This window comes from Eleutherodactylus coqui, chromosome 2 (genome assembly GCF_035609145.1).
Source record: "Eleutherodactylus coqui strain aEleCoq1 chromosome 2, aEleCoq1.hap1, whole genome shotgun sequence".
Classification (NCBI taxonomy): domain Eukaryota; kingdom Metazoa; phylum Chordata; class Amphibia; order Anura; family Eleutherodactylidae; genus Eleutherodactylus; species Eleutherodactylus coqui.
In genome coordinates, this window is record NC_089838.1 from 292,841,544 (window position 1) to 292,913,632 (window position 72,089).

At 46.4% G+C, this 72,089-nt stretch overlaps 1 protein-coding gene across 1 annotated transcript; it reads right to left on the reverse strand.

The window, feature by feature from the left end:
- Positions 1–17,412: 17,412 nt before the first annotated feature.
- LOC136610834 (C-type lectin domain family 4 member G-like) lies at positions 17,413–59,837 on the reverse strand. The gene is made up of 12 exons (XM_066590032.1): positions 59,727–59,837; positions 41,457–41,516; positions 40,931–41,026; positions 40,166–40,276; positions 33,382–33,423; positions 31,859–31,900; positions 28,162–28,206; positions 27,546–27,602; positions 27,019–27,072; positions 24,885–25,036; positions 19,174–19,280; positions 17,413–17,664 (listed from the first exon to the last, which is right to left on the reverse strand). Exons 1-12 carry the CDS (start codon positions 59,773–59,775, stop codon positions 17,532–17,534), a joined length of 948 nt encoding a protein of 315 aa, XP_066446129.1. The 5' UTR covers positions 59,776–59,837; the 3' UTR covers positions 17,413–17,531.
- Positions 59,838–72,089: the final 12,252 nt, after the last annotated feature.

The following is a 72,089-nucleotide window of genomic DNA, read 5'->3' on the forward strand; positions in this document are numbered from 1 at the left end:
CCGCGAGACAACCCCTTTAAGTGCAAACCAATCACATCCATATCTGTGCCTTGTATGTATGTTATAAGTGTTTATAAATATACATGCCTCTTCAGATCCAATCCATTAAAGCCTGAAGAAGAACCCTGCGTTGGGTCGAAGCTCGCTATTACATCATGTATTTTTGTTAGCCATTAAAAGGTATCATATCTACAAGATTACGTGGTTTCTCTTGCTGGGAACAATCACATTTTGCTCTACTGGCTAACACCGTACCAAACCTTTGTTTTCATTATACCATGGCAGAAAGACATGGATTTCGATGCAGATTTTAGAGGAAGAGTTGATGGGGAAAACTCTGCGACAAATTCCACCAGATGAACATACCTTGAGGGTACCGTCACACATAGTGTATTCGCTGCAGGTTTTCCATAGCAGAAAACCAGCAGCATATTCACTGGAAATCATTAGTGAGCAAATCAACTCCTAAATGGTGCATTTTTTCCCCAAAGATTTTGTTATGAATCTCCTGAGGGTTTTAACCCTTGTATTCACATGGTTGAAGTCCGCAGCATAAATAGTGCAGAATAGAATTACCAGCAGTCCCCTTACGAGATAGGTTAGGCATCCGAGCCGCAGTTAAGCTGATGGCCCAGCAGCTGACAGAGGGAGATGAAGGCAGGCTTTTTTTTAGAATAGTAGAGTTAAAGGGACCTCCAGGGTCATCGAATCCAACCCCCTGCTCAGTGCAGGATTCACTAAATCAACCCAGACAGATATTTGTCCAGATTTTGTTTAAACACTTCCACTGAAGGAGAAGTCACCACCTCCCCTGGCAACCTGTTCCACTCATTGATCACCCTCACTGTCAGAAAGTTTTTTCTAATATCTAATCTGTCTCTCCTCCCTTTCAGTTTCATCCCATTGCTTCTAGTCTTTCTTTGCGCAGATGAGAATAGGGTTGATCCCTCTGCCCTGTGACAGCCCTTCAGATATTTGTAGACCGCTATAAAGTCTCCTCTCAGCCTTCTTTTTTGCAAGTTAAACATTCCCAGATTTTTTAACCATTCATCATAGGACATGATTTGCAGACTGCTCATCATCTTGGTAACTCTTCTCTGAACTTGGTCCAGTTTGTTGATATCTTCTTTAAATTGTGGGGTGCCCAGAACTGGACACAGTATTCCAGATGAGGTCCGACTAAGGAAGAGTAGAGGGGGATAATTACTTCACGTGATCTAGACTCTATGCTTCTCTTAGTACATCCTAGAATTGCCTTTTTGGCTGCTGCATCACATTGTTGACTCATGTTCAGTCTATGATCTATTAGTATACCCAAGTCTTTTTCACATGTGCTGATGCTTAGCCCAATTCCTCCCATTCTGTATGTGTTTTTTTTTCATTTTTCTTGCCCAGATGTAGGACTTTGCATTTCTCCTTGTTAAATACCATTCTCTTAGTCGCGGCTCACTGTTCAAGCTTTTCTAGATTTTTTGAATACTCTCTCTTCCCTAGTGTTAGCGATCCCTCCTAGCTTTGTGTCGTCATCAAATTTAATCAGTTTCCCTTCAATTCCCTCCTCCAGATCATTTATAAAAATGTTGTACAACACTGGGCCCAGGACAGAGCCTTGTGGTACCCCACTTGATACATTCTTCCACTTACATGTGCAGCCCTTTATGACCACTCTTTGAGTACCATCACTCAGCCAGTTGTGAATCCACCTAACAGTTGCCTTTTCAACCCCATATACATTTTACTAAACATGAAATGCTGCTTTGTATCCCTTCAGAGAAAGTTACAAGTTACTTAAATATTTTGGTTTTAACAAGGATACATCCTGACAATATATTCCTACATCGGAATGACAAGGCACTTGAACTTTACTTGTAACTAACCATCATCATCATCATACTCCATACTAAACTCTTGATGGTCTGCAGAATAACACTGCCATTATGGCCTCACATACAGTAGCTGCAAATGTCTGAATGCAATGCAAATCGTTACTCTCTTATCTTTCTCTAGTACATAACACCCATACCATGTGCCTTATTGGAGTCATTACGCACTGCTACACTTATGAATACTAAAATATAACTCCATCTTATACAGTACAAATTACATTCATCTAACCTTAAACAGTGTGTACTGCCTCAGTCTACCATAGTCGGTCATTGTCCTTATAGAGTGCACACTACAACATCATGTTGGAGACTGGTTTCTTATGTGTCTAACAGCTTGAAACTTGTCCAAAGTCCATGGCGCCATTGGCAATTTTTTTGATTGAGTTCTGTGTGGGAAGGGAGCTTCCCTCTTCTTCCATGAGGTACAAGTCATTGCCAACATCTTTGGCCCTCCAGTCATCAGGGCCCTCTCAGTACCACTCTGAGCTTCTGGATTCTCTGGCTTGTGCCGCTTTCAGCTTCTTCAGACAGCTGCCTGGCCACTCCCCAATATTAGGACATGGCTGCTTCTGCCACTTTGCTATATAGTAGCATCTGCCACTTTTAAAGCTCTCTCTGCAGTGCTGTCTCTTAGTCCTCCTTGTGCTGCTCCCTGCTCTGAGCTGTGGCTCAGCTCAAAACCTTTTTATACGGTGCACCTAGAGAGTTCCTGACCATTTGGGCTGTGGTCAGGGCTTAGCTCTCTTACACTTATGGTGGATGGTAGTTTCATCCCTACCCAGCATAACATTACCAGACAAAATTAAAGTCGAAAATAGAAATAGTAGAATCATGTTCCCAAAAAAACTGTGCACTTTTATCAAAGCGTCGACTGAGTCCTGGAATGGCTGCCACACAACCGACCCACATAATAAGGATGTTGTATGTGTAAAGGCTATATTAAACCATGGATGTCCTAAGGGCTTATTTACAGAAAAAAACATAATGGTGATCTCACAATGCCATAGCAACTGAAGGAGAGAACTTTGCTTCTACTTATACCCCATGTGGAGAGTTACTTACCAAAGATACATAAGTCTCCAACTGTCATCTATTCCACTGATTTGGCAGCTAAACTGAATGCCATTCTTTCTGATTGTTTTAATAAATTGATGCAATTAATTACTGAGTTTGAACAGCAAGCTCTTGATGATTTTCACATAGAGATCAAACAAACGCAGGAATCCATAGGCAAATATATGAGGACATCACAGATTTTTCAGCTAGATGCCAAATTTAACACATACCTAGCTTTTTAACTACCATCTTTCCCCGAAAATGTGACCTACGGAAAATAAACTCTACCCTAATTTTTCAGGATTTTCGGGGGGGGCGAGGAGGGGGGGGGGGGGGGCTTGAAATATAAGTACTATCCCGAAAATAAGCTCTAGCTGAATTACATTAAGAAATAAAGAAGCAAAAAAAAGCAATACATTGCCTAGCAGGCTGGGTCCAGTTCCCTCCCGCTGGTCTCTGGAGCTCTGCCACGTTTCTTGCAGTCCTCGGCCACCCACAGAAGATCACTTACTCATTACAGCATTCATAAATCCCGCCTCCAGGAAGTGATGGTTCTGATTGGCTGAGCAGCACTGGAGAACCAATCAATGCAGCGCTCGATGAACCACTGCAATGATTGGTTGATGGAGCGCTGCACTGATTGGCTGAGTGGCACTCGAGAAACAATCACAGCCATTGCATTGCGCAGGCGGGATTACTGAATTGGCTGAGCTGCGGCATCGATTTAAGAGGTGCTGATCATCACCGCAAGCTACTTCATCATGAAGTGTAGTGGATGTTTCTTCTGAAAATCTGTGTTCCGTATGATCTCAGTCGATAACAAGATCTAATACTACATTACTAGATGTCTGATCTTTCATATCTCATATGCATTGTTTTTTATTTTTATTTTATTCTGTTCACCCTTAAATTTGGTGCAAGTGATGTTTTATAGCACACTTTGTGACTTTTTACAGTTTTACTTTGACTACCACTTTTTTTTTAGGTGGCTAAAACTTAGTGGTAGGGGGCCTTGGACTCTGGAAGGAATATCATATGTAAAGATATACAACAAAGAAACTTTGTAGAGCACTAAGATGGGTGGCTGGAAACTTTTAGCCATTATGGTGGTGCTTGTGGTTGGCCATCTTGGTAGCAGTCTGCTTGGATTTAGCCTTAGAAACTGCAGTGGAACGGGAGATATATGGTTGAACTGTAGAATGTCATCAGAAATTGATAGTTGTGGTGATTTTTTTAAATACCCACAACCATTTTTGAGTTATGGATTATGATGTCATGTTGAGTATTAATTAAGTTGTTATGTTGAATTATGTGGTATGGATAACACTAATCACATGTCTTTTCAGGTACCAAAAGATGCTGCTAACAATCCAGAACAGAACTGAAATAATCCTGTTGGTCCATAAAAGAAGTTCACATGAGGTGGCTGAGACTTTAAATCAAGAACACCCAAGAAGACTGTCAGTGAGTGCGCAAACTCTAGGGAAACTGAGTCAGAAGTTCAGGAAAACTGGTAGTGTCAAAGACAAACTGAGAGATGGTTGCTTGAGAACTGGTTAAGAACTGGTGTGAGTCAACTAACTGTAACAAGAATCCTTTATCTTGTCATCTTCAAAGAACTTCTGTAGCAGCTACTGTTGTATGGGTGCCACTTGTGTGTCTTGAGGATGGTTACAACAGTTGGTTAACTCACACTGTGCTCCAATGCCTGTCTCCTGGTACCAGAGGCGTAACTTAAGGCTCCTGGGCCCCAATGCAAAATGTGTAGCAGGGCCCCTAATTATAATGTTTTATTAATAGTATTGGACTTCCTATATGGAGAAGAGAGGCCTTATGGGCCCCCTAAAGCTTCTGGGCCAGGGTGCGACCGCATCCCCTGCACCCACTATAGTTATGCCCCTGCCTCATGCTGTTACATAGACTCTTTGTTAAAACTGCTAGCACAGTTGTCAATACCTGGGGATAAGAAACACAGTTTGGACAACCAGTTCTCGGTTGGCCCTGGACACCACCAGTTTTTCTGAAATTCAGAACCCGTTTCCTACACTCATTGGTTATCTTCCTATGTGTTCTTGATTGAGAGCCCCAGCCACCTCATGTGAACTTCTGTTACCGACCATCAGGATGATCTCAGTTCTGTCCTGGATTGTGAACCGCATTTTCTGGTACCTAAAAATACATGTGATTATTGTTTTTCATACCATATAATTCAACATAACAACTTTAATACTCAACATGACATCATCCATAACTCAAAAATGTGTATAGGTATTAAAAGAATGATTGCACCTATCAATTTCTGATGAAATTCTAACCTTAAATCATGTATCCCATGACCCTCTTTTCCATTGAAGTTTGCTGGGCTGAATCCAGGATGATTGAAACCAAGATGGCTGACAGGAACCACCATAATGCCAAAAGGACCCCACCCCTACACTTGTTATCCTCAAAGTTTCCTACTTATAGCTTTTTTTGTTCAGAAGATATTTTGGGTGGCTTTGACTTTTGAACCGCTTTGTATTAGGGAGCTACACACACATAGTACAATGGGGTTAGGCAATGAAACTTATAGAAACAACAACACCTGTGTCCCTCCATACTAGAGAGAGCACAAGATTATTTGAAGGCCACTACCTAGAGTGGTAAACAGTCTGTATGTCCCATGCATGGGAGTACAGATTAGTGGAAAGTCTACTGGTATGTGTTAAGGCAGCAGAAATGCAATCCTAAGCTCTTGCTCATGACCTGAAGGTTGTGGGTTCAATCCCTGTGTGGTTCAGTAAGCCGTCTGTAGGTTCACTCAGCCTTCCATCCTTCCAAAGTTGGTAAAATGAGTACCCAGCCTGCTAGCGGGTAAAAGATGACTGGGGAAGGCAATGACAAACCCCCCTGCAAAAACAGTCTGCCCAGAAAATTTCACGGTGTGACGTCACCCTAGGAGTCAGTCATGACTCAGTGCTTGCACCAGGGGACTTTACCTTTACCTACTGACTGGTATGAGGTCCGTGATCTGAGTGAAGCTGCCAGCCTAGAGGACAATTACCCACTGAAGTATAACAGGTGAGGACAACTTGAGAATGTGCCGCCAGAACAGACAGAAACTGAGGTCAGTGAAGAAGATACATAAACCTTCAGTCTCAGGAAAAATGCAAACCAATGGAAAGGCAGGAATTTAATATGCGCAGTCTGAGCCAACTAAGGGCAATCACATACACCATCAGAACAGCTAAAAGGCAGACACAGCCAACTCTAGAAATACCAACAACAACTTCCGCAGGAAAAACGATGGTTTGTACCTCCATGTTATAGATGAATGTAACCACCAAGCTTATTTTACAGTAAACTGTGAGTTATATTTGTCTCATATATTTCCTGGACTTTATTTAGAGTTTGCAATTTGGAAATAACATGTTGGGGAACATTACAACCTAGTACACATCCTCATCACTTCCCATTATTTCACTGTGACAGACAAGGGAGTGACACTATATTTGGCCACTGTGGGGCGGGAAGTCAGCCTTCCAAAACATTGCCCTCATTCCTGATAGTCACATCTCCATATATAGCACACATGGCGAACAGGAGGTCCTGCTCCCCTATCTTTGTATAGCATTGCCCAGAAGCCACAGCAGCATGGAGGACATTATACAGCAGTACTGAGCAGTGTAGATGTGAATCCAGCATTGGGATGAGATAAAACACCAGAATCTGCAGCCAAGTCTCTGTGTGTATCTCTGCCATTTTCCAACAAGCTCTTACCCCCATAGACTCTGATAGGCATAACCTGCTCTAAATCTGTTTTATGTCTGGCTCTCTGGAGACAGATTTTATCAGTGAATCCATAGTGAGTATGTAAAAGTGGCCCTTATTATTGAACTCCAGGATGGTACAATGAAAGGAAGACACAAAGCAGTAACTTGTATTATCTTTACTCCAAAGGGAGGTATAAGGTTTGATGGTTACAGAGACAATTAGGAGCAGAGCGGTTACCGACCCTCTTAAAGATACAGAGCTTGATGATTACTATTAATCTCTTAATGGGGTCATGAAGTGTACTGGCTACAAACTCTATAAGACCCGTTTACAGCGCCTAATTTCTTGTGGATTTAGGTGTGGATCTAGGCTAAATCCACTGTGAAATCCATGCTATTTTAGTATTCTTTAAAAATGCTATGGATATCCTTGCCAAATTGCATATGGCGCAGATTTTTCTGCATGTGGATTCTGAAATCAGTGTTGCAGAAAAATATAACTGACCTGTCAGTTTCCACATGGGAATCCCATTGGATGGCTGCACACAGATTTGCCCCTATTGACTGGGATGTAGCCTCGGTGTTCTGCCATGAGCGTCTGATCCATATTGGAAAAATATCTGCCTGTAGTGACTCTTTAGTGGAGGCTGTAAATGTCTTTGCAGTAAGCGCCCCTTAGTGGTGGCTGCAGGAAAATGATGTGACAATGTGGGGAAGAAAAAGGTTTTTCTTTTATGATAATATCCCAAGACTGCAGTGTACACTATGTCAAAATTCAGCTCCTAAACTGAGATCCCAGAGCTGTGGTTGTAGGATGGTGTTATATCTTTTCACTTATACATGTGTAAATTAATTTCTATATATGCAGAATGCCAATATGTACTGCTACATGGACATGCATGTGATCTTTGTAAAGGGACTTATCCAGATTGGTCGGGGACTGGAAAGCAGGGTGTGAATGCTTGCCCTTTAAGAGGTGGCCCAAGTTCATGCATGCAGCCTTCGGGCAGCCGTGGCAGCAATCTTGGGACAGAGAGAGATGTGTCTGTGGCAGATAAACAGGGCAGAAAGATGGGAGCCGCAACTGCCAGGAGAGGGAGGTGAGGACAATGCACTTGGCAGAAATTGGGATTCCTGCCATCCCTGTAGATGTGGGATAAAATAGTTAGTTGTTATATATTGCTTGTGAAAACTAATACCCTGTTTCCCTGAAAATAAGACATACCCTGAAAATAAGACATAACATGATTTTCCAGAATTTTTGAGGATGCAAAATGATTTTTCAGGCTTTTTGAGCATGCTTGAAATATAAGCCCTACTCCAAAATTAAGCCCTACTAACAGTTAATTAAAAAAGTCAATTTAAATAGTGTCCAGGCAGCTATACATGTAAAAAAGTTAAACCTTTTTGAACAAAAATTAATATAAGACACTGTCTTAATTTCGGGGAAACACAGTATATATGAGGATTTTATACTAAGGGGCCTGTTATACTGATCGAGCTGTCAGGTGGCTACTAGTTCCTCTGGACTGTTAAGCCATCATTAGAATATGATCCAAGATATGCGGGTGATATGGGCAATTATGGATACAGATTAAGAAATGCAGTTTGGTGAGATGGTTTAATGGGTGAAAAAGTAGTGATGGGTTCCCTTTAATTACTCATGGAATATACGGTATGCAGTAAGCTCCTAAGCTCCCTCTAGTGGTGTTACCATGCAGCAGTTGCTGGTCTTCCCGGAACAGCGGTGTGCAGGGTCCCGCAGTCGGGGTGCGTCCCCCTGGCTTGTTGTCCGGCTGGCAGGTGTGGTGCTGGTGACGCGTGACACCGTGCGCCCGCTCCTGTGAGTGCAGCTGCCGTGCACAAGCTCCCTTTGATTATCTTCTGTTGGGAGTTGGCTGTCTCCCTCTCTCCGCCCCTGGGCGGAGGCTTTTGTTTAAAGGTCGAGCAGAGACTTGCAATCACTGCCAGTTATAAGACCCAGTCTTATATTAATTTTTGCCCCAAAAGAGGTGCTAGGTCTTTTTTGGGGGGAATATTATACTTACCTAGCAGGCTGGGTTCAGGTCCCTCCTGCTGCTCTCCGGAGCTCCGACGTGCTTATTGCAGTTCTCAGCCGTCCACAGAAGATCACTGCTTTGTTACACGATTCATAAATCCTGCCTCCAAGAAGCGATAGCTCTGATTGGTTTTCAAGCGCTGCTCAGCCAATCAATGCAAAACGTGATGAACCAATGCAATGGCTGTGAGTGGTTCATCAAGTGCTGAATTAAATGGCTGAGCAGTGGTCGAAGAACCAATCACAGCCATCGCGTTGTGGAGGCAGGATTTACGAATTAGCTGAGCCGAGGCATTGATTGGCCAATTCATAAATCCTTCCTCCAGTGATCAGCGGGAGGGAACTGGATCGGGTCTGCTAGGTAATGTATTCCTTTTTTTTCTAATGTAAAATGACTAGGGCTAATTTTCAGGCTAGGGCTTATATGTAAAGCTTCCCCGAAAATCCAGAAAAATCTGGATAGGGCTTATTTTCAGGAAAGGGCTTTTTTGGAGCGGAAACAAGGTATGTAGATAAAAAATAAATATAAATGATGTTTAATTGTGGAAATTCACTTTAAGACAAAACAAGTCATTATTGCTAGTTTAATATAATCAAAACATAATCCCCCATAGAGCTATTTGCAGTCGGGTGTGGGTTTAGTTCTGCTTTCATGGTCCTGAAGAGGAAGGTCATGTTTCTAATTGAAACAACATTATAAAACCTCAAAATACACATTAACATACTTGCTGTGACCTGTGGAAACAAAACCACCAGATACTTGGGCTGGGGTGGGGACGTTTGGTTGTGGGCTCATTATGGTCTAACAGTCAGATCCTCAATAAATACAAACTGAAATTCTAACAAAGTACAGAAACATTAACATTTTTTAATTTTATTTTTGTCGTTTTGAGGTGGAATAAGGATCATATTTGGTGTTTCTTTGTCTTTGGAGTGGGAGGGGGGGGGTTATCTCTGTGTTTCTATTTTGTGTAGTTGGGGCAGGGAGTGATTTTAATATATGTGTGTCTGTGTATATTTTGTGGTGTTGGGTCCGTGATGGTTAGCAGGTTGGTCCGAGGGGCTTCAGTATGGGATGGATAATTATTAGGCAATCACTTGGTTTCTTAAAGGGGTTTTCCAGGTCTTCAGGCATTTTTCTATTGATGAGCTATCCTCTGGATAAGTCATCAATAGTGGGGGTCAACCACTTGGGAACCATGCTGACCGGCTGATTCCCAGCACTGCTGTCAATGCAGGCAGCACAGAAAGCAAACTGAACTGCCGTTCTGCAGTGGCTTGGGTTGGTGGTGCAGGTGCAGCTCAGATTTAATTCAATAAGAGCTGTGCCTGCCCTACCAAACCAGCTGTTGCAGTACGGAGAGCGCAATCTGCTTCCTGCGTTCTCCATACTGATATGTGCCATGAATCAGTTAGCTGGTGTGGATCCTGGCTGGCAGATCCCCAGTGATCATCTATTCATGACCTATCCTGAGGATAGCACATCAGTATAAAAATGCCCAAGACACCAGAAAACCACTTTCCCAATTTAAACTCTCTTAGGCCGATCTCCCATAGACGGGTTGGTTTCCGCATGCCGGGAGTCTGCAGTGGAATCCAGCTATGACTGTGGCCGGCGACCCCGCGTACCTGTTATTTCTTTACTGTGGATAACCGCAGATGCTCGCTGTCAGTCATGCGCAGTAGAGATCTTTTTCACATTTGTATTTCCTGCACCATTGCTAGGTGATGATGCAGGTACCCGCTGCCTACCTGCTATGTCAATTGCAGATGGGCTGCGGGTCGGATGGCTTCCATTGACTCTAATGGAAGTCGTCCGTGTGGAGTCCACACAAAAATAAAATATGCTGCAATTTTATTTTCGCTCATGGAAAACGCAATTGCTATCTGATCGGATATGCGAATGTTCTATTTTTTTCAATGCGTGTAGAATAGCGTGGCTGATGATCACGGATTCTGCAATCAAAATTTGGTCATGTGAGACCGGCCTTAGAGAGGCAAACAATTGTTCATATACTTCATATAATAGTTCATCCACCGGAGAGCTTCATCATTTTCAGTTGCACATCCCCTTTCATAGGGAAAATGTGTCACTGACAAGAATAATTTTTTAATAATACACACCTCCTTATTCATACGCCTTTAATACTTGAATAAAATTATAGAACTGTTATATTTACTAACTACATAAAAGTGTGAGATTCTTAGCACATATTTTGATCAAAACATGTGGACCCATCTGTCATGTCCAGGTGACACTTATTTTAGATGGAGGTCTAATTAAAAAACAGACACTTGTCTTTGGACCTAAGACTCCAATGTATTCAATGATAACAGGACCCAGGCTGTAAACTGTAATTAAAAGATTTTAAGACAGATGGATGAACAAAGATGAATATCAGATATGGAGGAGATGAATATCAGATATGGAGGCAGCCACTGCTCCACAAATGGAACAAAAACAAATTTAGTCAGCACTTCCGAACAGTTATGCAATCTGTTTCAGATATTAAATGTGCACGAGTGTATATTTGCTACTGTATTTGCACCTGAACATTTGTATTAAGTACTGAATGTCTTTGTATGGTTGACAATTTGTTTTAAGAAATAGGATTCAGGACAGCGCTCCGCAATATATGGAACAAAAAACCTATCATGAAAGGTTTTATAAACCAATACAAATAAGGGACTTACCCCGTGTCAGGGGCGTAACTATAGGGGGTGCAGGGGATACGGTTGCACCAGGGCCCAGGAGCCTTAGGGGGTCCATAAGGCCTCTCCTCTCCATATAGGGAGCCCAGTACTATGAATGAAGCATTACAGTTGGGGGCCCTGTTACAGGTTTTGCATTGGGGCCCAGGAGCTTCAAGTTACGCCTCTGCCCAGTGTCTAGTGGGATTCACCAAATAGGGAACCTCCACTAGCACTTCCAAATCACGGTGAGCTTGTAGAACAGATAAGGAGGCTCCACTTGTAGTCTTCTGTATCCTGCACCAGCAGGAGAGCAGCAAAGGGGTAAATGCCTACTATCCTCTAATAGGCACAGTCAAAAGAGTTTCAATGTAGAAAAAAATTAAAAATCTCTGCGTTCCCAAGAAAGAAAACCTCTAGCAGCCTCCATCAAATGTAGATATAATTCTCTTCACTCTCAATACAACACGTTTCGATGCTCGGCGGCGTCTTTATCAAGCATAAACAATACAGACTTCTCACAAACATTTATAAAGTACATAAACTCACATTTCTCTTAGTCGCCGGTCTCTCCTTCCGCGTTGAGCGAACCAAGGAGGGGGAGGGACGGCACGTAGAGCGCATCTTGAAGCGCACATAGCACAAACACGTGACTCGGCGTGTTCCATATTGGCGTGCTGACATGACTATTCCGTCCCATTGAACACAGTGTAACCTTTCTTCATATCTTTCCATATCTTTACCCTTCGCAAACTGCTTGAATATATTAAACAGCTACTTTAAAAAAAACTCCTTACATGTATTAAAACATGTACGTGTTTGTGCTATGTGCACTCCAAGATGCGCTCTACGTGCCGTCCCTCCCCCTCCTTGGTTCGCTCAACGGGGAAGGAGAGACCAACGACTAAGAGAAATGTGAGTTCATGTACTGTATAAATGTTTGTAAGAAGTCTGTATTGTTTATGCTTGATAAAGACGCCGCCGAGCGTCGAAACGCGTTGTATTGAGATTAAAGAGAATTATATCTATATTTGATAGAGGTTTTCTTTCTGGAGGAGCGCAGAGAATTTTTTTTCTACATTATTATTATTTTGTTTAGGTCGCATAAAAGATGTGATCATCCGATGAATGAGCGTTTGCTCGCTTGTCGGGTGATTGGCAGCACTTTCACACAGCCTGGGGATCAGGTAATGTTCCTAGGAATATTTTCATCTGATCATTGAGCCTTTTAAAAGGCTCCTTAAGCTACCAAATGTTTTTTCCTGACTCTCCCATATAAGTGCTCCTTAGAAAAGCATGCATGTATTTTCAATAGGGAAAGAAGAATAAGGTAACAAGACATGCTTCAGCACTCATGCACATTTAATATCTGCATAAACCTACACAACTGTTGTTTATACTAATCACATAAAAATACAAGGTTCTTAGCTAGAGATGAGCGAGCATACTCGTCCGAGCTTGATACTCGTTCGAGTATTAGGGTGTTCGAGATGCTCGTTACTCGTAACGAGTACCACGCGATGTTCGAGTTACTTTCACTTTCCTCCCTGACAAATTTGCGCGCTTTTCTGGCCAATAGAAAGACAGGGAAGGCATTACAACTTCCCCCTGCAACGTTCAAGCCCTATACCACCCCCCTGCAGTGAGTGGCTGGCGAGATTAGGTGTCACCCGAGTATTGAAATCTGCCCCTCCCGCGGCTCGCTACGGATGCATTCTGACATTAGTTCAGGGAAAGTGCTATCGTGTTGGAGCTGCTATAGGGAGAGTGTTAGGAATATTTTAGGTTTCAAGAACCCCAACGGTCCTTCTTAAGGCCATAAATCTTCTCTATATGCGCTCAATGGGGCCGGCGGCAGCAGCACCGACCTCAATGAGAACATATAGAAGACAAATCCTTCTTCTCTGCCACAGCTGTAACAGCTGTGGCAGAGAAGAACGATGTTTGCCCATTGAATTCAATGGAGCCAGCAATACAGCAGGTTCCACTGAAAGCAATGGGCTGCCGGCGATCGCAGGATGAATTGTCGGGAAGGGGTTAAATACATAACTCCTTCCCTGCAATTCATCCAGAAATGTGTTACAATAAAAATATATACCGGCGTATAAGGCGACCGGGCGTATAAGACGACCCCCCAACTGTCACCTTATAAGCCGGCAATACAGTGGAGCAAAGAATAAAAATCATTACTTACTTCTTCTGACGTTCTGCGGCGCTCCTGCAGGCTGTCACTCCCTCCTGGTGTTCTGCAGTGCTGCTGCAGGCTGTCGCTCCCTCCTGGTCCACGGCAGAGCATTGATTTCTCTACGAAGGGCTTTAAATCCCCGCCTCCAGAAACACACGTGCCTTCAGCCAATCACAGCCAATGACAATGATGTCATTGAATGGCTGTGATTGGCTGTGTTTCTGGAGGCAGGGATTTCAAGCCCTGCCTCCAGAAAGCAATACTCTGCCGTGGACCAGGAGGGAGCAACAGCCTGCAGGAGCGCCGCAGAACGTCAGAAGAAGTAAGTAATGATTTTTATTCTTTGCTCCACTGTATTGCCAGCGTATAAGGTGACAGTTGGGGGGTCGTCTTATACGCCCCGTCGCCTTATACGCCGGTATATATTTTTATTGTAACACATTTCTGGATGAATTGCAGGGAAGGGGTTATATATTTAACCCCTTCCCGACAATTCATCCTGCGATCGCCGGCAGCCCATTGCTTTCAGTGGAACCTGCTGTATTGCTGGCTCCATTGAATTCAATGGGCAAACATCGTTCTTCTCTGCCACAGCTGTTACAGCTATGGCAGAGGAGAACGATCTTTACGCTGACAGTGCGGGGGGGGGGGCACTCTTGCCGCTATTGTGGCTTAATAGTGGGACCTGGGAACTTGAGATGCAGCCCGCCATGTAGCCCCTCACCTGCCCTATCCGTTGCTGTGTCGTTCCCATCACTTTGTAGAATTGCCAAGATTTTCACAAACGAAAACCTTAGCGAGCATCGGTGATATACAAAAATGCTCGGGTCGCCCATTGACTTCAATGGGGTTCGTTACTCGAAACGAACCATCGAGCACTGCGAAAATTTCGTCCCGAGTAACGAGCACCCGAGCATTTTGGTGCTCGCTCATCTCTATTCTTAGCACATATTTTGATCAACATATATGGGCCCATCTACTATATTCAGGCAAACCTTAATGAATGTGCTCCTTGCTCTGTAAGACACCATTCTTTGAGCTAAAAAGCCTTCACATAAGAACCTTGCATTTTTATGCAGTTAGTATAAACAACAGTTTTGTGCAGATATGTAATGTTTGCATGAGCGCTGAAGCATGTATTTGTTACTGTAATTGTCGCAGCCATGGCATATGTGCACCATCACATTTCATTTATTTGTTGGATATGCATTTGTATAGGAGTGGCTGCCAGCATGTGTTGTGCACTCCATTCACCCATCTGTCTCAGGTAGTTCAGTGAGAATAAAAAGCCAAGTATTTAGCTTTTCCATACATGTGGAGGGTTTTTAGCCCAAAGAGAGGTATCCATATAGATAGAAACTAGAGATGAGCGAGCACGCTTGGTTAAGGCAGTTTCTCGAGCGAGCATCGCTCCTCTTGAGTAACTGCATACTGGTCTGAGCAGATTCGGGGGGGGGGGGGTGAGCAGTTGGTGGTGGCGATGAGGAGGGGGAGTGAGAGAGAGAAATCTATCTCACCCCCCCCCCCCCCCCGCTCCCCTCCGCCGCCCCCCCCCCCCCCGAATCTGCTCAGACCAGTATGCAGTTACTGGAGAAGAGCGATGCTCGCTCGAGTAGCTGCCTTAACCGAGCGTGCTCGCTCATCTCTAATAGAAACCCATCTATTAAGGTTTGCCTGGAGATTGCGGTTGGGCCCGCATTCTTTGATCAAAATATGTACTAAGAAACTTGCATTTTTATGTGATTAGTATACACAACAATTGCGCAATTTTCTTCAGATATTAAATGTGTTAGTGCTAAAGCACGTATTCCTGTTACTGCATTTGTTACAGCCATGGCTTATGTCTACCTTCACATTTAATTTATTTGTTGGAAGTGCAGACTTTTGTTTTTTATTGCAAGTGAAATAACAGAGGTTCCTCTCCCACAGGAGCCAATATTCGAGCATAAAATCCTTCCTTACCCCAACATTTGCCATCTAGAAAGAGTAAGGATCCCCCTTTGTAAATCAGATAGTCGACTGATTCTGCCAACTTTCATCTACTGTGTATGTGCACCTTTGCTTGTAAAGGTTAATTCCTTTCCATATCTGTTAATTCCATGAGCCCATTCTACACCTCCATGTGCCCTTGATTTTTTATGAAGACTAACAGATTTTCATTTCTTATGGACTCTATGATAATCTGCAGATAATAAAATCCTGGTACACACCATCAAATGCCATTTTACTGCATATTCTCTTAGAAGTACTGCTTCTACCGGAGAGTGCAGTGCTTCACAGACCTAAGACAGAACTTCATGGCATCTAATTAGATATCTTTTTAACTTCTAATTGGTTGCTATGCCGCCATAAGGTCATGTCTCTGGATGGTATCACCATCAAACATGGACCAAAAAATATGGTCATGGTGATATAGGTAGATAGGTTCTTCTCACTGGTGGACTGTGTTCAGTCTAAGCTCCGGGCATTAATTATTTAGTTGTTTTTTGTACTTTTCTAAAGCACATGAAACAAACTGAAAATAAAAGGTTCAAGTTGAGAATTTATTATTGTAAATATATATTTGCCTATTTTAGTCACTCCTTTGGGACAGTCTATTTCTGCAGAGAGTTGCCCATTGCTCTGTTGCTTAAGGACAGGAAGAACACATTACGGGTGGCTGATCAAGCAAGACCTGACAGAGTGACTCATAAACCGCTTTCCAAATATAATGGTGCTCAACCACCTCTTGAGGAAGTCTCCTAATGTCATTGCCACAATGCATTTCCACACAAATATATTGCTTATTTGCAATCAGAAGAGACCCCAGTTGTGAGCCCATTGTTGGCCAAGCCTTCCCAATTTACACACCTCTGTTGTAGAATATGTTGTAGAACAAGTCCACGTGTAATAAAGTTCAGATGGCCCTAATATAACACTGAACATTATTGCTTATCTTAACCCTTTCCAATCCACTGTCTGACTTCTGATTATGATTTAAGGCTGTACAGCTCCGATGTTGGAAGACATCCGTCGGGGTTCTCTTACTGTATATTGCCAGCCTCTCTGCTGTCGGAGCCTGTTCAACGTGTCACCTCATGCAGTATTGGCTTCAGCTAGCAGATGTACTTCCGTACTCGGGTGAAAAGATTCGGGGGCGCCGGGGGGCGGGGGAGGCATGGCGGAGCGGGGGGTAGCAGCGGGAACAGGGGGGAGCCCTCTCTCCCTCTCCCCCCCCCCCCACTCCCCGCTGCAACCCCCCCACTCACCCACGGCGCCCCCGAATCTTTTTGCCCGAGTACGGAAGTACTCGAAAATCGTGGCGCTCGGGCGAAAAAGGGGCGTGGCCGAGTAGGTTCACTCATCTCTATTTAGTAGACCAGTTGCTGTGATGTCATCTTAGGATGCGTGAAGGGTAGAGTTTGACATGTAACATGTGTCATTCAGGTTGAAACACAACGTGTTGTTTCAAACAGAAATTACAGAAATCATGCAGAATCTATCATTTCTCATTGAAACCCAAGCTGCGTTCCAACTGATTGACACGTGTTATACGTCAAACTCCACCTTTCACGCATCCCAAGATGAGATCACGACAACTGGTCTACTAAACTATCCGGTCCAGATTTGGTACTGTAATAAGAGATCTTTTATCAATATCACTGGTCTAGTGAATATTTAACTAATTCTCTTACGTTATTGTGAATTAAGACAAGATTCCCCCCCTCCCCCCCCCCCCAAAATAGTAAAACAAAAAAAAAATTGTTCCCCCCCCAACCCTCTCTATTCGGCATCAGTTCCAATTTGAAATGATGCAATTGAGCCTTCTTCCTCGATATGAAGATTAATACAAGATTGATATAGCGCCGTTGTTCTTGAAGTAGGATGAGATTTGGCTCAGGTATAATAAATTTACGGCAGATTTAGCAGCAGCAGCCCTTCTTGCAAGCATACTTCAATGTAGTTGTGCAGGTGTCGTCATTCCAGAATCCTAACTTGGATTCCGCACAATCCTCACTATTTCCCCAGTTATTCGGCTCTCCTGGTTTCCAATTGCTGAAGAAGATTAAGAAAAATGATTAGCTGAAGTGATCAATTCCTTTACAGCACCACCATAGAAAAATGAAGGATTAACCCTTTCCAATCCACTGTCTCACCTCTGAAGACATTATGATTTAAGGCTATACAGCTCTGATGTTGGAAGACATCCATCGGGGTTCACTTACTGTATATTGCCAGCCTCTCTGCTGTCGGAGCCTATCCAATGTGTCACCTCATGCAGTACTGGCTTTAGCCAGCAGATAGCGCCATTGTACAACGGCTGAAAAAGAGTAAGCCCCCTGGGAAAACCAGGATACAAATTGGATTGGAAAGGGTTAAATAGCTCCAATGGAAATAAATTGACTTTACAGGTAATATGTGGAGGTTCCAGGTCCTCCAGAGATGATCTTTGTAGCTTTGTGTATGAATCCATATTGCAGCATCTGAACAAAGGACTGCACCAAGAACTGAGTGCCAAGCTCCACTGGCAGGAATTGTATTGCTCCTACTAGCAATACACTTTGAGTATATTCCCTAGTCTACAATGTCACTCAAATGCACTGTCTCACTTAAGATCCAGTTGGAACATGTTGCCAAACTAGAAATAGTTAAACATAAGGGAAATCTGGAAAATTAGGCCATCAGGGTCTTAATACTATCTAAAGCCTCATTTACACGCAAAGATGAGTGCTCAAAATTTGTTTAAAATATAGGGAGAATGACAGTTTGAGCGATCATTTTGCATAAACTGTTAATGGGTCCTTATGCCCATTAGAAGCTTATTAGCTTTATTTGCATCTAAACAAGCCTCCATGTGCTGTATGCAGAGATCAGCGAGTGGTCTGTTATCTGCATACAGCTCCTTTGTTCTCCCGTGGGACTGCAGGTGAATACAATGTTATCAGTGCTTCGGTGGAGAAACACAGTGTGTGGTCCCTACTATCAGCTGCCCGACCGAACGATGGATTTTAAGCTGAACTAAAAATTATCGTTCGGCCGAAAAGCAAGTGATGGTAGCATTTTCAAGCAGCAATTATCGCTCAAAAGACATCGCTTAAACGATAACCGCTGCATGTAAATGGGGCTTTACTCCTGTCTCTAGCGTTTATTCTATATGCATCAATTAGGGTCCAATATATACAATGGTTCTATATGCATGATGTAAATGCAAAACACCAAGCATGCATGTGTGAAATCTGCTTAGAAATACATATGTTAATTACATCATCCTTTAAAAACACACATGATACGAATAATAGGCCTTATTTATCAAAAGCGTCTAAAACAAGAAATGTCTTTGTTGCCCATGGCAACCAATCAGAGCTCAGTTTTCATTTCGGAAACTGCTCTGGTAAAATGAAGCTGTGCTGTGATTGGTTGCTATAGACAATAAATCTTTTTTTTTCGACAGCTTTAATAAATAACTCTATGTATCTATAGTTGTATACTGTTGTATCTGACTAACTTCTAACTTCTCTATGGATGGTTTTCATTTGTATCATACCTTGTAGAAAGCATATTTACCTGAAGGACATAACTGATCCATCCAACCATTTCCAGTTTGCATTCTTTTTATCCCGCCACAATCCAATCCAGTAGCGGTCTTTTTCAAGGAAGGATTTCAAAGCATCCTGGAAAAACGCAGAGAGAAGCAACTAAAATGTTCAGCTTGACATCTTAACAAAAGGTAATACATCAGAAAGTGCAATTTGGTTGGTCCGAAATGAGTGAAGCCAACATGACGTCCATTTTCTTCCACAGCTGTTGAATTTGGACAGTCTCTAGAGAAGCTCAAGAGCACACCTAGTGGTTAAATATGTCAACTTCAGTTTTAACGGTTCCACTTCCTTCTATTTGAGGTCATTTCAATAACACAGATTTTTTGATGTATGAGATTGTCAATAAATGAACCGCCATTCACTTGGACGTCCAGTATTAAAATTGGAAGCCTGATGCACCCATTATAGTCAATGGAAAAAGGAGGGGAAATGAATCCTGAAGGATCATAACTGAAGTGTCAAATGGATTACAAGGGGTCCATCATTCCTGTAAGAATGTAAGGCATAATGCCACTGTGTACAGGGCCTTAGTAGATGGGATGGTACTGTCTGACTTGATCTATAAATGAAATATTATAGTTTTGAAGTGCCGGAGTAAAATATGAAGTGGAAGCGATGTGGCTACATCCTAATGTAACACCCGTGGGGATTTATGATAGTCAACAAAAAACTGCAGAGAACAGGCCGAGCTGCTGAGCGAGGCAGTGGAACGACATTCTTATGTCTCCCTGGGGAGGTAAGCTGGAGCAAAGTTAGGCCCCTTTTCACACAGGTGTAATTTTTCTGCATTAATTTCTGCACCAAAATCCTTATGGCTACTTGCAGAATTTGATGCAAATTGAAAATAGCTGGTTCTGCCCAAAATTCTGTCATCAAAATCCACAATGAGACTTGCGGATTTCAGTGCGGTATTTGCAATGGCCAATCAAACTGCAGATTTGTGGTGTGGAATGGAGAAAAGTTCTACCCATTTGAAAGGGCCCACAACTGCCAGATTTGGAGCATATCTTTGACCAGGGGAGACGCCATCTACAGCTGGAGTTGAAAGAAGATCAGAACTGGAATCATGGTGGCTGAGCCAGGGTATGGTTCCCCAACTTGAGAGGATCTCCTTACAGAAGTCTCATATCAAAGTGGTCATCCAAAGAGGATTCTGTCACTCCTTTGCTCTGTTAATTGACCTCTATACATTGTTACTCTTTTCTAGACGTTTAACCACTTTATGCCCCACGTATGGAAATCTTAGGTGCACAAGGTTAATAACAAGATTAGAAGCCGAGCCGGCTGCAGGCATCTCCAGTGTTGTCAGTTGACATCCAGCTGCAACAACTGTGATCAGCTTTCCCGATAATTGTGGCTGTCAACCCTTTAAATGCCACTGCTAGTTCTCAGAGAGACTGGGGGGAGGGCAATTACAGGGATAGAGGGGAAGATAATGTTGACTGATTTGGAACTAAGTAATGAAAATAGGGGTACAGCGCTTGGAGGGGTGCAGTTAGAACTTGCACAGTCCGAGTTATTGAAATGGCAAATTAGTGTAATTAGTTCTATTTCTTTGCACAAATGGAAAATAGAACATGCTGCTTTTTAAAAAAATTGTACAACGGAATTGTGAAAGCAAGATACACGATTGTGAATAAACCCATTGACATCAATGGGTTCCATTCACCGCGTATTGCTCATGCAAATGTTGTCATGTGAATTAACCCAAACTGGGCCCCAATGTTAGGATGTTATATCTAATATTCTGACTGCAGTCTAACATAGTATATAAGGCCGAAAAAAAACACATATGTCCATCCAGTTCAGCCTACTACCCCCCAATGTTGATCCAGAGGAAGGCCAAAAAACCCAATGAGGTAGAAGCCAATTTTCATCATTTTAGGGGATAAAATTCTTTCTGACTTTGATCTGGCAATCGGAATAATCCCCGGATCACAGGCCCTTCTGTTGCTAGTGATTATCTCATGTAATATTGTATCTCTTAAGAAAGGCATCCAGGTCCCTATTGTACTCTTTTTCTGATTTCCCCATCACAACATCCTCAGGCAGAGAGTTTGATAGTCTCACTGCTCTTACTGTAAAGAACCCCCTTTTAGGTGGGTGTAGAAACCTTCTTTCTTCTAGACCTAGAGGACGCCCCTCTTGATACAGTCACAGTCCTGGGTATAAATAGATGATGGGAGAGATCTCTGTATTGTCCCCTGATATATTTATACATAGCTATTAGGTCAGCCCTCAGACGTTTATTTTTGCAAACTAAATAACCCCAATTTTGATAACCTTTCTGGGTATTGTAGTCCGCCCATTCCATTTATTACTTTAGTTGCCCGTCTTTGTACCCGCTCAAGCTCTGATACGTCCTTCTTGAGTACCGGTGCCCAAAACTGTCCACAATATTCCATGGGTGGTCTGAGCACTGACTTGTAAAGAGGAAGAACAATGTTCTCATCATGTGCCCCTAGACCTCTTTTGATGCACCCCATGTTTGTATTTGCCTTGGCAGCAGCTGCCTGACACTGGTTGCCCCAGTTAAGCTTAAAGTTCACTAAAATCCCCAAGTCCTTTTCCATGTCAGTGTTTCCCAGTGGTTTTCCATTTAGGCCTCCTGCACATGGGCGATTTGCATTGCAAAATCTGGAGTGGGATTCTGCTTCTTGATTTTACCGCAAACCCAGCCCATAGCATGCTATGGCAAAATGTGATTTTCTGCCCACGAGCAGAAATCGATTGCGATTTTCTGCTCATGGGAAAGAAATCGCAGCATGCTGCGATTTGCCGCGGGCTACGCACGGGTAGCTTCCATTGAAGTAAATGGAAGTTGCCCATTCTGCGGCCGTTCCACAATCATCATTGCGGCATGGCTGCAGTAGTTACATCATCGCTATGGCGACGGCGTAGCATCCTCTCAACCATGCATGCTCAGTCGGCACATTTGCACCAGATGAGACTGCGTCATCGCCATAGCGACGCCGTTGCATCCTCTGTACTACACATGTGCCGCCCGGTACATTGGCAGCACCGGAGAAGATGCCGGACAGGTGAGCAGACCTGGCACCAGGTCGAACTCCGCTGTGGAAATACCACATGAGGGGTCAGACCCGCCCGTATACTGGCAGCCACGCAGGGATCACCAGATGGCCACCGGGTTGAGTTCGGCGTCTGGAATCCCACATGCGGGGTCCGACCCGCCCGTGTGCAGGAGGCCTTAGTGGGTAATGGTGACGTATTTTCTCTGCCCATGTGCAGAACCTTACATCTATCAGTGTTAAATCTCATTTGCCACTTTTTGCCCAACTTATCCAGATCCTCTCTTGTGTTAATGTGTCTGTCTTATTGTTCATATGTACAGCATTGTATGTGTGCGTCACGGGGTGGATAATAGCCAACACAGGGTCAGTATATGAGATGGACTCTGGAATTACAAAAATAAAGATTTTTTTATTACAACCAATAATGGAAGGAGAATATACTTGGAAAGGGTTAATGAACAGTTGGTAAACATTATGTACTTTATCGTTTCATAAAGCAGGACTAACTATCACTGGCTATTAGCCACAACACTTAGTATTCAAATTAAGCAATTTACAGATAATGAAGACAATCACAATAAAGTCTTCCATGCAATGGGCGAATGGAGTTTATGTATAAAGTACTAATCCGGGGGGGGTGGGGGGGGGGGACCATACAGTCTGTATCTAATGGATTAATCATTAGTGGGTTTTGTTTGCAACAGGCAAACAGGAAAGTTTTGATCACATAAGTTGCAACGTAGTCATGTCTTGTACGGGCACTCTCTCTACGTGCCTAATCCAACAAATACACTAAAGTCCGACTGAATAAAGTAGGGTGTCTCTATAGCTGTCCCTGCCTAGCAGGCCTGCTCACTGCTGGCACTAAATACACGTGTGCATACTTGTGTTTTACTGGGTCCTTCCTCACTTATGACCTTAGGTTTTCTCAGTATTATGTTGGTGGTGAATAATTTCCCAGAATCCGGCAGCGGTTTCCAATCAAGCAAGCGGTGAGATGATATATTGCTCTGAAGTGTCGCTCTGACATGTCATTGTCCCTCGCAGTCCCAGCAGCAGTGAACTCACTTCAGTCCCTATGATTCTGCAGTGCATCTTGCACAACTAGGAGACCCCCACTGAGCGCATTTACCCAGTTGCACACCATGACTCTCAGCGGCCTACCATCTATGCAGCTGTACCAAGTCCAGTGGTGCTTTCTCCACCGCACACCTCACACCCAGGGTCAGAGCTAACCCTCTCCTTTCTGTTTTCTCTCCCAGTATCACATGACTTGCCCTGTCAATTAGCAAATTAATCATGCAAAACAGCATTTGTCCTGCCATGTCCCAAACTAGCCACTAGGTGGAGCTAAAAGAATGCATTTCTATGAACTATGTGTTTGCTAGCTTACTTAATTTAGTTTTATTACTGCATGGACTATTTTACTAATTAACAAAGTGGGAAAAACCACAAAATGTTCCTATTAATCCGCTGCCTCTTTACATCTGCATGCCAGTGGGCTGCGAGAAGTTGTATAGTGATCGTATATATGAAAAGAAGAGTTACTTTTGGAGTTTATAATATTCATGTAATCACACCAGTAACTATTTCTAAGGGTGGATTCACACGAACGTATATCGGCTCGATTTTCACGCCGAGCCAATATACGTTGTCCTCATCTGCAGGGGGGGAGGCTGGAAGAGCTGGGAGCAGGAACTGAGCTCCCGCCCCCTCTCTACCCCCTCTCTGCCTCCTCTCCACCCCCTCTCCTCCCCTCTGCACTATTTGCAATGAAAGGAGGCAGGACGGGGCTGGGCTAAATTTCAAGAATTAGCCCCGCCCCGTCCCGCATCTCCCCATTGCAAATAGTGCAGAGGAGCAGAGAGGGGGCAGAGAGGGGGCGGAGCTCAGTTCCTGCTCCTGGCTCTTCCAGCCTCCCCCCCTGCAGAGAGAGACAACGTATATCGGCTCGGCGTGAAAACCCAGCCGATATACGTTCGTCTGAATCCACCCTCAGGTTGTTACTATTAGCTGACCAACTCAGTGATATTCTTGAGGTGACTGGTTTCACTTTGTGGGAGATAATGTTATACTACTGTTTTTGTACTTTATATTTACTTTTATTTACCGTTACTTTTTCATGGTTGCCACTTAGCTTCATCAAATATTTCTTTTTATCCTAATATTAAATTGATTTATAGTTCCAAATGTCTGTGATCACTTTACTATAAAGCAGGCGTGTACCAAACAAAGTGGGGGGTTCCCAAGTTAACCCTTGGCAAAAAAATGACCCCTTTTGCATACCTAATAAGCTCCTAACAAGCAGGTGGAGGCACTGTGCTGCATTAGAAGGTGAAATTTACATAAAACCTGCATCTTACTTTAGAGACTTAGCCCTATCTAATCCACCGTCTGACGTCTTCCTACATTCTGATTGAGGGTTGTAGAGCTCCAATGTCAGAAGACATCCGACAAGCTATTCTTACCATCTATTGCCAGCCACTCCGCTGTCGGAGCCGATCTGGCATACAAACACTGGCTTTAGCCAGCAGGTGGCACTGTTGTATAACAGCAAAAACAGAAAGCCTTTTAGGAAACCCTGAATCCAAAATTGGATTGGAAAGGGTTAATAAAGGGGTGTCACTCTTATGAAGGTTCTTACCATCTCTTCCCTAGTTTTAAGCATCACGAGACCTGACCCCTTTCTGATGCAGTCATCTCTAGCATTGTCCCAGGTCAAGAGATCCGTTGAGAAGTAGTAACAGAAAAGACCTATTGGCGCCCATCCAGCAGGGCAGATTCTGCAGATGGTCTCTAGAGTGGAAGAGAGGATAGAGAATTACAAATGATCTAGAATGAGAAAACAACAAATAGATTTGCTAATGTTTTTGGAAAAACAGAGGTTAACAGAAAAAATAAAAATTGAGACTATCCAAAAAAAATTAGAAGTTAGGGTTCCGGTGAATGGTTGATCTAGTACTATATGGTCTCCCTCAGATCTCCAAAATGGGAGCAAGTTAGGGTTATTATATGTATACTTATTGTACACTCCAGGCTGGATCAAGGCCCCTGGGCAGACAAATTATAGGGGGACCCTCCACAGAATCTGGCAACAATATCAGGCTCTTTTTACATGGACCTATCACACAACTGTCACAGCTGTTGCAGTAGCAGACCGGCTATCAGTCACACTACATTAGTCTATTACTGCAACAGCTAGGGTCTGTTTGGAGAGATGACACAGGATGCTGTTTATTGGGACCATGCTATAGTTAGTAGAGATGAGCGAGCACACTCGTTAAGGCGATTTACTCAAGAGAGCATCGCCTTTTTCGAGTAACTGCTGGCTCGTCCCAAAAGATTCAGGGGGGCGGCGGGGGTGAGTGGGAGGTTGCAGAGGGGATCGGGAGGGAGAGAGAGCGCTCTCTCACTCTTCACCTCGCTCCCCTGCACCGCCCCCCGCAGCCCCCGCGAATCTTCAGGGACGAGCCAGCAGTTACTCGGAAAAGGCGATGCTCTCTTGAGTAAATCGCCTTAACGAGTGTGCTCGCTCATCTCTAATAGTTACCAATTATTATGTAACTGACAATGTTTATTGCACAACTGCTAATGGTTAGTATACGACTATTGGCCGTACAACTGTTTAATGTGACTAATGTCACAAACACTGTCATTACCTCTGTGGATGGGGTCTGTGTAATCTCGTCCTGGAAGGCTTCAAGCTACAGTAAAGACAGTGCCTGCAAGTGCTCTATTACGGAAGCTAGTGTGGAACTGGATAAAGCTGCTGGAGATCATCTACAGAGAACATCGGTACAAGTGACGAACTGTGAGTGAGATCGACCTTCATCTAGGTAGTGGATGTGCACACTGATATGGACTGAATCAGTGTAACAGGCCTGTTCAGTATATGTGTGTATATATATAATGTGTGAGTTACAAGACAAACCCTTGCAGGATATCATTAACATTGTGTTGCAAACACCATTGTTCTTTTACTCTTTAAGTGAATGTTGTCTGCAGAACTGAGCAAGTGCAGATAACATAGAGTTGGGCTGCTCTCACACAGGCGTCTATAAAAACGTTGCTTTTTTTAAATGCCGCGTTTAACAGCGTTTTCAAATGCATTCGACAGCGTTTAATGCTCCCCATAAGTTGCATTAATAAAATTGCTGAAAATGTACTAAAATAGAGCAGACAGCGCTAAAATGCTCTCTGAAATCAATGGAAGCGTTTTACAGCGTTTAACGCAGTGTCTCAAACTCTGTGCTAAACGATGAAAGAAAAGCTAGTGTAAGAGCAGCCTTACCGTAGAGTGAAATTCAGGTTATCTGCCTGCTTCTAACCCTTATTTACTCTCAAGCCATTATTGGCTTCCTTTCTGTGTTCAACAAACTCTGTATATCTTTTTGTAATTCCATTGGCTCCATCGTATCCTGAAACATGCACTACACCCCGCGATACGGGACTCTGGAATGTCTGCTGAGGGGTTGGGTGCAGCCTAAAGCACTGTGCTGTGTGGACGCCCTGAGCCTCCTTATCTGCACTAAGATCATTGGACACACAGGGCATACTATATCATCAATACGGGCTAACTGGTTATTTATAAATCATCCCATTAGAAATACTATAGTGAGAGGAGATTATCTCCAATGTTATCTCCAAGTGGAGTTCTCTTTTGCTGGACCCTTGCGCCCATTATTACATCAGTGTTTGGGCCTTCTTAAGGATCCTTTTGTACTTTGGGGCTGGTCAAATCTTGAAAAAATGAGATCCCTGGTTTTTATATCACTTACCTATAGTCTTATTAACAGCTTTGATATTCTGGAGGAAATGTTGTTTTATATCGTCTGTAATAAAGATTAAGTACATTTAATTATCAGAGAATTAGCACAGCATTGGCATCATAGAAGAGAGGAAGCCCCATAGCAAAGATACCATAAGAATGGAGGTTCTGTATTCTGGCACCCAGGACAGAAGGCTTTAGTGTTTGGTTTCTCCTCCGCTCCATTTCCATGACCCTTAAGACAATTCCCTTTTCTAGAGAAATTTAGTTCCTCTTTGGAGGGGAGTCCTGCATTGGTTCCAGCCACCCAGTAGGAAGGGGGGTGGACCAAACATTACTGATGCCTTTCTCCATGGGCCCTATAGCGGCTACATGGTCTGGGAAAATTGGGAGACAGTCCCTTTAAATGCAACTCTGTTTGCTATTAGTGGTAAATACTCTGTTACTTGAAATATTTAAGACATGGCAAGAGATGTAGGACCTTAATGTTCAATGTTAGCAGTTACATTGTTGAGAAGGTTTTTGAAAAAAACCCACCTAAATCCTTTCTGAATGTTTTGACATCTTCAAGAGCTTTCTGGTGCTGGTTGCCTGCTAGAGATAAATTCAAATATCAGCTACATTGCTTCACTGAGGAGAAAACAAGATAAGTAAATAGATATGAGGTTTCAAAACTTATATCTGGACCAGTGGATAGAAGGGTTCGATACCATTTTCTAGAATATTATACACGGGTTGGAAGGATGTTTTATGGATCTTTAGAACTGGATGGACGATTTTGGTCAGCCGTTGCTTAGTAGATTTTCTTTTCCAAGATCAACAAGTTGTGGAAATCTACCATTTGCCAAGTGGTTTAGGGACAGTTTGGACCCTGAACATAATTCCAAAGTGTAGTTATACCTAATGGTGACCATATGGTTAGAGTTCCTCCAGAATTTCTCCTCTCCACAGCTTCTCAAAAATACAATATACATGTAAGTTACTAAGTTGGTGAAAATGACAAACTGGATGAATCAATTCCATCTATATTAGTTTTAAAACCTATAAGTCACAATTTCAAGATTTCTTCTTACATCAGTCACCTACATACTCACAAACTCCACAAGATACAAAGTGAAATCTGTTGCTACACCGAAGCCAGTCACCAACTTACTTCTATTCTTCAAGTCACGGAGTCCATCCTTGAGGAGCACGGTTTCTTAAGATGGGACAAAGGAGAAACACTTTGATTACCCATCAGATAGAACAAGCACTTACACATATATCAGCTTGCAAACAGTAAACATAAAGAGGTATAAGAGCACATTCAGAAATTCTTCTTTGTATAGTTAGAGCAGGAAGCTGCACACCATTCGGGTGTGTTTGCACACTAGTGTTAGAACTTAATATGAAGGAAATAGTTCTTCTTGAAGCAGTGATGGGTGGTACTTACCTCCCGTATACACTGTAGTGTTAATCTCATCATCTGAAGCCTATATAATTTAACATACTGCACCTTAGTGACCCTGAAAAAGGTACCCTGTATGTTAATTGACCAATAAGATGAGTGGGATCACATTCTAAGGTGTTGTGAATAAGGTTGCATGGTAGCAATTGGCTAATGTTTATTTTGCAGGACAACTTGTAGTCCTTATTGGTACCATTTTGAGGCATAAACTACTTTTTGATTACTTTTTATTCCTGTTTGGAGAAGTGAGTTGAACAATGTAATTTTTTTTTCATTATTACTTTATTTGACAGAGTGGAGAGATGCTGCAAAAGGATGATTCCACTGTGAAGAACTCAACATGGCCATGTCTATTTGAATGGGCTGCATTTCTCTTACAATGGCTCCCAACTTCGCCCAGTGATAACAGCTGACGACAGGGAGTTTCTGAAGATGAAACTACAATTTAATATTCCTCATTTAAAGAGGTTTTCTGGCCTCTCCAACTGATACACTTTCCCCTGCTCAATCATTAGTAGTTGATAGATGGGAGTCCACTGCTCAAGATCCCCGTCCATCAGATGATCGCCCAGCCTGCAAGCATAGGAAGTGATGTCCTTCCTGTCCTTTCTAAAGTTTATGAGATGAAGAAGATGAAGAAGAGAAACAGTGTCGGGACCCAGGGAGAAGCTGCAGTGGTATCGGAGAGCGCTTGTAAGGTGATGTATGTGTTTTTTCTTTATTTCTTCCTGCAGCTACGGCTTAGTTTAGGCTTTAAAAATAGGATTCCCTACTGTCAAAGTTGCATCGCACTGCACAAAAATCGCATTTTCGTGCCATGTGATGCAACAGAAAGGAAGGCTCCATAGGGAAACATGGGCTACGTGAGGTTTTTGTGTCAGGTTGTCACATGCTTCAAAACATTGCATGTATAAATTAACCCATAGGAAAGCATGGACTTCACACACATGGGATTTGTAGCATTGTAGCAATGCGACAAAATCGCACGACTTTGTCGCCCATGTGAAGGAGGCCTAAGAGTCAGTTGTACGGGTACTTTAGGTAACCACATTTTAACACGGCTTTGACCACTTTGCTAATACAATTTGGAATACTTGGCAACACAGACTCTTAAATTTTAGTAACACTGTATCGGCTTGCTGATCTTTGCAGAATCGAGTGTCGTTCCTTTAGAGTTTTACAGACGGAAACCACAAAAAATACAACAAAATGGTATGAAAGGAGGGTGCAAGACTTAGGAAATCGCAACATGAATATTACACACCACTTAATGAAAAGACCCAAAAAAATCTTTATTACAATAATACACCTCAATTAAAAATTAAAACATTTAAAGAATCCAAGGAAAAGATCACGTACATCTGGTCAATGTGCAACAAGAAAGTGCATGACTGCTACAGGCAATTCTCATAATACTGTATTGTAGAACATTGACCCGATATGTATGATTGTTTCCTTGGAATTCAATGTTTGTTTGGGGTGTATTATTGTAATAATTAGTGTTGAGTAGAGATGAGCGAACACGTTCGGCCCCGCCCCTTTTTCGCCCGAACACCGAACTTTGCGAACACTTCAGTGTTCGGGCGAAAAAGTTCGGGGGCCGCCGTGGCAGCGCGGGGGGGGTGCGGCGGGGAGTGGGGGGGAGAGGGAGAGAGAGAGGGCTCCCCCCTGTTCCCCGCTACTGCCGCCCGCGCCGCCGCGCATCTCCCCGCCCCCCGGCGGCACCCGGACCTTTACGCGCGAACACTGCAGTGTTCGGCAAAGCCGGTGTCCGGGTGCGGATGTGTCCGTAACGGACATGTTCGCTCATCTCTAGTGTTGAGCGATTACTGCAATATTTGGGTCAAGAATGCACGGCCCGATTTAAAAAAAGTAATCGTGATTGCGGACGGCCTGTTTCCGACTCTCATTAAAGTTAATGGAAGTAAAAAATCTGATTTACTAGAAGTGTGTACTGTTTTGCAGTGCTTCCAGTTATTCCAGTCAAGACCCGATGAGTGTGGCAAAGCAAACCCAATATATGGGAGATTCTACTTTAACTGACTGGCAGACATCTCCGTTCTGCAGATAAAGTAGGCAAAAGGCCTTGTTGTTTTTGAAACATTGAAGTAAACCAATTCTCATTCTGTGAGAAGATGTTTAGAGACCTTGGTGTGCTAACTCAGGCAGCTTTCAGACACTGAAAGGCCAACAACTCACCTTGATTCATCTCCGTTATATGGGATTAATTACTCGCTGCGAGCGAGCTTAACTGTTTTCAAGTTATTGTTTGCTGTTGAATAAAAGAGAACTTTGAAAATATCCCAGCGAACCATGGCCTATGTATCTAATCCATGTGATCAGAAACCTATGGCGCCTCTTCTCCAGACCTGTGACCACCAGTATGTCTGGGCCCATGGATTTAGGATCCAGTGCAAACCAGAGGGTTATCCAGCTGGGGAGTGAGTGAGCAAGCCTGAGTGTCAACAAGCAGCCCCTGAGGTAAGGCCTCCATGTCCTACTGCAGAATAAACAGCATTTCTCTCAATAAACGTAGCAGTAATATGACTTTCCTTCATACACGTCATTCTTTACATAACTTTCTTCAATAAACATTAGTATTTAAATGTCTTTTCTAAAGAAACTGTATTATACCATGTCATTTCTTATAATATACTCTAGCGGTAATAACATTTGACTGCTGGCTTAACTTTTCTCTTCCCCTGTACAAAGACTATAGCTGACTATTAAAATACTTGTATGCTGTATTTATCACCAGTTTGCCCACTGCAATCTGTATCTGTGATTTGCAGTTGTCTCTGAGTTGGTGGGAGGAGCCTGACATCATGCTGTGTTCTAGACACTGCGCAGAAAAAAAACTACAGATTCTGCATCCTACTCCACTGTACCAAGAAATAATGTCAACAGGAAGGACACTAGAACAGCACTGAGCAGTGTAAATGTGATTCCAGTAGCTTAAAGTAAAAAGAAATCACTTGTAGCTACCGCATCTGTGTGAGTCTTTTTCACTGCAGCAGCTCATTTTCCTCTCCACTTCATGGACTTATATAGGCACTATTAGTCAACACCCTCAATTTGTGATCTCTGTTGTGTTATCTCTGTTACTAGAGACATGCATCATTTGACAACAGTTAATGGACTATAATTTAGAACGATGGGAGACCCCCTAGTGGCCAGCACTTTTGAGTTATTTTTCAGTGTAAAAACAAGTTAGGAAAAAAAATTAATTTACGCTTTTTGCAGTTATCAAATCACAAGTACAAGTTGTTTGAAAAGTTAGTAACCTGTTAAGGAGACACTAGATAATAGCTTTTAGCTGTGTTTCAACCTCATGTAAATACTACTATTACTACTAATGATAATAATAGAACTGATGAGCCAAGCAAATGTGTAGGATACTTACCATTATTCTTCAGTGCTGACACCTCTTTACTCATTTCTAAATCTGCGAAGTAATTAGCATATTTGTGAGAAGACTGTTTGAACTTATTCTTAGAGTTTACTAATATAATATAGATGGGGTTCTGTTCGATCAACCCCTCAGGTCAATAGTTTTTATGTCACTTCTGGATGGTGAAAATTATCCATTTGGTAAACTTCTCAGTAGGGTGTGGGTTCATTCTAAATTTTGCTTTCAGGGTCTATGATTTCTGTGTAAACCCATACCCATGGTACTGAGCCACAATACAGCCAATGGACAGATGTGGCACTGTCTATTAGTAGATCTCCTGTCCATGTACTTTATTAGGGTTGTCATTTAGTAGTAGTCATTGACTGACATGCTACACATATACTGGAGCTGCAGGTCAGTCATAGTTTCAACAAGCTTGCTAGCTCACATTTCACTTGCCTTCTCTTTTCCCTGTCAGTACTCTTCTATCAACAGTTTGACACTGCCAATGCTGCTGTAATCACAGGACTTTATCAGCTAGCAACTTTCCACTAGAAATAACCATCATGTGTCTTCTCATCTTCCTAATAAATGCCAGCAGCTGGATCAATCAGTTGCATTATAAATATCTACAATATTCCATATACCTCTGCAGTTAAGCATTAAAACACAGCATTTCCTATGCTAAACCTCCATATTGCCCCAATAAACATTAGTCAATGCCCTCAATTTGTGTTCTCTGTTGTGCTATCGCTGTTTCTAGAGACAGACATAATTCAAAAACAGTCAATAGACAGCAAATTAGAAGGAAGGAAGACCCAGTGGCCGGCATTTTAGAGGGATATTTTTATTGCAAAAACAAGTTAGAAAATGAAATGATTTGTTGGTTATCGAGTCACAAGTACAAGTTATTTGAAATGTTAGTAACTAGAGATGAGCGAGCACGTTAAGGCAGTTACTTGAGCGAGCATCGGTCTTTTCGAGTAACCACATACTTGTCTGAGAAAATTCTGGGGGCGGCGGGGGAGCGGGGTGGAGAGTAAGAGATCTCTCTCTCCCCCATGCTCCCACCTGCAACCCTCCCACACACCCCCGCCGCCCCACCCAAATTTTCTCGGACGAGTATGCAGTTACTTGAAAAGAGCGATGCTCGCTCGAGTAACTGCCTTAACCGAGCGTGCTCACTCATCTCTATTAGTAACCAGTTAAGAAGACACTACTACTAGAGATGAGCAAGCACGCTTGGTTAAGGCAGTTATTCAAGCGATCATCGCTTCTTTCAAGTAACTGTATACTCGTCCGAGAAAATTCAGGGGGGGGTGGAGGGGATGAGCAGGGGGTTGCACGCTCCCACCCGCTTTCCCCCGCCGACCCCCTGAATTTTCTCAGACGAGTATGCAGTTACTAGAAAAGAGCGATGCTCTCTCGAGTAACTGCTTTAACCGAGCATGCTCGTTCATCTCTAACTACTGTCTCTACTACTACAACTACTAACTACTACTACTACTTAGCCAAAAAATGAGTATGGTAGTTACCATTATGCTTCAGTTCTGACACACCTTTAACAGTTTCCAAATCTGTGGAGTATAATAGCACATTTGTGAGTAGACAGTTTAAACTTAATCTTAGAATTTACTAATAGATGGGATTCTGTCCAATCAACCTCTCAACTCAATAGGTTTTATGTCACTTCTGGATCATGAGAATAATCCATTTGGTAGGGTTCTCCGTGGGGTGTGAGTCATTCTGAGTTTTGCTTTCAGGGTCTATGATTTCTGTGTAAGCCTCTATCCTCGGGGCTGAGCTGCAATACAACCCATGGACAGATGTGGCACTATCCATTAGGACAACTCCTATCCATGTACTTTATTAGGGTTGTCATTTAGTAGTGGTCATTGACTAACATGCTGCAGGCATGCTTTTAACAGTGCTAGCTCACATTTTACCTGCCTTTCCTTTTCCCCTGTGAGTACTCTCCTATCAATTAGCTTAACTCTGCCAATGCTGCTGTAATCACAGGACTTTATCAGCTAGCACCTTTCCACTATAAATACAAACAGCTTGTAATTTCATGTTCACGGAAGATATTGACATTATTTTATCTGTCTGTTGCCTTTGTCTATTCATCTGCTTTTGCAGCTACCATTAAAAGGGAGGAAGTAAATTAGATTATAACTAGAGATGAGCGAACGTACTCGTCCGAGCTTGATACTCGTTCGAGTATTAGCGTGTTCGAAATGCTCGTTACTCGTGACGAGTACCACGCGATGTTCGAGTTACTTTCACTTTCATCTCTGAGACGTTAGCGCGCTTTTCTGGCCAATAGAAAGACAGAGAAGGCATTACAACTTCCCCCTGCGACGTTCAAGCCCTATACCACCCCCCTGCAGTGAGTGGCTGGCGAGATCAGGTGTCACCCGAGTATATAAATCGGCCCCTCCCGCGGCTCGCCACAGATGCTTTCTGACAGAGATCAGGGACAGTGCTGCTGGTGCCGGAGCTGCTATAGGGAGAGCGTTAGGAGTGATTTTAGGCTTCAAGAACCCCAACGGTCCTTCTTAGGGCCACATCTAACCGTGTGCAGTAGTGTGGAGGCTGCTTTTTGCATTTTTTTTTTTGTATATCGGCCGTGCAGAGCATTGCGCCCTGCAGTAATGATACATAGTCCAGGGCCAGTAGTGGTGGTGAGGCAGGTACAGAAGACATATTTATTGAATATAGGCAGTGGGCCTTTCCAAAAACGTTTAGGAAAAAAAATCTATTTGGGCTGCCTGTGACTGTCCTCAGTGTACTGGGTCTGTGCTGGGGGTAGTTGTCCTCCTAATTCATACGCAGCCAGCTAAGTGTTACAGCAGGCTTGCACAAAATTATTTCCTGGCTCTGTGTTGGCTGTTACATCACCGCTGTATTCCAGTCCACAGTGCAACAGTCTGCAGTTATTTTACATACTCCAGGGCCAGTAGTGGTGAGGCAGGGACAGAAGACATATTTATTGAATATAGGCAGTGGGCCTTTCCAAAAACATTTGGGAAAAAAAATCTATTTGGGCTGCCTGTGACTGTCCTCAGTGTACTGGGTCTGTGCTGGGGGTAGTTGTCCTCCTAATTCATACGCAGCCAGCTAAGTGTTAAAGCAGGCTTGCGCAAAATTATTTCCTGGCTCTGTGTTGGCTGTTACATCACCGCTGTATTCCAGTCCACAGTGCAACAGTCTGCAGTTATTTTACATACTCCAGGGCCAGTAGTGGTGAGGCAGGGACAGAAGACATATTTATCGAATATAGGCAGTGGGCCTTTCCAAAAACATTTGGGAAAAAAAATCTATTTGGGCTGCCTGTGACTGTCCTCAGTGTACTGGGTCTGTGCTGGGGGTAGTTGTCCTCCTAATTCAAACGCAGCCAGCTAAGTGTTACAGCAGGCTTGCGCACAATTATTTCCTGGCTCTGCTGTGCGTTCCGTAAATGAAGTCAGCCTCCAACCACAGGCCAATAAGCGGCACATTTAATTACAGCGTTCTGTTTCTGCACTACTGGTAATACACCATGCTGAGGGGTAGGGGTAGGCCTAGAGGACGTGGACGCGGGCGAGGACGCGGAGGCCCAAGTCAGGGTGTGGGCACAGGCCGAGCTCCTGATCCAGGTGTATCGCAGCTGACTGCTGCGGGATTAGGAGAGAGGCACGTTTCTGGCGTCCCCACATTCATCTCACAATTAATGGGTCCACGCGGTAGACCTTTATTAGAAAATGAGCAGTGTGAGCAGGTCCTGTCGTGGATGGCAGAAAGTGCATCCAGCAATCTATCGAACACCCAGAGTTCTGCGCCTTCCACTGCTGCAACTCTGAATCCTCTGGCTGCTGCTCCTCCTTCCTCCCAGCCTCCTCACTCCATTACAATGACACATTCTGAGGAGCAGGCAGACTCCCAGGAACTGTTCCCGGGCCCCTACCCAGAATGGGCAGCAAGGGTTCCGAATCCTCTCCCACTGGAGGAGTTTGTCGTGACCGATGCCTAACCTTTTGAAAGTTCCCGAGGTCCGGGGGATGAGGCTGGGGACTTCCGGCAACTGTCTCAAGACCTTTCAGTGGGTGAGGAGGACGATGACGATGAGACACAGTTGTCTATCAGTGAGGTAGTAGTAAGGGCAGTAAGTCCGAGGGAGGAGCGCACAGAGGATTCGGAGGAAGAGCAGCAGGACAATGAGGTGACTGACCCCACCTGGTTTGCTACGCCTACCTAGGACAGGTCTTCAGAGGGGGAGGCAAGGGCAGCAGCAGGGCAGGTTGCAAGAGGCAGTGCGGTGGCCAGGGGTAGAGGCAGGGCCAGACCGAATAATCCACCAACTGTTTCCCAAAGCGCCCCCTCGCGCCATGCCACCCTGCAGAGGCCGAGGTGCTCAAAGGTCTGGCAGTTTTTCACTGAGAGTGCAGACGACCGACGAACAGTGGTGTGCAACCTGTGTCTTGCCAAGATCAGCCGGGGAGCCACCACCACCAGCCTCACCACCACCAGCATGCGCAGACATATGATGGCCAAGCACCCCACAAGGTCGGACGAAGGCCGTTCACCGCCTCCGGTTTGCACCGCTGCCTCTCCCCCTGTGCCCCAACCTGCCACTGAGATCCAACCCCCTCTCAGGGCACAGGCACTACCGTCTCCTGGCCTGCACCCACACCCTCACCTCCGCTGTCCTCAGCCCCATCCACCAATGTCTGTCAGTGCACCGTCCAGCCGTGGCTAGCGCAAGTGTTGGAGCGCAAGCGCAAGTACGCCGCCACGCACCCGCACGCTCAAGCGTTAAACGTGCACATAGCCAAATTTATCAGCCTGGAGATGCTGCCGTATAGGGTTGTGGAAACGGAGGCTTTCAAAAGTATGATGGCGGCGGCGGCCCCACGCTACTCAGTTCCCAGTCGTCACTACTTTTCCCGATGTGCCGTCCCAGCCCTGCACGACCACATCTCCCGCAACATTGTACGCGCCCTCACCAACGTGGTTACTGCCAAGGTCCACTTAACAACAGATACGTGGACAAGCACAGGCGGGCAGGGCCACTATTTCTCCCTGACGGCACATTGGGTGAATTCAGTGGAGGCTGGGACAGAGTCAGAGCCTGGGACCGCTCACGTCCTACCCACCCCCAGAATTGCGGGCCCCAGCTCGGTGGTGGTATCTGCGGCGGTGTATGCTTCCTCCACTAAACCACCCTCCTCCTCCTCCGCAACCTCTGTCTCGCAATCAAGATGTGTCAGCAGCAGCACGTCGGCAGCAGTCGGTGTCGCGCGGTGTGGCAGCACAGCGGTGGGCAAGCATCAGCAGGCCGTGCTGAAACTACTCAGCTTAGGAGATAAGAGGCACATGGCCCACGAACTGTTGCAGGGTCTGACAGAGCAGACCGACCGCTGGCTTGCGCCGCTGAGCCTCCAACCGGGCATGGTCGTGTGTGACAACGGCCGTAACCTGGTGGCGGCTCTGCAGCTCAGCAGCCTCACGCTCGTGCCATGCCTGGCCCACGTCTTTAATTTGGTGGTTCAGCGCTTTCTGAAAAGCTACCCACGCTTGTCAGATCTGCTCGGAAAGGTGCGCCAGCTCTGCGCACATTTCCGCAAGTCCCACACGGACGCTGCCACCCTGCGCACCCTGCAACATCGGTTTCATCTGCCAGTGCACCGACTGCTGTGCGACGTGCCCACACGGTGGAACTCTACGCTCCACATGTTGGCCAGGCTCTATGAGCAGCGTACAGCTATAGTGGAATACAAACTCCAACATGGGCGGCGCAGTGGGAGTCAGCCTCCTCAATTCTTTACAGAAGAGTGTGCCTGGTTGGCAGACATCTGCCAGGTCCTTGGAAACTTTGAGGAGTCTACCCAGATGGTGAGCGGTGATGCTGCAATCATTAGCGTCACCATTCCTCTGCTATGCCTCTTGAGAAGTTCCCTGCAAAGCATAAAGGCAGACGCTTTGCGCTCGGAAACAGAGGCGGGGGAAGACAGTATGTCGCTGGATAGTCAGAGCCCCCTCCTGTCGATATCTCAGCGCGTTGAGGAGGAGGAAGAGGACGGAGAAGGGACAGCTTGGCCCACTGCTGAGGGTACCCATACTGCTTGCCTGTCATCCTTTCAGCGTGTATGGCCTGAGGAGGAGGAGGAGGATCCTGCAGGGTGATCTTCCTAGTGAGGACAGCCATGTGTTGCGTACAGGTACCCTGGCACACATGGCTGACTTCATGTTAGGATGCCTTTCTCGTGACCCTTGTGTTACACGCATTCTGGCCACTACGGATTACTGGGTGTACACACTGCTCGACCCACGGTATAAGGAGAAACTTTCCACTCTCATACTTGAAGAGGAAAGGGGTTCGAGAGTGATGCTATACCACAGGACCCTGACAGACAAACTGATGATAAAATTCCCATCCGACAGCGCTAGTGGCCGAAGGCGCAGTTCAGAGGGCCAGGTAGCAGGGGAGGCGCAGAGATCAGGCAGCATGTACAGCACAGGCAGGGGAACACTCTCTAAGGCCTTTGACAGCTTTCTGGCTCCCCAGCAAGACTGTGTCACCGCTCCCCAGTCAAGGCTGAGTCGGCGGGAGCACTGTAAAAGGATGGTGAGGGAGTATGTAGCCGATCGCACGACTGTCCTCCGTGACGCCTCTGCCACCTACAACTACTGGGTGTCGAAGCTGGACACGTGGCCTGAACTCGCGCTGTATGCCCTGGAGGTGCTTGCTTGTCCTGCGGCTAGCGTCTTGTCAGAGAGGGTGTTTAGTGCGGCTGGGGGAATCATCACAGATAAGCGTACCCACCTGTCAACCGACAGTGCCGACAGGCTTACACTCATCAAGATGAACAAAGCCTGGATTTCCCCAGACTTCTCTTCTCCACCAGCGGACAGCAGCGATACCTAAACAATACGTAGGCTGCACCCGCAGATGGAAGCATTGTTCTCTATCACCATCAAAAACGGGGACCTTTTAGCTTCATCAATCTGTGTATTATATTCATCCTCCTCCTCCTGCTCCTCCTCCTGAGACCTGACGTAATCACGCCGAACGGGCAATTTTTCTTAGGCCCACAAGGCTCAGTTATATAATTTTTGTAAACAATTTTTATACGTTTCAATGCTCATTAAAGCGTTGAAACTTTCACCTGAACCAATTTTTATTTTAACTGGTCTGCCTCCAGGCCTAGTTACAAATTAAGCCACATTAACCAAAGCGATTAATGAGTTTCACCTGCCCTCTTGGTTGGGCATGGGCAATTTTTCTGACGTACATTAGTACTGTTGGTACACCAATTTTTTGGGGCCCTCGCCTACAGTGTAATCCAATTAATTTTTTGCCCACCTGCATTAAAGCTGACGTTACCTCAGCTGTGATGGGCACTGCAATGGGATACATTTATGTACAGCCGGTGGGTTCCAGGGAGCCACCCATGCTGTGGGTGCACACGGAATTCCCATTGCGGAGTTGTACCTGCCTGTGACTATTTATAAAAAACTGGGGCATGCAGACACCTTGACAAAATGAATAGTGTGTGGCACATAGGTTCCCCATTGCTATGCCCACGTGTGCAGCTCCTGATATAGGTGGCACAGTATTGGATTTCTCATTGCTTCTGTACAGCATTGTGGGGTATCGCTCCGCCCCTTTTAAAGAGGGTCGCTGCCCAGCCGTGCCAACCCTCTGCAGTGTGTGCCTGCGGTTCCTCCTCATGGCAGATGCACTTATAAATAGACATGAGTGTGGCGTGGCATGAGGGCAGCTGAAGGCTGCGCAGGGACACTTTGGTGTGCGCTGTGGACACTGCGTCGTGCGGGGGGGGGGGCAGCATGTTACCCAGGAGAAGTGGCAGCGGAGTGTCATGCAGGCAGTGATTGTGCTTTGTTGGAGGTAGTGTGGTGCTTAGCTAAGGTGTGCATTGCTAATGAGGGCTTTTCAGAAGTAAAAGTTGTTGGGAGGGGGGGGGGGGGCACTCTTGCCGCTATTGTGGCTTAATAGTGGGACCTGTGAACTTGAGATGCAGCCCAACATGTAGCCCCTCGCCTGCCCTATCCGTTTCTGTGTCGTTCCCATCACTTTCTTGAATTGCCCAGATTTTCAGAAATGAAAACCTTAGTGAGCATCGGCGATATACAAAAATGCTCGGGTCGCCCATTGACTTCAATGGGGTTCATTACTCGAAACGAACCCTCGAGCATCGCGAAAATTTCGTCCCGAGTAACGAGCACCCGAGCATTTTGGTGCTCACTCATCTCTAATTATAACTTATAACTATGTTAAAACCACTATAATAATGGATCCATGTAAACAAAACTCACAGTATTTTAATAGGAGACTTGTCAAGGCAATCAGAATAAGGAACATGATAATTAGAAGGATCAGCGATGCTAGAATTATCCGGGATTTTTTGATTTTGCTAGTTGACATTTCTGAAATAAACAAAATGAGTATCAGCACAATAGTGATGGAGTCAATGCCAAATGATGTACATGTACTGTATAATGCTACAAGATTACAAAGCAGGGTCGGAATTAGCACCTGCACAGTCAGGCAAAGGGCCAGGGCCCACTGCTTTCTGACCTGCACCAATTTGTTTACAATATGTAAGAATTAACTGTATGTCCGGTATAAACTCCTTTGTGCTGTCTACAGTATATAATGGGGCACTCAGTGCCTCTGTCACCAAAGGGCCCACATAAACCTGGATCCGGTCCTGTATACAAGTATTATTTAGAAATGTAGCAGCGTTGGGTTTTTCTTTGGCTCAACCCATAGTGCTAACCTTTCTCTTCCTCATTTAGTTACAAGTACCTTAATCAGATTACACCAATGTGCTATGGGCTGTTGCAGTAATTGGAATGCTCTTATTTCTTCTACCACTAATATACATAGAGAGGAGAGAGCCCCATAGTAAAAATCCAAAAAGGGCCATGATGCCCCAGGTCTTATCTAATACTCTGAACTGCCTAGGATCAGGAACCAGGTATGATGCCATAGATTTTAAGTGGGCTTTTGCATTTGTCTTAGGTTTCCAGACACACAACTTAGGTTAGATTGAAAAATTAATATGTAATAGGTTTTACTCTTGGTTGTTGGTGTTTCATTCTTTTTCCCAGATTTCGTCAATTTTGTTTCTCTTTTTAATTCATTCACATACACATCTTCATCCATATCGCTGTCTGAAAATTAGAAACATTATAATTAAAATATCATATTTTTTTATTTTCTACACCCAAAAGGTGGCTTCACACGATCGTGTGCGTACATAGGTGCGTACATACATGCTCACCCAAGTACGTGCACAAACACGCATGAATGCAGGTCCGTGCATTGCCTTTAATGAAGCCACGGCTGCTGCCAGCGGCTCCATTGAAGGCAATGGTCTTCCTGCACCCCTGAATTATTTTTCAGGGAAGGGCTTTACATATAAGTCCTTCCCTGAAAAACAAGAATTTTAGCGCTAGAAAACCCCCCCCAAAAAAACGTACTTGTCCGCGCTGCCGTGTGCCTGCGGGGATGAAGAACACATCTGCCGCATGTACTAGTAATTACTTTGTATTAGGAGCATCAGAGCAATGAAAAAAATTGGTTGCAGACAAGATACTATACCCTTATTTGTTGATGCTTCAGCCATTTCATTCTTGTACACATTGTTCCTGTAACAGTTTTCTAAGGAAAATTTAGAGACACAGGCATTATGATGAGAGAGAGTTAGAGAAAACATCTGCATATTACCAGATGAGAAATGTCACAATTAACAAAAAGAATATTTAAGCAATAGAGATGAGCGAACACCAAAATGTTCGGGTGTTCGATATTCGGAACGAACTTCCCGCGATGTTCGAGGGTTCGTTTCGAACAACGAACCCCATTGAAGTCAATGGGCGACCAGAGCATTTTTGTATTTCGCCGATGCTCGCTAAGGTTTTCATGTGTGAAAATCTGGGCAATTCAAGAAAGTGATGGGAATGACACAGAAACGGATAGGGCAGGCGAGGGGCTACATGTTGGGCTGCATCTCAAGTTCACAGGTCCCACTATTAAGCCACAATACCGGCAAGAGTGGGCCCCCCCCCCTCCCAACAACTTTTACTTCTGAAAAGCCCTCATTAGCATGGCATACCTTTGCTAAGCACCACACTAGCTACAACAAAGCACAATCACTGCCTGGATGATACTCCGCTGCCACTTCTCCTGGGTTACATGCTGACCAACCGCCCCCCCCTCCCCCCCACAGCGCACACCAAAGTGTCCCTGCGCAGCCTTCAGCTGCCCTCATGCCACGCCACACTCATGTCTATTTAGAAGTGCGTCTGCCATGAGGAGGAACCGCAGGCACACACTGCAGAGGGTTGGCATGGCTAGGCAGCTGCCCTCTTTAAAAGGGGCGGGGCGATAGCCCACAATGCTGTACAGAAGCAATGAGAAATAGAATCCTGTGCCACCGCCATCAGGAGCTGCACACGTAGACATAGCAATGGGGAACCTATGTGCCACACACTATTCATTCTGTCAAGGTGTCTGCATGCCCTAGTTAGACCGGGCTTTTTAATTCATAGACACAGGCAGGTACAACTCCCTATTGTGAAGACCGACAGCATGGGTGGGTGCCAGGAAGCCACCAGCGGTACATAGAAATATCCCATTGCATTGCCCAACACAGCTGAGGTAGTAATGTCGTGCGTAATACAGGTGGGCTTCGGCCCACACTGCATGCCCCAGTCTGACCGGGGTTCTTTACAAGTGGACACATGTAGGTTAAACTCCCTGTGGACCCACTGCCTGGGTGGGTGCCAGGAAGCCACCGGCGGTACATAGAAATATCCCATTGCATTGCCCAACACAGCTGAGGTAGCAATGTCGTGCGTAATACAGGTGGGCTTCGGCCCACACTGCATGCCCCAGTCAGACTGGGGTTCTTTAGAAGTGTACAGATGTATTAAAAACTCCGTGTGCACCTACAGCATGGGTGGCTCCCTGGAACCCACCGGCGGTACATAAAAATATCCCATTGCATTGCCCAACACAGCTGAGGTAATGTCAGCTGTAATGCAGGTGGGCTAAAAATTAATTTGATTACACTGTAGGCGAGGGCCCACAAAAATTGCTGTATCAACAGTACTAATGTACATCCCAAAAATTGGCCATGGCCAGCCAAGAGGGCAGGTGAAACCCATTAATCGCTTTGGTTAATGTGGCTTAAGTGGTAACTAGGCCTGAAGGCAGCCCAGTGTAACGAAAAATTGGTTCAAGTTACAGTTCCAACGCTTTTAAGAGCATTGAAACTTATAAAAATTGTTCAGAAAAATTATTTGAGTGAGCCTTGTGGCCCTAAGAAAAATTGCCCGTTCAGCGTGATTACGTGAGGTTTCAGGAGGAGGAGGAGGAATATTAGACACAGATTGATGAAGCAGAAATGTCCCCGTTTTGGATGGTGAGAGAGAACGTAGCTTCCATCCGCGGGTGCAGCCTACGTATTGCTTACGTATCGCTGCTGTCCGCTGGTGGAGAACAGAAGTCTGGCGAAATCCAGCCTTTGTTCATCTTGATGAGTGTTAGCCTGTCGGCACTGTCGGTTGACAAGCGGCTACGCTTATCTGTGATGATTCCCCCAGCCGCACTAAACACCCTCTCCGACAAGACGCTAGCCGCAGGACAAGCAAGCACCTCCAGGGCATACAGCGCTAGTTCAGGCCACGTGTCCAGCTTCGACACCCAGTAGTTGTAGGAGGCAGAGGCGTCACCGAGGATGGTCGTGCGATCTGCTACGTACTCCCTCACCATCCTTTTACAGTGCTCCCGCCGACTCAGCCGTGACTGGAGAGCGGTGACACAGTCTTGGTGGGGAGCCATAAAGCTGGCAAGGCCCTTAAAGACTGTTGCACTGCCTGGGATGTACATGCTGCTCGATCTACGCACATCCCCTGCTACCTTGCCCTCGGTACTGCGCCTTCTGCCACTAGCGCTGTCGGCTGGGAATTTTACCATCAGCTTGTCCGCAAGGGTCCTGTGGTATAGCAACACTCTCGAACCCCTTTCCTCTTCGGGAATCAGAGTGGGCAGGTTATCCTTATACCGTGGATCGAGCAGTGTGTACACCCAGTAATCCGTCGTGGCCAGAATGCGTGCAACGCGAGGGTCACGAGAAAGGCATCCTAACATGAAGTCAGCCATGTGTGCCAGGGTACCTGTACGCAACACATGGCTGTCTTCACTAGGAAGATCACTTTCAGGATCCTCCTCCTCCTCCTCCTCAGGCCATACACGCTGAAAGGATGACAGGCAATCAGCCGGTGTACCGTCAGCAGCGGCCCAAGCTGTCTCTTCCCCCTCCTCCTCATCCTCCTCATGCTCCTCCTCCTCCTCCTGTACGCGCTGAGAAATAGACAGGAGGGTGCCCTGACTATCCAGCGGCATACTGTCTTCCCCCGCCCCCGTTTCCGAGCGCAAAGCAGCTGCCCGTGTGGGACTTGCGGAAATGTGCGCAGAGCCGGCGCGCCTTTACGAGCAGGTCTGAGAAGCGTGGGTAGCTTTTCAGAAAGCGCTGAACCACCAAATTAAAAACGTGGGCCAGGCATGGCACGTGCGTGAGGCTGCCGAGCTGCAGAGCCGCCACCAGGTTACGGCCGTTGTCACACACGACCATGCCCGGTTGGAGGCTCAGCGGCGCAAGCCAGCGGTCGGTCTGCTGTGTCAGACCCTGCAGCAGTTCGTGGGCCGTGTGCCTCTTATCGCCTAAGCTGAGTAGTTTCAGCACGGCCTGCTGACGCTTGCCCACCGCTGTGCTGCCACACCGCGCGACACTGACTGCTGGCGACATGCTGCTGCTAACACATCTTGATTGCGAGACAGAGGAGGAGGAGGAGGAGGAGGAGGAGGAGGGTGCTTTAGTGGAGGAAGCATACACCTCCGCAGATACCACCACCGAGCTGGGGCCCGCAATTCTGGGGGTGGGTAGGACATGAGCGGTCCCAGGCTCTGACTCTGTCCCAGCCTCCACTAAATTCACCCAATGTGCCGTCAGGGAGATGTAGTGGCCCTGCCCGCCTGTGCTTGTCCACGTGTCCGTAGTTAAGTGGACCGTGGCAGTAACCGCGTTGGTGAGGGCGCGTACAATGTTGCGGGAGACGTGGTCGTGCAGGGCTGGGACGGCACATGGGGAAAAGTAGTGGCGACTGGGAACTAAGTAGCGCGGGGCCGCCGCCTCCATGATACTTTTGAAGGACTCCGTTTCCACAACCCTATACGGCAGCATCTCAAGGCTGATGAATTTTGCTATGCGGACGGTTAACGTTTGAGCATGCGGGTGCGTGGCGGCGTACTTGCGCTTGCGCTCCAACAGTTGCGCAAGCGACGGCTGGACGGTGCGCTGAACTACACTGCTGGATGGGGCCGAGGACAGCGGAGGTGAGGGTGTGGGTGCAGGCCAGGAGACGGTAGTGCCTGTGTCCTGAGAGGGGGGTTGCATCTCAGTGGCAGGTTGGGGCACAGGGGGAGAGGCAGGGGTGCAAACCGGAGGCGCTGAACGGCCTTCGTCCCACCTTGCGGGGTGCTTGGCCATCATATGTCTGCGCATGGTGGTGGTGGTGAGGCTGTTGGTGTTGGCTCCCCGGCTGAGCTTTGCGCGACAAAGGTTGCACACCACTGTTCGTCGGTCGTCAGGCGTCTCTGTGAAAAACTGCCAGACCTTAGAGCACCTCGGCCTCTGCAGGGTGGCATGGCGCGAGGGGGCGCTTTGGGAAACACTTGGTGGATTATTCGGTCTGGCCCTGCCTCTACCCCTGGCCACCGCACTGCCTCTTGCAACCTGCCCTGCTGATGCCCTTGACTCCCCCTCTGAAGACCTGTCCTCCTGAGTAAGCGTTGCACACCAGGTGGGGTCAGTCACCTCATCGTCCTGCTGCTCTTCCTCCGAATCCTCTGTGCGCCGCTCCCTCGGACTTACTGCCCTTACTACTACCTCACTGCAAGACAACTGTGTCTGATCGTCATCGTCCTCCTCACCCACAGAAAGTTGTTGAGACAGTTGGCGGAAGTCCCCAGCCTCTTCCCCCGGACCCCGGGAACTTTCGAATGGTTGGGCATCAGTGACGATAAACTCCTCTGGTGGGAGAGGAACCGCTGCTGCCCAATCTAAGCAGGGGCCCGAGAACAGTTCCTGGGAGTGTTCCCGCTCCTGAGCAGGTGTCATTGTAGTGGAGTGAGGAGGCTGGGAGGAAGGAGGAGCAGCAGACAGAGGATTCGGATTTGCAGCAGTGGACGGCGCAGAACTGCGGGTAGACGATAGGTTGCTCGAAGCACTTTCTGCCATCCAGGACAGGACCTGCTCACACTGCTCATTTTCTAATAACCGTCTCCCGCGTGGACCCATTAATTGGGCGATGAATGTGGGGACACCAGAAACGTGCCTCTCTCCTAATCGCGCAGCAGTCGGCTGCGATACACCTGGATCAGGAGCTCGGCCTGTGCCCACACCCTGACTTGGCCCTCCGCGTCCTCGGCCGCGTCCACGTCCTCTAGGCCTACCCCTACCCCTCAGCATGCTGTATTACCAGTGATTTGATTTCACAGGCAGCTAATAAATTGGCGCAAGACTGCAGGCCAAATAAAATTTTTTCCCTTTTTTGAAAACGAAAGGCCCCACTGCCTCTAGTGAATGTATAATCTAAGTTTAATAACTGTGCTGTTTTCCTGCTAATGTGTCACAGAACGTGAGGGTAGCAGAGTTATTAACTGTGGCAGAGCAGGTATTTTTTTTCCCAATTAAGGAAAGCAAATGGCGAAGCCAGGAGTAAAACGTAGCTGGGTGCGTCTGATTTTTACAGGTTGCACACGCAGCCGACACGTGTCCACCGCCCTTAGGACGGACAGAGGCAGGACAAATAGAATTATTTTCCGTTTTTCTGCACCAAAAGGCAGCACTGCGTATATTCTATGAACATGAGAAGTTTAATAACTGTGCTGTTTTCCTGCTAATGTGTCACAGAATGTGAGGGTAGCAGAGTTATTAACTGTGGCAGAGCAGGTATTTTTTTCCCAATTAAGGAAAGCAAATGGCGAAGCCAGGAGTAAAACGTAGCTGGGTGCGTCTGATTTTTAGAGGTTGCACACGCAACCGACACGTGTCCACCGCCCTTAGGACGGACAGAGGCAGGACAAATAGAATTATTTTCCGTTTTTTTGCACCAAAAGGCAGCACTGCGTATATTCTATGAACATGAGAAGTTTAATAACTGTGCTGTTTTCCTGCTAATGTGTCACAGAACGTGAGGGTAGCAGAGTTATTAACTGTGGCAGAGCAGGTATTTTTTTCCCAATTAAGGAAAGCAAATGGCGAAGCCAGGAGTAAAACGTAGCTGGGTGCGTCTGATTTTTACAGGTTGCACACGCAGCCGACACGTGTCCACCGCCCTTAGGACGGACAGAGGCAGGACAAATAGAATTATTTTCACTTGTTTTACAAGCAAAAGGCAGCACTGCGTATATTCAATGAATAATAACTGTGTTGTGGCCCTGCCTATACAATTCTTTCCCTGCAGTATCAATGGAGGGTGCAATGCTCTGCAGAGGCGATTTTGAGAAGCAAAAAAAAATGCAGCACAGCTAACAGCAGCCTGAACAGTACTGCACACGGTTAAATATGGCCCTAGAAAGGACCGTTGAGGTTCTTGAAGGCTACACTCACTCCTAACACTCTCCCTGCCTATGCACCACTTCTGTCCCTAATGCCAGGTGCAACGCTCTGCAGAGCCAATTTTGAGGAAAAAAAAAATTGCCACTGCTAACAGCAGCCAACACACAGCTATCAGTGGCCCTAATAAGGACCTTTGGGGGGTCTTGAAGCCTACACTAACTACCAATTCTTTCCCTACAGCAGCTCCGGTACAAACAGCACTGTCCCTCATCTAACTCACACGGCATCTGAGGCGAACCGCGGGAGGGGCCGACTTTTATGTTCGGGTGACACCTGATCTTCCCAGCCACTCACAGCAGGGGGGTGGTATAGGGCTTGAATGTCACAGGGGGAAGTTGTAATGCCTTCCCTGTCTTTCAATTGGCCAGAAAAGCGCGCTAACGTCTCAGGGAAGGAAGTGAAAGTAACCAGAACACCGCATGGTGTTCGTTACGAATAACGAACATCCCGAACACCCTAATATTCGCACGAATATCAAGCTCGGAAGAACACGTTCGCTCATCTCTATTAAGCAACTTTTCGTCAGGAGTGACGTCAGCACTTGGCAAGGTTGAGGGCTAATGCCGGGACCCACTACATAAAGGAGAGCCCACTGCTGCTGTCGGCCTTATATTTATGCTTGCTGTAGTATTTCTTGTTTCTCACATGACTGTAGGAGAAACTACATAGGACACTGCTAATCACTGTTAATTCTTTATTCCTAGTCCATTGCCTTATTTCTTATACTGTTGGAGGACCTGCACAAATATGGTCAGATGGAAAGACCTGTGCAGGTCCTGCAGCCAGAAGGGGGAGTTGTGAAGAATTAAAGCTTAATATAGAAAAAAATATATAGAATTCCTCTTGCCTTTATAATGATACCAAATATGTGTATTTTGTTTCACCCTTTCATTTAGTTTTGCACTAGGGCCCATGACTATTTAGCTATGTCTCTGATAGGGTCCTGTCTAAACTTACATGGGCATAGGAGTTAGTATGAATAGTATGAATATACTATATTAACCAGAGGCGTAACTTGAAGCTTCTGGGCCTCAATGCAAAACCTGTAACAGGGCTCCCAATTATAATGCCTTATTCATAGTACTGGGCTCCCTATATGGAGAAGAGAGGCCTTTTGGCCCCCCTAAGGCTACTGGGCCCAGGTGCAACTGCATCCCCTGCATCCCCTATAGTTACGGCAGTGATATTAACTCCAAGCTAATGCCTAACCCTGCACACAGCATTTTCAGATTTTGGGTGGAAATCGTCTTTGATATTTTTGGATAGAATTGCGTAACAAATCAGTTTAATTCCTCTTTTTTCTGTCAAAAAATGTAAAAAAAAATTGCAACACAAGTGAATTCATCTATCATGTGGAGTTTTGGTTCCGTTTCCCTGCTATTTGCTCTAATTACAATAACCAGGGTAAAATTATATTTCCGCCTAAATTCTAAACACATCACCAGCAAGTATCAACCATCAAGGTCTTTATTTAATAAAAACTTTTATGGTATAGCACAAACATATTCCAGAGTGCTCCACAATGGGGGGAAGCAACAAACATCAATTATTAGAGGTAATGGGAGCAAATGCACATCAAAGGTGAAACGAAACGAGAGAAGATTTTGCCTATAAGAGTTTACAATTGACTAAGGGCACTGATAAAACTAAGGGGCTCAGTCACACGGGCGTTTATACGCTCGTAAAAAAAAAAAACGCGTGACCATGTCCATTGCCACCCATATGTTCTATCTTTTGTAGGTGCGATATTTTTTTTTTGACGAACGCAGTATGAACGTTTTTACGTGCATATAGACACACGTAAAAACGCCCGTGTGACTGAGCCCTTAAAGGGATTTTTCAGGCAATTTTTTGTTGATGACTTATCTTCAGGATACCCAAATGTTAAGATAAATAAGCGCTGGAATCCCCTTCAGCTGGTCATCAGTGGATACAACAGATGATCAACCCTGGGTTAATCCATCTCAGTATCGAGACACAAAAGAAAAATTTACAATGACCTTCATAGTCACAACTAAAATAAGGGCTGGAGAGAAGAAAGGGGAGTAAGAGATGTGACGTGCATACACACAGGACACCAATGACAAACTGAACGTACTTGCAAGCAACCAACAACAAAAGACCTGTAATACAAATACATAAACGGACGTGCGAGCAGACATCCAAATGCCAAAACACCAGGAACACCAACTCAATAAAGAGTTAATACAAGGTATTAAGTAGTGCATTGGCTGAAGTACAGAAGCCCTTCCATAATGCATGAATTAAATTATCTGGTGCCGACAGTGTCTTTTCTGTTGCCTGAATATGATGTGTCTTGCATGATTACAGCACTGAATGGGTTAATTGTCTGTGTTATGTCTGGAAATGTATCTTGTTTTGTCATGTGATGGTGTTGTATATATATGTGGGTGCCAGGTGTGCAGAGGGAAGTCAAGCCAGTTGGTTTGTGGTTGGCAGTGGGAAGTGCGTGGAGCTGCCAGAGACGCATGCGGACACCTTCAGTCTGTGGACGCGATTATGGAAGAGAGAGAGAGGTGACTAACTTACCCTGGGCCCATTTACACCCAGGAGATGCCGGTGGTTTTCTACCCACTGAGGTACTAGAGAAAAGTAAGACAGTGACTTGCCATCGCAGAGTAGAGAGCGTGTTCAACGTGCATGCTGACTGGTAGAGAGCTGTTGAGAGGGGAGAGAACGTGGGCCGGGGACGGAGCCATACAGATAACCAAGACTGTAGACTACTTGGTGTACCCGTGATTTTCCTCCCTCTCACACCACTTTGTGAAGTTGTACTGAATATCCTACTGGTGTGGATTGTTTCTTGTTGGACTGTAAATAATTTTATTCAAGTAAAGTGGCACTGCTGACAGTTCCCAGCTTTGCTAATTCAAACTACTCCATAAATTAGGACCAGTCTCTACCCTGCTGTTTCCTAGGCAGAAGGCCCGCTCCTCGGATGCTGCAAAGGGTCCTTCATGTACTCTAGCAAGACCACTAAAACCCAAAGGGAATCCTACCTGCAATAAGGACGGCCCACGCTGGAACCTAGGGGCTTGGAACCCTAACCCTAGATGGAAACTGGCAGAAACACAAAACAAGGGAATTACAACTTACAACTAAGCACGACCGTTCACACCAACAGACAGTCGAGGGAATCCCACCCAGAACCTCATGCATGCAAGCAACACCAAAGCAGAACATACATGACTCCAAGTACCAGGGTTCTGAGAGGGACTAATATAAATGGCAAATGGATAAATGATCAGCACTCTCCAGCAAAAGGGGCTGGCTAGAGATGAGCGAACGTACTCGTCCGAGCTTGATACTCGTTCAAGTATTAGCATGTTCGAGATGCTCGTTACTCGTAACGAGCACCATGCGATGTTCGGGTTACTTTCACTTTCATCTCTGAGACGTTAGCGCGCTTTTCTGGCCAATTGAAAGACAGGGAAGGCATTACAACTTCCCCCTGTGACGTTCAAGCCCTATACCACCCCCCTGCTGTGAGTGGCTAGCGAGATCAGGTGTCACCCGAGTATAAAAATCGGCCCCTCCCGCGGCTCGCCTCAGATGCGTTGTGACATAGCTGAGGGACAGTGCTGTTGGTGCCGGAGCTGCTATAGGTAGAGTGTTAGGAGTGATTGTAGGCTTCAAGAACCCCAACGGTCCTTCTTAGGGCCACATCTAACCGTGTGCAGTACTGTGGAGGCTGCTTTTTGCAGTGTTGCACTTTTTTTTTTTTGGTATATCGGCCGTGCAGAGCATTGCGCCCTGCAGTAATAGTCCAGGGACAGAAGTGTGGAGGCAGGGCCAGAAGACATATATTATTGATTGAATATACGCAGTGGTCCTTTTCAAAAAAATATTGGGCAAAAAATCTATTTAGCCTGCCTGTCACTGTGCTCATTGTTCTGGGTCCGTGTGTGCTGGGTGTAGTAGTTCTACAAATAAATACGCAGGCAGCTAAGTGTTACAGCAGGCTTGCGCCAAATTATTTCCTGGCTCTGAAATCACCGCTCTGTTGCAGTTAATAACAGTGCAACACTCTGCAGTTCTGTCACACACTCCAGGGACAAAATAGTGTAGGCAGGGCCAGAAGACATATATTATTGATTGAATATACGCAGTGGTCCTTTTCAAAAAAATATTGGGCAAAAAATCTATTTGGCCTGCCTGTCACTGTGCTCAGTGTTCTGGGTCCGTGTGTGCTGGGTGTAGTAGTTCTACAAATAAATACGCAGCCAGCTAAGTGTTACAGCAGGCGTGCGCCAAATTATTTCCTGGCGTTCCGTAAACGAAGTCAGCCTCCAACCACAGGCCAATAAGCGGCACATTTAATTACAGCGTTCTGTTTCTGCACTAGTGCTAATACACCATGCTGAGGGGTAGGGGTAGGCCTATAGGACGTGGACGCGGGCGAGGACGCGGAGGCCCAAGTCAGGGTGTGGGCACAGGCCGAGCCAGTGCGGTGGCCAGGGGTAGAGGCAGGGCCAGACCGAATAATCCACCAACTGGTTCCCAAAGCGCCCCCTCGCGCCATGCCACCCTGCAGAGGTCAAGGTGCTCTACGGTGTGGCAGTTTTTCACAGAGACGCCTGACGACCGACGAACAGTGGTGTGCAACCTTTGTCGCGCCAAGATCAGCTAGAGAGGCACCACCACCAGCATGCGCAGGCATATGATGGCCAAGCACCCCACAAGGTGGGACGATGCCCGTTCACCGCCTCCGGTTTGCACCACTGCCTCTCCCCCTGTGCCCCAACCTGCCACTGAGATCCAACCCCCCTCTGAGGACACAGGCAGTACCGTCTCCTGGCCTGCACCCACACCCACACTTCCGCTGTCCTCGGCCCCATCCAGCAATGTCTCTCAGCGTAGCGTCCAGACGTCGCTAGCGCCACTGTTTGAGCGCAAGCGCAAGTACGACGCCACGCACCCGCACGCTCAAGCGTTAAACGTGCACATTGCAAAATTGATCAGCCTAGAGATGCTGCCGTATAGGCTTGTGGAAACGGAGGCTTTCAAAAGCATGATGGCGGCGGCGGCCCCGCGCTACTCGGTTCCCAGTCGGCACTACTTTTCCCGATGTGCCGTCCCAGGCTTGCACGACCACGTCTCCCGCAACATTGTATGCGCACTCACCAACGCGGTTACTGCCAAGGTCCACTTAACAACAGACACGTGGACAAGCACAGGCGGGCAGGGCCACTATATCTCCCTGACGGCACATTGGGTGAATTTAGTGGAGGCTGGGACAGAGTCAGAGCCTGGGACCGCTCACGTCACACCCACCCCCAGAATTGCGTGCCCCAGCTCGGTGGTGGTATCTGCGGGGGTGTATGCTTCCTCCACTAAACCACCCTCCTCCTCCTCCTACGCAACCTCTGTCTCGCTTTCAAGATGTGTCAGCAGCAGCAGCACGTCGCCAGCAGTCGGTGTCACGCGGCGTGGCAGCTCAGCGGTGGGCAAGCGTCAGCAGGCCGTGCTGAAACTACTCAGCTTAGGAGAGAAGAGCCACACGGCCCACGAACTGCTGCAGGGTCTGACAGAGTAGACCGACCGCTGGCTTGCGCCGCTGAGCCTCCAACCAGGCATGGTCGTGTGTGACAACGGCCGTAACCTGGTGGCGGCTCAGCAGCTCGGCAGCCTCACGCACGTGCCATGCCTGGCCCATGTCTTTAATTTGGTGGTTCAGCGCTTTCTGAAAAGCTACCCCCACTTGTCATACCTGCTCGGAAAGGTGCGCCAGCTCTGCGCACATTTCCGCAAATCCCACACGCACGCTGCCACCCTGCGGACACTGCAACATCGGTTTAATCTGCCAGTGCACCGACTGCTGTGCGACGTGCCCACACAGTGGAACTCTACGCTCCACATGTTGGCCAGACTCTATGAGCAGCGTAGAGCTATAGTGGAATACCAACTCCAACATGGGCGGCGCAGTGGGAGTCAGCCTCCTCAATTATTTACAGAAGAGTGGGCCTGGTTGGCAGCCATCTGCCAGGTCCTTGGAAACTTTGAGGAGTCTACCCAGATGGTGAGCGGGGATGCTGCAATCATTAGCGTCACCATTCCTCTGCTATGCCTCTTGAGAAGTTCCCTGCAAAGCATAAAGGCAGACGCTTTGGAATCAGAAACGGAGGCGGGGGAAGACAGTATGTCGCTGGATAGTCAGAGCAACCTCATGTCTATATCTCAGAGCGTTGAGGAGGAGGGGGAGGAGGATGAGGAGGAGGGGGAAGAGACAGCTTGGCCCACTGCTGAGGGGACAGATGCTGCTTGCCTGTCATCCTTTCAGCGTGTATGGCCAGAGGAGGAGGAGGAGGAGGGGGAGGAGCATGAGGAGGAGGGGGAAGAGACAGCTTGGCCCACTGCTGAGGGTACAGATGCAGCTTGCCTGTCATCCTTTCAGCGTGTATGGCCAGAGGAGAAGGAGGAGGAGGAGCCTGAAAGTGATCTTCCTAGTGAGGAAAGCCATGTGTTGCGTACAGGTACCCTGGCACACATGGCTGACTTCATGTTAGGATGCCTTTCTCGTGACCCTCGCGTTACACGCATTCTGGCCACTACGGATTACTGGGTGTACACACTGCTCGACCCACGGTATAAGGAGAGCCTTTCCACTCTCATTCCCGAAGAGGAAAGGGGTTCGAGAATGATGCTATACCACAGGGCGCTGGATGAACAAACTGATGGTAAACTTCCCATCCGACAGCGCTAGTGGCCGAAGGCGCATTTCCGCGGCCCAGTTAGCAGGGGAGGCGCAGAGATCAGGCAGCATGTACAGCGCAGGCAGGGGAACACTCTCTAAGGCCTTTGACAGCTTTATGGCTCCCCAGCAAGACTGTGTCACCGGTCCCCAGTCAAGGCTGAGTTGGCGGGAGCACTGTAAAAGGATGGTGAGGGAGTACGTAGCCGATCGCACGACCGTCCTCGGTGACGCCTCTGCCCCCTACAACTACTGGGTCTTGAAGCTGGACACGTGGCCTGAACTCGCGCTGTATGCCCTGGAGGTGCTTGCTTGTCCTGCGGCTAGCGTCTTGTCAGAGAGTGTGTTTAGTGTGGCTGGGGGAATCATCACGGATAAGCGTACCCACCTGTCAACCGACAGTGCTGACAGGCTTACACTCATCAAGATGAACAAAGCCTGGATTTCACCAGACTTCTCTTCTCCACCAGCGGACAGCAGCGATACATAAACAATACTTAGGCTGCACCCGCGGATGGAAGCATAGTTCTCTATCACCATCCAAAACGGAGACCTTTTTGCTTCATCAATCTGTGTATAATATTCATCCTCCTCCTCCTGCTCCTTCTCCTGAAACCTGACGTAATCACGCCAAACATGCAATTTTTCTTAGGCCCAGAAGGCTCAGTCATATAATTTTTCTAAACAATTTTTATACGTTTCAATGCTCATTAAAGCGTTGAAACTTTCACCTCAACCAATTTTTATTTTAACTGGGCTGCCTCCAGGCCTAGTTACAAATTAAGCCACATTAACCAAAGCGATTAATGGGTTTCACCTGCCCTCTCGGTTGGGCATGGGCAATTTTTCTCAGGTACATTAGTACTGTTGGTACACCAATTTTTGTGGGCCCTCGCCTACAGTGTAATCCAATTAATTTTTTGCCCACCTGCATTACAGCTGACGTAACATCAGCTGTGATGGGCAATGCAATGGGATATTTTTATGTACCGCCGGTGGGTTCCAGGGAGCCACCCATGCTGTGGGTCCACAGGGAGTTGTAAATGCATCTGTTTCCACTTCTAAAGAACCCCAGTCTGACTGGGGCATGCAGTGTGGGCCGAAGCCCACCTGCATTAAACATGACATTATTACCTCAGCTGTGATGGGCAATGCAATGGGATATTTTTATGTACCGCCGGTGGGTTCCAGGGAGCCACCCATGCTGTGGGTCCACAGGGAGTTGTAAATGCATCTGTGTCCACTTCTAAAGAACCCCAGTCTGACTGGGGCATGCAGTGTGGGCCAAAGCCCACCTGCATTAAACATGACATTATTACCTCAGCTGTGATGGGCAATGCAATGGGATATTTTTATGTACCGCCGGTGGGTTCCAGGGAGCCACCCATGCTGTGGGTTCACACGGAGTTGTAAATGCATCTGTGTCCACTTCTAAAGAACCCCAGTCTGACTGGGGCATGCAGTGTGGGCCGAAGCCCACCTGCATTTCATCTGACGTTAGCTCTGCTGTCCAGGGCACTGCAATGGGATACATTTATGTACAGCGGGTGGGTTCCAGGGAGCCACCCATGCTGTGGGTGCACACGGAATTCCCATTGCGGAGTTGGGGATTCCCAGTTGTACCTGCCTGTGACTATTTATAAAAAACCGCGGTCTGACTGGGGCATGCAGACACCTTGACAGAATGAATAGTGTGTGGCACATAGGTTCCCCATTGCTATGCCCACGTGTTCAGCTGCAGATGGAGGTGGCACAGGATTGGATTTCTCATTGCTTCTGTACAGCATTGTGGGCTATCGCCCCGCCCCTTTTAAAGAGGGTCGCTGCCTAGCCGTGCCAACCCTCTGCAGTGTGTGCCTGCGGTTCCTCTGGCAGACGCACTTATAAATAGACATGAGTGTGGCGTGGCATGAGGGCAGCTGAAGGCTGTGCAGGGACAATTTGGTGTGCGCTGTGGACACTGGGTCGTGCAGGGGGGGGGGGGGGGTTGGGCAGCATGTAACCCAGGAGAAGTGGCAGCGGAGTGTCATGCAGGCAGTGATTGTGCTTTGTTGGAGGTAGTGTGGTGCTTAGCTAAGGTATGCATTGCTAATGAGGGCTTTTCAGAAGTAAAAGTTGTTGGGGGGGGGGCCCACTCTTGCCGCTATTGTGGCTTAATAGTGGGACCTGTGAACTTGAGATGCAGCCCAACATGTAGCCCCTCGCCTGCCCTATCCGTTGCTGTGTCGTTCCCATCACTTTCTTGAATTGCCCCGATTTTCACAAATGAAAACCTTAGCGAGCATCGGCGATATACAAAAATGCTCGGGTCGCCCATTGACTTCAATGGGGTTCGTTACTCGAAACGAACCCTCGAGCATCGCGAAAAGTTCGTCTCGAGTAACGAGCACCCGAGCATTTTGGTGCTCGCTCATCTCTAGGGCTGGCATTTATATGCAGCAAACCAATGGTGATTGGCTGACTGGAGAACTCCACCCCATCAGCTAGCCAAATCAACCACAAATGAAGCAGTATGTTCCTGGAACCCCACAGAACCAAAGTCCCAGGAGCACAACGCGACAATCTCCTTCTGATAGCTTTCTTTGTCTATAAACATGTAAACAAACATACATGGGAATAACATAATTTGATTGCTAGTTGGAATATTTTATTGTCTGAACTGTGACGGTATCTGATCGTTTTTGAACCTCAGAGTTTCGTTCTTGATTAATGAAAAAATTCTTAGCAATTTTTTTTTTTTTTGGTTAGTCTTTAGTGGTACAATAAGAATGCCCTTGGCCACCGCCCTTGAAGGTTGCTGTCAAATGAATGATAATCAATTGTTATTAAAGTTTACAATGTGGTTCTGCTTTAGATTTTGTGTCTGTCGCTCTTTAGACCATGGGCATCTACCGGTACTTCAGAAGTGTTTCTTCCCAGGTTGTACTGGATGTGACCTGTAGGTATTTAAGGTCTACAGATTGGGCTTGCTCAGTAGGAACGGCCAGAGGGAGCTTTTTTTTTATATTCAGCTCTCAGCACCGGATTGCTGACCAATAACAGGGCAGCTCTTAGCGGGGACATGTACAGGAAGGAAATACAAAGCAGGGAATTGTGGTATATGTAGTTTCACGCTGCATATCAGCAGGAATGTGCTGGTCATCTTGGAAAATAGCAATGTAGGGAAACATCATAAATGGAGGAGAGGACAAGAAGGTAATGGCTTCGCTATTTATACCCATAACCAGCTATGAATAAGCATGGTGCAAACACCTTTCATATCTCAAATTTTTAAAGATTTGCTTCACAACTAGAATACCCCTAGAATCATGGCCCTAGTTCCAAAAACTAACAAAATAGAACATCAGCGTCATTATCCATTATTTTTAGCTGAAGTATTCAGTCAACCGGCCTGCTGTGAAAGAATTGGAGTGTTCACAGCTAGGACTAAAGGAATGGGACTCTGGTTCTCTTTTGTTGTTTTTTTTAACTGGTGCCATGATTAAGAGGGATGTCTGGGGGCTGATTTTTTGATCACTTTTATTGCGATTTTTTAAGGAGTCAAAATGAACAAAATAAGCATTTTGCCTCCGTTTTCTAGGTGTTTTTTTTAAGCTTTTTGCCATGTAGGATAAATAGTGTGTTCAATCTATTGTACAGCTTGTTATAGATACGATGATACTAAATATGTGAGGTTTAAGAAAAAATAACTAAAAAAATTATATACAAATGGGAAAGTGCGCAAAAAAGGAGGGTTTTGTTATCTCTTTTTACTTTTTTTTAAAACACTTTTATTTATTAATTTTTTTAATGTTGCTTTAGGGGACTGGAACCAAAAAAAACTCTGATCGCTATCAAACTGCATTGCTGTACTTCTTTTTTTTTTTTAATCCGTTTTTATTGATAATTTCCAATATATGACAGACATGTAATACATCAAAGCAATACAAAACAACTCGGTCAGATGAAAAGGGACGACTAGTTCAACATGTCAGGTCGAAGCCGAGTAGTCCTGCTAATAAGCTTCACAGTGAACTTGTTAAACATGGTTGTGGTGACTCACAGACAAGACGTACAGGTTGGGCGGGAGAAGAGAGGGGGTGGGAGGGGGATAGCTAATGGATTCATACAGTAAGCAAAATCCTATAAGTTAGCGCTTCTGATCAGTGTGTGAGTAACGCCAGGCTGGGGTGCTCGGTCTCTGCCTCGTCCCACCTCCAAGCACAGACTGGGCGTAACCGCCTCGTCCGTCTCTCCCGGACAAGACAATGATAGGACTACAGCTCAAGGCGCAATCTACGCCAAGGGCCCCATAGTTCCTGGAATTTGTCATGGTTACCTTTGGACCAGCTAGAGAGATCCTCCAAGTTGCAGGACAAATCCATTCTATCTCTCCATTGAGATATTGAGGGAGGTAGTTTTTGCATGTACTGTAATGGTACTGTAATGCAGTATCGCGCACAATAGCCATGACAGGGCCAGTCACCAGTGTATGGTGTCCAGTTGCCATGCCAACCAATCGGCCCTTGAGATGTCAATGACGTCAGATAGGGAGTGTGCTCTCTATGTGAACCCTTTACATGCCATGATGTAGAATAATTGCGGAATGTAAGGAATTAATAGCAGGGATTAATGCTCTCATCCAGAGGCGTAACTTGAAGAGTCTGGGCCCCGATGCAAAATCTGTAACAGGGCCACTAACTATAATTCTTTTTTCATAGTAAGGGGCTCCCAATATGGAGAACAGAGGCCTTAGGGGCCCCCTAAGGCTCCTGGGCCCGGGTGCAACTGCATCCCCTGCACCCCCTATAGTTACGCCCCTGCTCTCATCAATCCCTTCTGTTGCAGCAGAAGGTTGGCTTTCAGTCACATCCAGCTCTCACTGCGGGATAACATGGGCTCACTTCTAAGCCCGCGCCATCCACAGGACGCATGTTTACGTAAACGTTTGCTGTTGCGTAAAGTGCCCCCCAGCCAGGACGTAAACTTATGTCCCGTGGCACTAAAGGTTTAAAGGGGTTTGTCTGAGTTGTACCATCTCTGGATAATCCCTCCTGTGCACTGACATAACAAACTGTTATATACTCCCCTTTTCCCCTTCCACTATGTCCTGTGACGGTGCTCAGTCCTCCCCTCCAGTCTCTTCTTACAGCTGTAATACCACCCAGTTTACAGGATGTCACAGGGGCAGCAACCAATAGCAGAGCTCAACGACCAATTGTAAACTGGGCTGTAGCTGTCAAGAGGCTGGAGCGGGGGACTGTGGACCATCGCAGGACACAGCGGGAGCTGGGAGAGGTGAGTATACGATAACTTATGTCAATGCACAAGCATGGGGCTGTCCAGAAATGGAACAACTTGGACAACTCCTTTAAATTTGACATGCGATATTTACAGTATTCGGACCATAAAATAAGTTAAAAAAAAAGACATTTCAATGAAGTTTGCACAATAGTGAGTATAATCTTACCACTAGCAGCTCAGTATAATTTACCTTTCCTCCTTGTATGATCTTGAATAGTCTTCATTTCTTGATTCTTCATTGCTCAGCTGTCAGATGTGCAGATCTACGCTACGTCCTTCAGTAATGTTATTCTACGTCCTGATAAGCATCAAATGTCACTAAGAACTCCTTATATCTTCATTACATGGGAGACCACAAAGAAAAGGGAAGGGAGGGAGTGTCTATCAGGGCAGCTGGAACTGTAAAAGTTACTAAACTTCCTAAAATATAACAAAATGTGAAATCATGAAATAAAGTTAGAAGAATTGAACTGGGCCCTATGAACCGCAGTGATGAGTCTACATGCGGATGGGTTCTCAGTTTATATATAGAGCTGTACTCATAGTTTTTATTATCGTTATACAAAATGGTCAACAGGCTTGTCAACATGCCCCCAGGTAGCTTAGCTGTATTATGGGATTGTTAGCCCAATATGGTGTTGGCCAATTAAAATGATGTCCAAGAAATTATAACTCAAACATCTATAGTAGATCTACATAAAAACATTAAAAAAATTATCACTGTTATAATGGGGATACAAAAGGTCTCAGAGTCGTCAAAGGGATTTTCTAGTAAGAAACATGTAAAATATCCAGTGCACCAAAAGCTGTCAAAAATACATTGAAAACTTTAACAAGACACCCCAATCATGCCCTTCTGAAGTGAGAGGTTGTATGGTGCCAAGGTTGTAACAACCGGCAATGGAATTAATAGTCAGTGGAGGTCTCAAATGTTGAACCCACATTAACATTCATCACCTATTCAGTTGAGATTGTCAATAACCCCTTCACGACCCTATACCCCCAGGAAGGTCAGCATTGGATTCTGTAATACCTTAGACCACCAGATCAGCTCGCCAACATGTCATCCACGTATCTGCTCAGAAATGTAGGGCTAGAAGTGCTTGGAAGTACAGAATGGTTCGGAATTCAGAGAAATAAGGAAAACATTTTCTGGCTCAGCTACAATTAAAAAAAGATTTTTTTTTATCATTATAGCAAAATATTAAGAACAACAGACATCCTGCTGACCATGTTGACATCAACCCTTCAATACTCTAGACTATCACGGATTTTGGAATTATTCCCTTCAGTACTTCTACACCAGCGTGCTACAAAAAAATGAATAGTTGGCACTATTATGAGGCAAAAAGCTGGCACTAAAGGGGCATGTGATTGGCATTGCTATTGAACATGTAGCAGGTACTATAATGGGGCAAGTTGCTGGCTTTATTCGGTTGCAATTAGTTGGACTTATTAAGGGACATGTGGATAGCTCTTTTAAGGGGGTATGCGACTATTTTGTGGCAGAAATCTGTGAGTGTTAGTGCTCATTCACATCAGTATTAAAGGTTCTGTTCAGAACCTCCGTTGCTGCATTCTACAAAAAAACCCTGAAAGAAATAGCGCAGCATGTTGTAAAATTCCGACAGCCCGACCAGAAACAGAATAGAGCCCATTAGATTCAATGGGGTTCTTCATCGCCTTTGATTACATCCTATGACAGTTCCATTCGGGTACTAGGTTCTGTTCTCCTGCTCTATAATGGAACAAGAAAATGGAGCCCAAAAGCGTCGATGTGAACAATCCCTTTAAAACGTTTTAAATGCAGCTGTAACAAGCAGATAACTTAAAAACCTAGAAAGCCTCTTTTAATGGTTAAAATATTATAATATATCAAAGAAGTTAATGTAGATATTCTAGGTGGTCAAGGGTGGTGAAGAGGTTAATGCTTATGGCTGGTCCCATCACAGTCTGACGCTTGGTTGGTGGCAGCACATGTGAGGACGGCCCCTTTCCTTTGCTGGGGCTGGTGCATGCGAGGTCTTCCTGTTCGGTGTTATTGGCACTTTGAGATACGTTTTTTTTAACACATGAGATAATGCTTCAGTAAATTGTTTTTATGGATATTTGGCTTTTACATGTCTAATTTCTTTCTAATGTATATGCTTAATATGTTTTTTATGTCGATCTTATAAAGAGACCGTCAGCTGTTGGTTTTATTACATGTGTCTGAGGATTGAGAAAGGCGGTCTTCCCTCTAAAATGCGATTTCTTGACACTAATAAAGAATGTTTTTATTGCCCATCTTGGACTCCTAATGGTCCATTAGCCTACCTACCTAATCATCCGATTTATTATTCGCGGAGAACATACCTGGCCTTTTTCTTCTTCTGTAGCTCCATAAATTGCCCAGTGGTCTTGGTTGGTACTGCAGGATGAGTCCCATTTACTTCAACAGATCTGTCTACAGTTACCAACCCCGGCCACTGTACATTGTACGGAGCTGTCTGTTTCCTGCAGCAAAGCATCTAGAAATGGGACAACCCTTTTAAGCCTTATGCCCCTTGTTGGAATAAAGATTATTCAAGCTACGGCTGTATGTATGCCTTTCAATAAGTCATCGTGGAGTTCAGTAATAAGGGCCAAGGGCAACGCACAAAGCTGACCCTCTTAAAGATATCCCAGGAGTGGACGTCTCCTGAAGACCAGATATACTGCATACCGCGTTGTTACTGTTTTCTGCTCATGCTCAGTACATAATGTTTAAGTTGTATGTGGACAGCACTCCAAGGGCTTGTTCACATGAGTATATTTGCGCAGCGTATTCCGCAATGAATAAAACCCATTAATTTCAATGAGTTCATGCACAAGAGCGTTTAGTTTTTTTTACACAATGTTCGATCACATGAAAAAACACACGACATGTCCTATTTGGTGAGCATTACGCACCGAAATAGGCCATTGAAGAGAATGAGCCGACGCAAATATGCAGTAAATGCATAGGAAACCTGCGTATTCACTGTGTATTTGTGCAGCAAATAAATGGGGCTTTCTGCATATTTTTTGCGTGCGCAAATAGGCAGTGTATTTGTGTGCACAAAAACCTGCAGAAGTGGGCAAAATACGTGACGCAGCATATTCACATGGCTGAAATGTGCTTATGCCCCTGTGAATGAGCTTGAAGGGTTACCTTTCCCCTCTCAAGGCTTGGTCACCGGTTAAACCCTACAGCCTATATAGAAGCTGCTGGTAGGTGCCATGCTAACTGGTAGTGTGTGCTAGAGGCGCCATGGCTCATCAAATAGCCAGGACTGAGAGTAGTACCGTAGCTTAGCCTCAGAAGAGATAGGAGATATTTCTCCTCTGCTTATGAAAATGCAAGCCCTGCAGAGGAAAGTCAAGACTCAACTGAAGCCAGATGTGGGAACTAGTGAAGTGAAGGCTACAGACTAAAGCAAGTCAGATCTGCTTTTGCCTACAAGCCGGGATTCAGCAGCTGAGACTCCTAGAAGGAATTCCCCAGGTACAGATAATCACCAGTGCCAGGGAAATTTGGTGGCTTGTGTGGCAACCACGAAGAAAATGGGTCAAAGTGTGAAAGGCCCTGGTGCACTCAGCCACGTCGGAGGATCAGGAAGTGTTTCACTTTGTTTTCAATAGGAAACCTCACATTGCACCTTTGTGCACATTGCACGCCATGTGATGTGTTTTCCTGTCCCATTGAAGACAATGAGCGATGCGTTTCGACAGAACGCCCAAAGATAGGACATGATTTTTTCCTGCACCGGGATGTATATGACCCCATTCAATATTGGTTCACATTCCTGTGAGATTTATGGGTCTCGCAATTCACAAATCTCGCACGATTTTCACAGCCATGTGAAAGCAGCCTCAGCTGCATATTGATACACCTCAACCCTCTGGGACCTGTTCATTCCCATTCCAAGTTCCCTATCCCTTTGTAGTATGACAGCTGGGTGTGAGAAGACATAGTGCAAAAGGCGACCAGAGGAGGGAAACATCTACTGTGACTATTGCCAGCCCTCAGCCACTACTGGGCATTATGCAATCACTATCTCATTGATTAAATCTAGCTCCAGAGAGGCAGAGATGAGGTATATTTAGAGTAGTTTATAGCTGCTGCCCATCAGAGTCTATGGGGAGGAAAGGAGTCGGAGGAGGGAGCCACTGGAGAGAGACAGAAGTAGGGAGACATATAGAGATATGGCTGCAGCTTCTAGTAAGTTTTTTTTTATCCTACCCCAGTGCTTGATTCACATCTGGCCCCCCAGGGTGGTGCCAGTGTGTGGTGTGGTACAAATAGTGGGGTGTGAGAGGTCTGAGCAGAAGTTGTGTACCATGAGAAAGCATGGGATGCCTACTGAGAGAGGTTGGGTGTAGCTGAAAGTACTGTGTTGTGTGAAAGCCTAGCAACCTACTGATTGAGTGTGTCCTAATCAGTCGAACTGAGCTTACAGAGCTGTGGTAAATGACCTACTGTGTTGTGCAGAGAGAAAGAAAAGAGTCTTCCACCATAGAGACTGTCGGCTAACCAATGTGACCTGTTGTGTGCGTCCCAGAGCCACAGAAAATCTCAGAGTATTTAAAGATACTGTGAGTGATGGCACACAGGCTGTGATGCCAATGCTGTGACAAAAGTGGTAGAGACAGTCTTACCAAGTTCTACAATCAGCATTGCCCAGTAATGAAACTGTGTGTGAAGTTAAAGTGACTGTACTGCTGATTCAGCTGCTAAGTAAAGACTGTTTCTGTTTACTGCAATGTGTATTTCGTCTCTTAATCTACCTGCTTCATAGGGTCCCTTGCAAAACAAAAGAATGGCGCTATATGTGAAGCCCCATTACAGCAATCAGGGGAGTGGCAGGCAACATTAGTCAGAGTGAGCAGCACTGGAGAAGAATCTGGATGGTGCAGGATCCAGTCTTATGGGAGAGGAGAGCAAATGTCCCAAACACAGTGAGAAAGCAGCCAAAGGGCTCATTCACATGGGTGCTGTCCGCCCGCATCTAGCCGAGCACAGAAAGCGCTTCTATAGGAACCAGTGGGGTACATTTACAATTCTATCATTATATCAGCTGGTGAACGTGACACCATATTTTTCTCTTCAGGTTTGGCTTTTTCTAGTTAACAAAATCTGTACCTAATTTATCTCCTTTTGCCTAGTGTAAGGGTCTAATAGGGAGAGGTACAAGGCTGGGTCATCCTTAACAGGGCGGTTGCTCCGTGGAGGTAGTAAGTACATTAGGTTATAATAGGCTATTTTTTGACAATCTTTTTTAACTTTTGACAATACAAGTTAAGTTTCAAATACATCTTGTTACAAGTGTCCATGGTTTGAGGGTTTGCATCTATTATGTGATGAAATGCAACCTACATTTATTGCCTTTTAGGCTGTGACAGCTCGGTCTCCAGCCCCTCTCTCACCTCTGATAATATTAGACAGACCTATTTACTGTAAGCGAGGCCCTAATGCTAAATGTGGCCACCATAGAGGACAATTGCTAAGAGACCCTTTATTGGACATTCATTGATTTATCAGTGTGGACTGAGAAGATTGATGATTATCTGTTCAGTTGCATCCGACCCTTGGTCACTCCATGGATCAATGTTCCCCACGAATTTCGGTCTTTCATGGCTTCTTTCAGTTCTACGATTGACATGTTTGTGGTGGCCTTGATTGTATCTAGCCATTTTGTTCTTTGTCATCCTGATCTTCTATTTCCACTGACCTTGCCAAGCATCAATACTGTTTCCAGTGAGTTAGCGCGCATCATGTGGCCAAAAAAAGATAAGTTCTCTTCCTTATGTATAATAGAGGGAATTATTTCAGAATAAGCTGTTCTGTGTACATGTGGAATAACACTATGCCTGGCCATTATATGGATTGTATATGGCATTTTCCCCTTCTGCAGTCTCCATCACTAATTGTCAGTCTTCTTTGAGCTGGTGGGTGGAGACTACCTGCTATGATGTCTCCTATACACAGCACACATGGAGAAGAGGAGGCCCTGCTCTCCTATCTCTGACTATCTATAGTGCACTCCCAGAAGCAACAGTAGCATGGAGGACAGTACACAGTAGTAGTGTGCACTGTATTAGAGACCATACGAGATAGAGGACACTAAAGATATATTGGTGCACACCATAGGTATGAAAATATTCTTTATTGAGATGTAGACAAAAAAACACGTTTTGAAGCCACACCGGCCACTTCATCAGGTAAGTCACCAATATCACAATACAGGAAAATGCCTCAGTGAATACACATTTACATTCCCACATATCGGTGGGTCAAAGGCAAGGATACCAAACTGTGGCTTCAGACAAGTTCTTAAATGCTACTGATAGCCATCCAGGAAATGGATATTGCAAACCATTTCTGATCTGTTTTTCCTTTCAAAGTTATTTTGGTTGAATGTTGTTTATCCTTCTACCCAAAGCACATAGCATGGAGTCCATAATGAATAGAGATGAGCGAACGCGTTCGTCCGAGCTTGATATTCGTGCGAATATTAGGGTGTTCGGGATGTTCGTTATTCGTAACGAACACCATGCGGTGTTCTGGTTACTTTCACTTCCTTCCCTGAGACGTTAGCGCGCTTTTCTGGCCAATTGAAAGACAGGGAAGGCATTACAACTTCCCCCTGCAACGTTTAAGCCCTATACCACCCCCCTGCTGTGAGTGGCTGGCGAGATCAGGTGTTCGCCTAATATAAAAGTCGGCCCCTCCCGCGGCTCGCCTCAGATGCGGTGTGAGTTAGATGAGGGACAGTGCTGTTTATACCGGAGCTGCTGTAGGGAAAGAATTGGTAGTTAGTGTAGGCTTCAAGACCCCCCAAAGGTCCTTATTAGGGCCACTGATAGCTGTGTGTTGGCTGCTGTTAGCAGTGGGATTTTTTTTTTCCTCAAAATCGCCTCTGCAGACCGTTGCACCTGGCATTAGGGACAGAAGTGCTGCATAGGCAGGGAGAGTGTTAGGAGTGAGTGTAGCCTTCAAGAACCTCAACGGTCCTTTCTAGGGCCATATTTATCCGTGTGCAGTACTGTCCAGGCTGCTGTTAGCTGTGCTGCATTTTTTTGGGGCTTCTCAAAATCGCCTCTGCAGAGCATTCCACCCTCCATTGATACTGCAGGGAAAGAATTGTATAGGCAGGGCCACAACACAGTTATTATTCATAGAATATACGCAGTGCTGCCTTTTGGTGGGAAAAAACTGAAAACAAATCTATTTGTCCAGCCTCTGTCCGTCCTTACGGGCTGTGGACACGTGTGAGCTGCGTGAAAAACATTGCTAAATCATACGCACCCAGCTACGCTTTACTGCTGGCTTCGCCATTTGCTTTCCTTAATTGGGAAAAAAAATACCTGCTCTGCCAGAGTTATAATAACTCTGCTACCCTCACGTTCTGTGACACATAAGCAGGGACACAGCACAGTTATTAAACTTAGATTATTCATTCACTAGAGACAGTGGGGCCTTTCGTTTTCCCAAAAGGGCAAAAATTATATTTGGCCTGCAGTCTTGCGCCAATTTATTTCCTGCCTGTTAAATCAAATCACTGGTAATACAGCATGCTGAGGGGTAGGGGTAGGCCTAGAGGACGTGGACGCGGCCGAGGACGCGGAGGGCCAAGTCAGGGTGTGGGCACAGGCCAAGCTCCTGATCCAGGTGTGTCGCAGCCGACTGCTGCGCGATTAGGAGAGAGGCACGTTTCTGGCGTCCCCACATTCATCGCCCAATTAATGGGTCCACGCGGGAGACGGTTATTAGAAAATGAGCAGTGTGAGCAGGTCCTGTCCTGGATGGCAGAAAGTGCTTCGAGCAACCTATCGTCTACCCGCAGTTCTGCGCCGTCCACTGCTGCCAATCCGAATCCTCTGTCTGCTGCTCCTCCTTCCTCCCAGCCTCCTCACTCCACTACAATAACACCTGCTCAGGAGCGGGAGCACTCCCAGGAACTGTTCTCGGGCCCCTGCTTAGATTGGGCAGCAGCGGTTCCTCTCCCACCAGAGGAGTTTATCGTCACTGATGCCCAACCATTCGAAAGTTCCCGGGGTCCGGGGGAAGAGGCTGGGGACTTCCGCCAACTGTCTCAACAACTTTCTGTGGGTGAGGAGGACGATGACGATCAGACACAGTTGTCTTGCAGTGAGGTAGTAGTAAGGGCAGTAAGTCCCAGGGAGCAGCGCACAGAGGATTCGGAGGAAGAGCAGCAGGACGATGAGGTGACTGACCCCACCTGGTGTGCAACGCTTACTCAGGAGGACAGGTCTTCAGAGGGGGAGTCAAGGGCATCAGCAGGGCAGGTTGCAAGAGGCAGTGCAGTGGCCAGGGGTAGAGGCAGGGCCAGACCGAATAATCCACCAAGTGTTTCCCAAAGCGCCCCCTCGCGCCATGCCACCCTGCGGAGGCCGAGGTGCTCTAAGGTCTGGCAGTTTTCACAGAGACGCCTGACGACCGACGAACAGTGGTGTGCAACCTTTGTCGCGCAAAGCTCAGCCGGGGAGCCAACACCAACAGCCTCACCACCACCACCATGCGCAGACATATGATGGCCAAGCACCCCGCAAGGTGGGACAAAGGCCGTTCACCGCCTCCGGTTTGCACCCCTGCCTCTCCCCCTGTGCCCCAACCTGCCACTGAGATGCAACCCCCCTCTCAGGACACAGGCACTACCGCCTCATGGCCTGCACCCACACCCTCATCTCCGCTGTCCTCGGCCCCATCCAGCAGTGTAGTTCAGCGCACCGTTCAGCCGTCGCTTGCGCAAGTGTTCGAGCGCAAGCGCAAGTACGCCGCCACGCACCCGCACGCTCAAACGTTAACCGTCCGCATCGCAAAATTCATCAGCCTTGAGATGCTGCCGTATAGGGTTGTGGAAACGGAGTCCTTCAAAAGTATCATGGAGGCGGCGGCCCCGCGCTACTCAGTTCCCAGTCGCCACTACTTTTCCCGATGTGCCGTCCCAGCCCTGCACGACCACGTCTCCCGCAACATTGTGCGCGCCCTCACCAACGCGGTTACTGCCACGGTCCACTTAACTACGGACACGTGGACAAGCACAGGCGGGCAGGGCCACTACATCTCCCTGACGGCACATTGGGTGAATTTAGTGGAGGCTGGGACAGAGTCAGAGCCTGGGACCGCTCACGTCCTACCCACCCCCAGAATTGCGGGCCCCAGCTCGGTGCTGGTATCTGCGGAGGTGTATGCTTCCTCCACTAAAGCACCCTCCTCCTCCTCCTCCTCCTCTGTCTCACAATCAAGATGTGTTAGCAGCAGCATGTCGCCAGCAGTCGGTGTCGCGCGGTGTGGCAGCACAGCGGTGGGCAAGCGTCAGCAGGCCGTGCTGAAACTACTCAGCTTAGGCGATAAGAGGCACACGGCCCACGAACTGCTGCAGGGTCTGACACAGCAGACCGACCGCTGGCTTGCGCCGCTGAGCCTCCAACCGGGCATGGTCGTGTGTGACAACGGGCGTAACCTGGTGGCGGCTCTGCAGCTCGGCAGCCTCACGCACGTGCCATGCCTGGCCCACGTCTTTAATTTGGTGGTTCAGCGCTTTCTGAAAAGCTACCCACGCTTGTCAGACCTGCTCGTAAAGGCGCGCCGGCTCTGCGCACATTTCCGCAAGTCCCACACGGACGCTGCCACCCTGCGCACCCTGCAACATCACTTTAAGCTGCCAGTGCACCGACTGCTGTGCGACGTGCCCACACGGTGGAACTCTACGCTCCACATGTTGGCCAGGCTCTATGAACAACGTAGAGCTATAGTCGAATACCAACTCCAACATGGGCGGCGCAGTGGGAGTCAGCCTCCTCAATTCCTTTCAGAAGAGTGGGCCTGGTTGGCAGACATCTGCCATGTCCTTGGTAATTTTGAGGAGTCTACCCAGGTGGTGAGCGGCGATGCTACAATCATTAGCGTCACCATTCCTCTGCTATGCATCTTGAGAAATTCCCTGCAAAGCATAAAGGCAGCTGCTTTGCGCTCGGAAACGGGGGCGGGGGAAGACAGTATGCCGCTGGATAGTCAGGGCACCCTCCTGTCTATTTCTCAGCGCGTACAGGAGGAGGAGGAGGAGCATGAGGAGGATGAGGAGGAGGGGGAAGAGACAGCTTGGGCCGCTGCTGACGGTACACCGGCTGATTGCCTGTCATCCTTTCAGCGTGTATGGCCTGAGGAGGAGGAGGAGGAGGAGGATCCTGATAGTGATCTTCCTAGTGAAGACAGCCATGTGTTGCGTACAGGTACCCTGGCACACATGGCTGACTTCATGTTAGGATGCCTTTCTCGTGACCCTCGCGTTGCACGCATTCTGGCCACGACGGATTACTGGGTGTACACACTGCTCGATCCACGGTATAAGGAGAACCTGCCCACTCTGATTCCCGAAGAGGAAAGGGGTTCGAGAGTGTTGCTATACCACAGGACCCTTGCGGACAAGCTGATGGTAAAATTCCCAGCCGACAGCGCTAGTGGCAGAAGGCGCAGTTCCGAGGGCCATGTTGCAGGGGATGTGCGTAGATCGAGCAGCATGTACATCCCAGGCAGTGCAACAGTCTTTAAGGGCCTGGCCAGCTTTATGGCTCCCCACCAAGACTGTGTCACCGCTCCCCAGTCACGGCTGAGTCGGCGGGAGCACTGCAAAAGGATGGTGAGGGAGTACGTAGCGGATCGCACGACCATCCTTGGTGACGCCTCTGCCCCCTACAACTACTGGGTGTCGAAGCTGGACACGTGGCCTGAACTAGCCCTGTATGCCCTTGAGGTGCTTGCTTGTCCTGCGGCTAGCGTCTTGTCGGAAAGGGTGTTTAGTGCGGCTGGGGGAATCATCACAGATAAGCGTAGCCGCTTGTCAACCGACAGTGCCGACAGGCTAACACTCATCAAGATGAACAAAGGCTGGATTTCCCCAGACTTCTGTTCTCCACCAGCGGACAGCAGCGATACCTAAGCAATACGTAGGCTGCACCCGCGGATGGAAGCTACGTTCTCTCTCACCATCCAAAACGGGGACATTTCTGCTTCATCAATCTGTGTCTAATATTCCTCCTCCTCCTCCTCCTGCTCCTCCTCCTGAAACCTCACGTAATCACGCTGAACGGGCAATTTTTCTTAGGGCCACAAGGCTCACTCAAATAATTTTTCAGAACAATTTTTATAAGTTTCAATGCGCTTAAAAGCATTGGAACTTTAACTTGAACCAATTTTTCGTTACACTGGGCTGCCTCCAGGCCTAGTTACCACTTAAGCCACATTAACCAAAGCGATTCACCTGCCATCTTGGTTGGGCATGGCCAATTTTTACTGAGGTACATTAGTACTGTTGGTACACCAATTTTTTGGGGCCCTCACCTACAGTGTAATCATAGTAATTTCTATGTTCTTCGCCTGCACTCATGGTACAGAAAGGTGTGTGGGGTTGGCCTACACTTTAGCTACATAAATGTCACTTGTGCCTTGGCTATACTAAGGCTACTGAAATGGAACTAAGACTGCGCTCCCGCTATACTGCTGCTTCAGAATTGTTACTGGGGCCTGTCTTGAGTGCTACTATTGCTTACATGGAACGAAGACTGCGCTCCCGCTATACTGCTGCTTCAGAATTGTTACTGGGGCCTGTCTTGAGTGCTACTATTGCTTACATGGAACGAAGACTGCGCTCCCGCTATACTGCTGCTTCAGAATTGTTACTGGGGCCTGTCTTGAGTGCTACTATTGCTTACATGGAACGAAGACTGCGCTCCCGCTATACTGCTGCTTCAGAATTGTTACTGGGGCCTGTCTTGAGTGCTACTATTGCTTACATGGAACGAAGACTGCGCTCCCGCTATACTGCTGCTTCAGAATTGTTACTGGGGCCTGTCTTGAGTGCTACTATTGCTTACATGGAACGAAGACTGCGCTCCCGCTATACTGCTGCTTCAGAATTGTTACTGGGGCCTGTCTTGAGTGCTACTATTGCTTACATGGAACGAAGACTGCGCTCCCGCTATACTGCTGCTTCAGAATTGTTACTGGGGCCTGTCTTGAGTGCTACTATTGCTTACATGGAACGGACACGTGGAGAGGACACGTAGTGCCTCAAAAACATCCCCCTCCTCCTCCAACAGGGAAAACATTGTTGGCAAATGCCTTTGCATTGGTTCGTCTGGTGGCAGTCCAAGAATTTCACCTTTACCGACACTACAAGAGAGCCCCCCCACCATCCCCCCGCCACGGCCCACTTAATCCTGGCCACATTCCGAAAACCAACAAAATACAACCGTGGTACTAGGTCCGCAGTCACCACCACATTACCACCAACGCGGTTACTGTTAAGGTGCATATAACCACGGACACGTGGAGAGGACACGTAGTGCCTCAAAAACATCCCCCTCCTCCTCCAACAGGGAAAACATTGTTGGCAAATGCCTTTGCATTGGTTCGTCTGGTGGCAGTCCAAGAATTTCACCTTTACCGACACTACAAGAGAGCCCCCCCACCATCCCCCCGCCACGGCCCACTTAATCCTGGCCACATTCCGAAAACCAACAAAATACA

Coding starts and splice junctions, on each gene's coding strand:
- LOC136610834 (XM_066590032.1), bottom strand. CDS start 59,775: ATGAAGAATCAAGAAATGAAGACTATTCAAGATCATACAAGGAGGAAA. Junction 33,424..40,165: donor AAGTCTCCTATTAAAATACT/GTGAGTTTTGTT, acceptor TATACTCCACAG/ATTTGGAAACTGTTAAAGGT. Junction 28,207..31,858: donor GTCAGCACTGAAGAATAATG/GTAAGTATCCTA, acceptor TCCCATCTTAAG/AAACCGTGCTCCTCAAGGAT.